We start from the raw sequence: 67,813 nt of genomic DNA, 5'->3' as shown, positions 1-67,813 counted from the left end.
GTGCTACCATCGATTAGGTGTATTACGGTAGCAGCTAGCCGTCCCAGCTGAGATCAGGACCCCTTTACACCGGGTATGGCACAAACCAGAGCCATGTATGGCTACACTGCATTGTACCTCCAGCCTCAGGTTTGAGCCCAAGCTCCCCCCATCCACACACAGATCAGCCTGACTGGGATCACAAGGACCCACCGGGGGCCTTCGGAGACTCGGGTCCAAACCCCGTCCTTTTGCAGTGTGGACGCAGCTCAAGCCGCAGCCCCAAGTCAGCAGCTCACGGACGCGTGAGCACGGCTGGGAGCTGTTTGACAGGACAGGTGGCCGCTCAGGAGACCCAGGCGCAGGGTTTACGATGCAGTACAGCCAGACACTAAGGCCCCGTCTACACTAGCGCTTACTTCGGTGTAACGTACGGCACTGAATAATCCACACCCCTGAGCAACAATAACGAGGAGTCCGGTGGCACCTTAAAGAGAAACAGATTTATTTGGGCATAAGCTTTCGTGGGTTAAAAAAACCTCACTTCTTCAGATGCATGGAGTGAAAATTATAGATATTCATAGAATAGAATCATAGAATATCTGGGTTGGAAGGGATCTCAGGAGGTTCCAGTCCAACCCCCTGCTCAAAGCAGGACCGACACCAACTAAATCACCCCAGCCAGGGCTTTGTCAAGCCGGGCCTTAAAAACCTCTAAGGAAGGAGATTCCACCACCTCCCTAGGGAACCCGTTCCAGTGCTTCACCAACCTCCTAGTGAAATAGTGTTTCCTAATATCCAATCTAGACCTTCCCCACTGCAACTTGAGACCATTGCTCCTTGTTCTGTCATCTGCCACCACTGAGAACAGCCGAGCTCCATCCTCTTATATATATATATATATTTGTAAGGTAACTCCCTTCTCTTCATGTGCCAATATATATTTATGCCTCCATGCATCTGAAGAAGGGAGGTTTTTGACCCACGAAAGCTTACGCCCAAATAAATCTGTTCGTCTTTAAGGTGCCACCGGACTCCTCGTTGTTTTTGTGGATACAGACTAACACAGCTACCTCTCTGATACCCCTGAGCACCGTAAGCTACACCGACCTACGTGCAGGCCTGGCCGGTCTGTCGGCGGGCGAGCTTCTCCTGCTGCCATCCTGCCGCCGCTTCACCAGACAGGCTACCGCGCCACGAGAGGCCAAGCGAAGCAGCCACGGCAGACTCGGCTCCCTGGCAGGAGGCGCCGCCGCGCTCACAGCGCTTTGGCAGAAGCTGTTCACGGCTGAATTCCAGCCCCCTGGCCCGCCCTGTTTTCCAAACGGAGGCAAAAATTCCTCTGTGTCGTGGGCAAACGCACCGCAGCCGGCAGCTGCTTGGGGCAGGGACCAGCTCGGTTCTGCGGCTGTACAGCGCCGAGCGCAGCAGGGTCCGGGGCCATGACTGGGGCGCCTAGGGGCTACCATAATACACCGAATAGCAATAAAAATGTACAGCGCCTAGCACAATGGTATCCTGGTCTGTGCCTAGATGCTACTGTAATACACCTAATAGCAATAAAAATGTACAGCGCCTGGCATCATGGTATCCTGGTCTGTGCCTAGATGCTACCGTACTACACCTAATAGCAATAAAAATGCACAGCGCCTGGCACAATGGGGGCCTGGGCCATGCCACAGGCTCCTAGGTGTTACCGCAGACCACCTCATACCAAATAATGGCACCAGTCCCAAAGCAACAGCCCAACAAACTGTGGCTGCAGCTGGAGGGCACGAGAGTCTTTTGCTCGGAGGTTGCGAAGGAGCCTGGATTAATAATGCTAGCCAAGCACGACTGCTGTGGCACCGGGAACCGAACCGGGGCCCCCCAGAGCTAACAGCGGTGTAGTTAGGGGACTGTACCAACTCACATCGTGTGGGGATTGGCACAGCAGGGGACCTGTCACATGCACCCCTGGGTGACACAAGCCCATTCCAACAGCTCACCCTCGCAGAGCTAGGCTGGGAACCCAGGAGCAGCTGCCTTTTACCCCCCCACGCCCAGCCACCACACAGAGGGCACTTTTCCCACACTATACGCTCTGTAGAACAAGCCAAGGGGGAATCACAGTTTTGCCACGCGATGGTCATTGAGGGTGGTAGTTGGATGTTTGCTTATCCCCATGCAACACAATGGGCTGGGGGTGAATTTCCGGTACTGGGGATTGAACCTTTGACTTCCAGGTAGGTACAGCCAGAGGCACCGCCAGCATCTATGGCAGAGTCTGGTCACTAGAGGGGGGCAGAGAGCCACATGGTAGGTAAGAGAATAGCTGCAATATGATATCCCCCCCCCCATGACACCTCCTCCCTCCATCCCAGGGGGACCATGCAGCTTTCACGGCCACGGGGCGTCCAGTCCCAGGGCAGTGGCGGTTTGCAGAGACGCCTCTTTTGGCAGGAGCCACGCCGCGGGGCGTCGAGCAGCTGCCGCGTTCTTGGTCGCTGTCCCACTGGAGCTGGGTTCAAGGCGCGAGGCCCCGGGTCCCACTCCCCAAGCCAGCCAGTCCGGAGCCAGCACCCACTAGAGAGGAAAGGCCCCATGCCCCATTCCTCAACCCCCTAAGCCAGCCAGTCCCCCCGCCCTTGGGGCCAGGTTGGAGCCAGCGCCCTCTAGAGGGAAAGGTCCTGTGCCCCATTCCCTAACCCCTCCACCCCCCGAGCCGGCCAGGTTACAGGCAGTGCCCCAGTCCCCTGCTATCAGCCTGGTTTTAAGAGTGTATTGGGTTGGTTTGTTTTTAAAATCACCTTCATTTCAAAGCAAAAAATGATCCGTACACCAAGATCTGCGCTGTGGGTTTATTTAACCGTGTTGTGTCACTACAGGCAGCGCTACGCAACTGAGGGGTGTGTATAGGAAGAAGGCCCGGATCATCAGGACAGCAGTCCCGGGGCTAACGCAGGGAATTAGGTTGCCTAGAATCCACCCGACAGTCCTTCCTTTTGGGTGCCCAACCTGGGCTAGATTTTCGGAAGCCTTGAGCACTCTCAGCTCCCCTTGGCTTTAACCAACCCAGCCTGGGACCCAGGCGTCCTGGCTGCCCAGTGTTAGCGGTGAGAGTAATTACCCACTGGAGCCTGGTGGATTCTCCAGGCGCGTTTAAAATCAAGCTGGGATGTTTTGCTAGATCTGCTCTGGGAAGTGTTTTGGGGCCGTTGTCTGGCCTGTGTTATAGGTCAGACTAGATGATCACAATGGGCCCTTTTGGCCTTAGAATGGATAAATTCCCCTGCTTTAACCACTAGACTACTCCCTTCTTCCCAGAGCCAGGAAGAGAACCCAGGAGTCCTGACACCCAGTTCCCGTCCTCTAACTACTAGACACCACTCCTCTCCCAGAGCCATAAATAGCACCCAGGCGCCCCACCCCGCAGCTCCCCCGGCTCTAACCACTCCATCCCACTCCCTCCCAGAGCTGGGAATGGAACCCAGGAGTCCTGACATCCAGTGCCCCTGCTCTAACCACTACATCCCACTCCCTCCCAGAGCTGGGAATGGAACCCAGGAGTCCTGACACCCAGTGCCCCTGCTCTAACCACTACATCCCACTCCCTCCCAGAGCTGGGAATGGAACCCAGGAGTCCTGGGCCGTGCACCCAGTCATTCAAAATCAGCAGCCCGTTTTGGAAGATTTGGGAGCTCAGCACGGACTGTCCCGACCCGCTGAATGCTCCAACCCTCAACTTTGTGACTCACGCAACAGCTGTTGAGAGAGCAGCTGTTTGGGTCCCAAAGAGAGCCCAGGTCGCAAGACAGCAGCAAAAATAAATAAATAAAAATTGGGCCCTGTGCAGATCAGAGGGAGCGTAGAAAGGTGACCTGCCGAGGAAACAGACAAGACTGGATCTGTGCCCTCGTCTGTCTGTCTTAGGCCTGGTCTGTATCAGAAAGGTGTCCTGCTTTAGCTATCCCGAGCTAATTCAAGTGGACCAGCGTGGACCCAGCTACATCAGTACAAATGTGCTTTTGCTGTAGCAAAGCGGTCGTGATAGGGTTAACTAGGTTGCCCAGAGTATTATGGGATGGAGCCATGCTCTACCCTTCCCCCCCTTACTTCCGGCACCCCCTAGAGGTTAGGTTAAGGCTTGACCCTAGGATATGGGAGGCTGGCCTCCCTTTTCCAGCTCCACCGCGGCCTTCCTGTAAGACCTTGGAGCGAGTCCGAGGGAGTTTCCCGCCACTTGGCCAGCGCGCACACACTGTTGTGAGGCAGTCAAGCAAAGCAGCCCGTTCCCAGCCTGCAGGCCCCTGAGTGGACGTATTTTCCCTCGCAACTTGCAAAACCAGGGATGAGGCAAAACACAAGCTAGTGCCTGAGCGGGGAATCGAGGCGCTTCCTGCAGAAAACAAGGATTAGCAGCAACCATTCCGTCGGCTATTGCCTTGCCAATGAAAGCAATTTTCCCGGCAATCAAACCTCCAGGAGTTTGTCACTAGCTCAGAAAGCAGGAGAGAAAAGTTTAGAAGGCAGGCGCACGAGGCACTGAAACTGCAGAACATTCCAGGTTTCATCGCAGGACGAGGGGACGCGGCGAGACATGGCCGCGTGTCCACGACAGAGCAAAAAGCATCAGCTGAATGTTGCTCGCTTGGCGGTGGCCTAGAGGCCAGGACAGACGAGGGGACGTGGTGTTAATCGAGGATGATCGCTGGCAGAAGGGAAGAACCTGGCCCAAAGCAGGAGAATTAGCACCAGCCGTGGAAACAGCCGTGAGAAACTGACAAGAGTTGCTCTCAGACAGCAGGGGCAGAAATCAAACGTCCGCCCGCAAATGCGGAAGTTGCTGCTTTATTTAATGGCATCGCAAGAGAGTTGGGGGGATGACGGCGAAACAGAGAGAGGGTAAGCCCACAATACTCCAGGTTAATTAATAGGCAGCAGGTTTAAAACAAACAAAAGGAAGGATTTCTTCACACAACGCACAGTCAACCTGTGGAACTCCTCGCCAGAGGATGTTGTGAAGGCCAAGACTATAACAGGGTTCAAAAAAGAACTAGATGAATTCATGGAGGATAGGTCCATCGATGGTTATTAGCCAGGATGGGCAGGAATGGTGTCCCTAGCCTCTGTTTGCCAGAAGCTGGGAATGAGCGACAGGGGATGGATCACTTGATGATTCCCTGTTCTGTTCATTCCCTCTGGGGCACCTGGCATTGGCCACTGTCAGAAGACAGGACACTGGGCTAGATGGACCTTTGGTCTGACCCAGTAGGGCCGTTCTTATGTTCCAGGGAACCCAATTAACACTGTCGTGACCACTTTACTCCCACAGATAGTTCCGTACATGATGGAGAATAATACTGGTTTAAGGCCCCTTTATACCAGTATAACTGCATCCACACTACAGTTTATATCGGTATAACTATATCGGTTAAAAACATCACATTCCTTACCCATATAGTGATACCAGGACAAAATCTATGTGTAGACCAGGCCTTACGGTTTTCTATTGCTACCCATCGTTGTGGAATTTGGGGGCCTGCTATGTGAAATGAGCAATAGCCATGACCCTAGTAGATTTCATGGCGTTCTCCATTTCTGGGGTGAAAATTCTGCCAGGGGGGGATTTGGATTTTTGAGCTTTAGTTAATTCCTGCGTTTGGAGCATGTGGGGGGGGGGGGGTGTCATGGGGCCGAAGGGCGTGTCTGTGTCATGAGTGTCAATCTGACGGTGAAAATGCTTCTTTAGGATGGATACAGATTTCCACCTAGTTTATAGCCGCTTAGCTTAAATGTCACAGGCTCTCTGTGTGACCTGATGTCTCCGACCCTCAAAGGTATTTAGGCGCCTAACTTCCGCTGATTTCAAATAAAGTTAGGGAGCTAAATACCTCTGTGGATCTGGGCCTCGGTTTCCCCATCTGTGTAATGGGGGATACCCGCATTTCCTTCCCTCACATAGGGACTGTGAGATACAGATGTTCAAAGCACTATGGGAGGGGGAAGCGCCTGACACAGAGGAAGTCCCCCGCTGCCGCGGAACCATTCAGAGCCAGTTTGAATTCAAGCCACTTCATCGTTCGCCTTCTAAGCTCCCCTTAAAACTCTCCTTTGCCCCCAAGCCCACAAAAATCTTGACAGCGGTAGCGCCTGGCACAGTGGGGGGCCTGTTCCGTGACTGGGGTGCCAAGGTGTTACCGTAATACATGTAATAGCAATAAAAATATACAGCGCCTGGCACAGTGAGGGGGCCTGTTCCGTGACTGGGGCACCAAGGTGTTACCGTAATACATGTAATAGCAATAAAAATGTACAGCGCCTGGCACAGTGGGGGGCCTGTTCCGTGACTGCGGTGCAAGTCGCTACCGTAATACATGTAATAGCAATAAATATGTACAGCACCTGGCACTGTGGGGGGCCTGTTCCATGACTGGGGCGCCAAGGCGCTACTGTAATACATGTAATAGCAATAAAAATGTACAGCGCCTGGCACAAAGGGGGCGTGGATGCTACCATAATACAAATAATAAATAATCGTTAAGGTGGGTTTGCACTCATTTAACTAAGTTGGCTTTGAATTTTGGGGGCGGGGGGTTTAGTTAAATTGGTGCAATTTTTGTGCCTAGACCAGCCCCAGGGCTAGTTCTCATCGAGTCCTGCCGGGTAGATTGCCAGGTCAATGTTTCTACTGTCAAAGCTTGCTGTGCTGCCACCTCAAACTGAGATCAGGGTCCCATGGGAGACTGCCCCTGCCCCAAACAGCTTCCAGTCTAACCGGGCAAAGGCACAGTTACTGTACAGATTGGGGGGGGGGGACCCAGGCCTAGAAAGATGAAGTAACTTGCCAAAGGTCACACAGGGAAGCTGTAGCAGAGGTGGGGAGTGACCCTTGGTCTCCTGCATCCCTCGCCAGTGCTTTAACCACAGCGTAAGGCTACTTCTGTCCTATCGCCCCCTCTTCCTGAGGTCCACGTGATTTCACGGCCCCTCTCCAGCACCAGTTTTATACCGGCACCCAGTACAGGGTCATCAACCAGGTTTGAACCTGCCCAGATTGTCTCCTTGTCCTCCCTCTCTGTCTGTCTCTACCTCGTCTCGTGCCTAGCACGGGCCTCCACCACTCAAGCTAATAGAGTCACTCCCAGAGCTGCCAGCGGTAGTAGACTGTTACCAGCTTGCAAGAAATTGTTGTTCTTCCCATTTGGCAGCTGGGGCGGACTGAGTTTAATTTCTCAGGGTGTCTGGATCCATTGTAAAGAAGCCAAACGGGGTGAGGGCACCCACCCCAATTTCATTTCCCTTTGCGAGTCACCTTTAACACTGCCGCTCTGCAAACTCGGGGGATGTTTAACCCCTTCCCCGGCGCTGCTAGATGGGCCAGGCGGATAACAGTCCATATATAGAAATCAAGGCCCTCACGCCGGTCTCTAAAGCCGACTCCTGTTCTCGGCCCCTTTTCCCTTCCAGGAAGCTCACCCAGAACTGCCTATACCCAAAGTAGAAAGGGTTCAGAGATAGTTTACTGCCTCTACCTGCTGCGGCGACCCCTGGGGGGGACCCCGGCTACACAGATGGGGCCTCCGACCAGCAGCAAAAATCTAGCCTCTGCGCTGGAATCAAAGCTGGATTCAGCTGGAATCACAGCCTGTGAAAGTAACAAGCAAGGGCAGTTCCTTGTGCACAGGGGGAAGGAGAGGTCCTATGGGAATATCACAGCAAGCCAAGCCAAGCGCTACGCCGCCCGCTCTTGGACCTATATGCTGTTCAGGATGGATCCAGTCCCGGGTTTCCTCAAGGCAAGGGATTTGATGCTGCCCGATTTCTCCTCTTCCTCGTAGTACCCCCGTTTCATCGTGGCCGTCAGGTACTTGAACAGACTCTGCAAGGGAAAGGGAGAGAGAATGCACAAGGGGTGAAGCAGGCCTGGCCGGGCGGCTGGTTCGTGCATGGTCGCCCTGGCGCCAGGGAGGTGCCTTTTGCCCTCCCTGTGACAATCCACTCATATCTGGCTAAGTTAGAAGCTTTTGGGGGGCGGGGAGGAATCTCAGTTCGCATGTGCTCAGTAGAGACTGGTTAGAGTTTGGCAACTAAATTCCCCAAAGATTCCGTCTGCATTGAGCATGCTCCAGCTCCCGACAGAGTAACTGAGCATGCTCCAGCCCAAGGCTGCAGGGGCTGGGCAGGACAGTCCCTCTGCGTGATCTGTATCATAATACAGCCCCCTTTGCACTCCCTGAATACACCGTGCAGGGCCTAGCCCAGTCCCCTATGGGCCCTGGGGGGGCAGCGAATAGCCACAGCACAGTGCGCTCCGGCCACGCCCCCGATCCGCCCCTCGTGGGCCCTGGGGAGGCCTGTATGGGGTGGATCATCAGTGGACCATTTCAATCCACATCAAGGCCCCTGGATGCTGCCAGAGCAGCCTATGTGTTGCTGAGAACTGGGCTCCAAACCCACTACTAGGCCAACCAGGAGGGCAAAGCCCCCCCATAAGCCCCCCAAGCGGCCGCGTCTAGTTCCCCTCTGGCTGCAGCTGACGGCGGGAGCCCCACACAAAGGGCTCAGGGCAGGATGAAGGGGTCCAGCCCACCCAGGCGCGGACGGGACCTCTGCCAGCGGCAGCATGGGAGAGGGCCAACCGCGGAGCTGCTCCCTACCTGCCAGGCCTCCTCCACTTCCGGCGTCCAGCGCTCCTTGAGGATGGGCTGCACCGTGCTGATGAACTGGATGCCCACGTACTGGAAACAGAGAGCCGAGGCGGGGTCAGAGGGAGGCGCCAGCCCCAGCCCTTCCCTGCCCGGGCTACAGATGGATCCGGACGTGGCTGGGCACTGCCGTCCACACAGCTTGCTAGTCCATACTAGCAAATTGCTGGGGGGAAGTGGTTCATACTGGGATGTGCTGGGAAAAGCGGTTTGCACTGGTGGATTGTGGGGAAATCGGTTCGCACCAGGGTATACTGGGACTGGGAAAATTGGTTCCTCCTGGTGAACGGTGGAAAACGCCATTTGTACTGGAGCATGAAGGGGGGGAGGGGGGAAGCAGTTTGTACCAGTGCATGCTGGGGAAATCGGTTCGAACTGGTGAACTGTGGGGGAACAGTGGTTTGTACTGGAGTATGCTGGGAAAAGCGGTTCGTCCTAGTGAATTGTGGGAAAAGCTGTTCACACTGGAGCATGCTGGGGGGAAAAGCCATTTGTACAAGTGCATGCTGGGAAAAAAAGCAGGTTGTACCTGTGCATGCTGGGAAAATTGCTTTGTACTGGAATGTGCTGGGGAAATTGCTCCCATCCTGCCACTATGGTGCAATGCACTCTGGGATACCCTCCTGCACAGAACTGCAGAGCCTGGTTCCAAACACCCACGGGGGTAAGCAGATCCCACAGGAGCTCCTCCCACTCCCCACAGAATGGGGAGGTCCGCCCCCTACCCTGCTGCCGGGTCCCTGGGGCGCTCACCTCATAGTACTTGGGAGGGGCGTTGTATCTGTAGTGACTCCTGCCGAGCTCGAAGGCCAGCTGTTCCAGCTTGTCCTCTTGGTCCAGCCGGGCCACGCTTTTCTCAATGAAGGACATCACCCTGGGGTGGGGGAGAATCAAGCATTGGATTGGGGGCGTGGCTGCATCGCTCCCCAGGGGTCAGAGAAGTATGTGGGAGATGTGCCATACTCTGCCAACATCCAGCCCTCTAGCCTGCCAAAGCTGGCTGCTTCAGAGGGGGAGCCCACCTTACACCAGGAGAAATTCCTTCCTGACCCCCTCCAGCACCAATGCCCTGATGCATGAACATGAAGAACCCTCAGGCCGCATGTGCAGAGGCTCTGAGCCTTGGTAGCTGCCACTGGCTGCACAGTGAGTTGTGGGTGCTCAGCACCTCTGTAAAGCAAGCCCCTGGCACAGGTCTAGCTTCCCCAGCGTCAACCTGGCTCAGTAACGTTCTTTGGCAGGGAGTTCCACAGGCTAACAAGGGCTGGTCTGCAGACGTCAGGGCCTTGTTCTTCAGACAGTAATAATATCCATCTAGCAAATTAACTGACTAACCAGCTCCCCCCAGCCCCCCACAGTTCTGTTCCCAGCCCCCCAAAGCTCCCCCTGGCTCCTCTCCAACCCCTCCAACTTTCTTCCCATGCCCCCCACCCCATACCATGGTTGGGCACCCCTTATGGGACTGACTCCAGCCCTTACCCTCCCTGTATCAGACCACTCTCATTTCCATGGCTTGATTACTTTACCATTCAAAACCGGGTCTGGTGGGAGAGCCCACCCCCGTTTTGGGGAGCAGCTCCCCTTCCCACGTTAGCCAGCATGGGGAGGTGAGACGCCGCTCCCCGCCCAGATCCAGGAACAAACCCAGGAGTCCTGGTTCCCAGCCTCTTTCCTGCTCTAACCACTAGACCCCACTCCCCTCCTCTCGGAGATCCAGGAATAGAACCCAGGAGTCCTGATTCCCAGCCTCTTTCCTGCTCTAACCATTAGACCCCACTGCCCTCACCTCTGAGATCCAAGAACAAACCCAGGAGTCCTGGTTCCCAGCCTCTCTCCTGCTCTGACCACTAGACCCCACTCCCCTCACCTCTGAGATCCAGGAATAGAACCCAGGAGTCCTGGTTCCTGTCACTCAGCCACTTGCATTAGCCTTGTGCCCCAAGGGCCGCGCCCTCACAGACCCAGGAGCTCGGGCCTGGCGCGGTAGCGGGTTCCCTGGCACCCCCACAGGGACCCACCTCAGGCCATGGGCTCGCAGCTCCTTGTTCATCTTGAGCTGCTCCAGGTCCTCGATGTCCCGGAAGAGGAAGAAGACGTCTTTGCACTCGGGGTGGGTCTCGAATAACCTGAGCGGGGGAGGGGAGACAGACTCAGGGGGATCGGGCACGCACACGAGCCGTTTCACTGGGTCTTTTTGTACCACAGGGCAGCTGGGCGACGTGCACGGGCGCGACCCCTAGTGGTGGTGTCAAAATAACCCTCTGCCACGTATCCTGCCCCTTCCCCCTCCACAGCACATTGCAAAGGTGGGAGCCGGTCACCTGCCTGCGCGGATGGCAATATGGGAAGTGACTTGACCTCGGAAGTGACCAGGAGAGAACCCAGGAATCCTGACTAAGTGCCCCTCTGTAACTGGCAGAGCAGCCCTCCCCTCCCAGAGCAGAACCCAGGAGTCCTGGCTCCCAGCCCCCCCGCTGTAACCACTAGACCCCACTCCCCTCCCAGAGCCAGGCGCGAACACTAAGCCCGAGCCCCCATTCTAGGGGCTCAGACCACACACCTTTTCACAGGGTTTGGTGAGATACTGGAATTCCCTTTTATCATTCATTACCCGTATTACTGTCATGTCGAGAGGTGCCAAGCAAGACTGGGGCCTCACTGTGCCAGGCAGTGCCAAGACCTCAGTCGCTGTGTGTCCGGGCAGCGCCCGGCGCGACGGGGCCCCAATCTCGGTCACTGTGTGTCCGGGCAGCGCCCGGCCCGACGTGGCCCCGATCTCGGTCACTGTGTGTCTGTGCAGCGCCCGGCCCGACAGGGCCCTGATCTCGGTCACTGTGTGTCTGGGCAGCGCCCGGCCCGATGGGGCCCCGATCTCCGTCGCTGTGTGTCTGGGCGGCGCCCGGCCCGACGGGGCCCTGATCTCAGTCACTGTGTGTCTGGGCAGCGCCCGGCGCGACGGGGCCCTGATATCGGTTGCTGTGTGTCTGGGTGGCGCCCGGCGCGACGGGGCCCTGATCTCGGCCACTGTGTGTCTGGGCAGCGCCCGGCGCGACGGGGTCCTGATCTCGGTCGCTGTGTGTCTGGCCAGCGCCCGGCGCGACGGGGTCCTGATCTCGGTCACTGTGTGTCTGGGCAGCGCCCGGCGCGACGGGGCCCCGATCTCGGTCACTGTGTGTCTGGGCAGCGCCCGGCGCGATGGGGCCCCGATCTCGGTCACTGTGTGTCTGGGCAGCGCCCGGCGCGACAGGGCCCTGATCTCGGTCACTGTGTGTCTGGGCAGCGCCCGGCGCGATGGGGCCCCGATCTCGGTCGCTGTGTGTCTGGGCGGCGCCCGGCCCGACGGGGCCCTGATCTCGGTCCCTGTGTGTCTGGCCAGCGCCCGGCCCGACGGGGCCCTGATATCGGTTGCTGTGTGTCTGGGTGGCGCCCGGCGCGACCGGGCCCTGATCTCGGTCCCTGTGTGTCTGGCCAGCGCCCGGCCCGACGGGGCCCTGATTCAGTCGCTGTGTGTCTGGGCAGCGCCCGGCCCGACGGGGCCCTGATATCGGTTGCTGTGTGTCTGGGCAGCGCCCGGCCCGACGGGGCCCTGATCTCGGTCGCTGTGTGTCTGGGCGACGCCCGGCGCGACGGGACCCTGATCTCGGTCACTGTGTGTCTGGGCAGCGCCCGGCCCGACGGCGCCCCAATCTCAGATGCAGCCTGTGGGTGCTACCGTAATCCAGTAGCCCTAATGTAGACAGACTGGATAAGAAGGCTCCTGTCCGCTTGCGGGGACCCATTTTGCCGAGCCCAACAGAAATAAACGCACAGCTGGGCTAACGCTCCGCACGAACCGCTTCGGGGGATGCTCCGCAAGCATCCGTGCTAAACACAGTGCTCTTGGGCGAGTGATTGCTCTGCACAGGGGAGCTCTGGGAGAGCCATCTGTCAGCACCTCGCCCCATGCGGCACGGAGGGGAGGGAACCCGATTCACAGCTGCTTGTGCTCAGTGGAAGGCAGCAGCGAATTCCAGGCAGCGGTGCCACAGGCTTTGAGGCTTGTTGGCTTTTGCCGGCTAAGCAGAGTCCGGCCCGATCAGTATCAGAAATGTCGGGTTGGCAGGGACCTCAGGAGGTCGTCAGATCCAGTCCCCTGCGCTGAGGCCGGACCGAGTAAACCTAGGCCAGCCCCAACCGGGGTTTGTCCATCCAGTTCTGAAAAACCTCCAGTGACGGGGATCCCACAACCTCCCTTGGGAGCCTGTTCCGGAGCTTCACTCCCCGGAGAGTTAGAAAGTTTCTCCTAATATCTCACTTCAATCTCCCTGGCTGTGGATTAACCCGTTAGGTCTTGTCCTGCCGTCAGCGGACATGGAGAACAGCTGATCCTCGTCCTCTTTCGAACAGCCCTTAACGTATCTGACGACTGTTCTCAGATCCCCCCTTCAGTCTTTTTTCTCAAGACTAAACAGGCCCAGTTTTTTTAACCTCTCCTCCTAGGGCAGGTTTGCTGAACCTTGGATCCTTTTTGTTGCTCTCCTCTGGCCTCTCTCCAATTTGCCCACGTCTCTCCTAAAGCGCGGCGCCCAGAACTGGACACCGTCCTCCAGCTGTGGCCTGGCCCCAGCTGAGGCCCAGACTCACTCACTGAGCATCAGGACTCCTGGGTCCCGTCCCCAGCTGTGGCCCGGACTCCCCGTGAGCGTCGGGACTCCTGGATTCCCTCCCCAGCTGTGGCCCGGACTCCCTGTGAGCGTCAGGACTCCTGGGTCCCCTCCCCAGCTGTGGCCCGGACTCCCCGTGAGCGTCAGGACTCCTGGGTTCCCTCCCCAGCTGTGGCCTGGACTCCCTGTGAGCATCAGGACTCCTGGGTCCCCTCCCCAGCTGTGCCCCGGACTCCCCGTGAGCGTCAGGACTCCTGGGTCCCATCCCCAGCTGTGGCTCGGACTCCCCGTGAGCGTCAGGACTCCTGGGTTCCCTCCCCAGCTGTGGCCTGGACTCCCTGTGAGCATCAGGACTCCTGGGTCCCCTCCCCAGCTGTGCCCCGGACTCCCCGTGAGCGTCAGGACTCCTGGGTCCCATCCCCAGCTGTGGCTCGGACTCCCCGTGAGCGTCAGGACTCCTGGGTCCCCTCCCCAGCTGTGGCCCGGACTCCCCGTGAGCGTCAGGACTCCTGGGTCCCCTCCCCAGCTGTGGCCCGGACTCCCCGTGAGCGTCGGGACTCCTGGGTTCCCTCCCCAGCTGTGGCCCGGACTCCCCGTGAGCGTCAGGACTCCTGGGTTCCCTCCCCAGCTGTGGCCCGGACTCCCCGTGAGCGTCAGGACTCCTGGGTCCCGTCCCCAGCTGTGGCCCGGACTCCCCGTGAGCGTCGGGACTCCTGGGTTCCCTCCCCAGCTGTGGCCCGGACTCCCCGTGAGCGTCGGGACTCCTGGGTTCCCTCCCCAGCTGTGGCCTGGACTCCCTGTGAGCATCAGGACTCCTGGGTCCCCTCCCCAGCTGTGCCCCGGACTCCCCGTGAGCGTCAGGACTCCTGGGTCCCATCCCCAGCTGTGGCTCGGACTCCCCGTGAGCGTCAGGACTCCTGGGTCCCCTCCCCAGCTGTGGCCCAGACTCCCCGTGAGCGTCAGGACTCCTGGGTCCCCTCCCCAGCTGTGGCCCGGACTCCCTGTGAGGTTCAGGACTCCTGGGTCCTCTCCCCAGCTGTGCCCCGGACTCCCCGTGAGCGTCAGGACTCCTGGGTCCCATCCCCGGCTGTGGCTCGGACTCCCCGTGAGCGTCAGGACTCCTGGGTCCCCTCCCCAGCTGTGGCCCAGACTCCCCGTGAGCGTCAGGACTCCTGGGTCCCCTCCCCAGCTGTGGCCCGGACTCCCTGTGAGGTTCAGGACTCCTGGGTCCTCTCCCCAGCTGTGCCTCAGACTTGCTGTGTGACTGTGGGCAAGCTCTTTCACCGCTCCATGCCTCAGTTTCCCCATCAGTAAAAGCAGGTCACGTCCTGGGGTCTGTGAGATTTCCTTCCGCTGTTTGTGAAGTGCTTTGAGATGCCTGGATTTAAGGCCCCCTATGACATGCCCAGTCTAATGGTCTGTGATTATGCTCTGAGCAAATTCAGTGAAAGGGAATCACGGGCAATTCCTCGCTGGGGGCTAACTCCTCAGCCTCTGCGAGACCCGGCAAGTCCCCAGAGAGGCGCTGCGCTATAGAACTCGGCTCCGCATGCTCCAAAAGCCCAGAAGTGGAAAATCCCCACTGGCTCAGAGCAGTAGAGGGGTTTATGACACATAGTTTGGCCGATTCAGTCGGTGGGCAGAGCAGCCCCGATGCAGCAGCTGGTGGATCCACGGCCTGCACTTTCGTTTATTTGTGAGGGCGGGGGCGGGGGGACGGGACTTGGTGCTGGTTAATTATGAACCTTTATGCAAAGTAGCCCAATAAAGGAGAGGAGGAAAAGCCGCACGGATGAAATAAAACTCCCCCCCACCCCCTCCTGGCTTCCACCGGGATCCGCAGGGCTGCCCACTGGGGAGGAAAGCTAATTGGCGCCCCGGCGCCTGGGGGTGCCACAGAAGTGGGTGACCCCCTGGGCCGTGCCCTTTCTGCAGACCTGATCGTGCCACGGTTTATTGCTGGCGCTGCAACGGGGCTGGCGGGGGTGGGAGGCTGTGTTGGTGCAGAATCCGGTTGCTAAGACGGAGCGGAAGGCGGTCGTCATGTCAGGGCTCCTGGTTCGTCGCACTGCAGAATCCAACCCCGGGGCGGCTGGTCCTTTAAGTGGGGGGAGAGGGGGCAGCTGTCTTGTGCCAGCCTCAGCTCACCTCTCCAGGTGGAGGGGAGGGAGCGCTTGGGGGAAGGGCCGGGTCTAGGACCAAGGAGAGTTCGCCTGGGAATGCAGCCCCATGGGTGGAGAAGACCAGGGAGCTGGGGGAGCAAACCCCCAGCAGGATAGAAGGAGACGGGCCTGAGATACCAAGGCCTGGGGAGTGAGAGTAGAACAGAAATCAATGTGGCCTAGTGGATTGACCCTTCCCCTGCCTCGTGCCTCAGTTTCCCCATCTGTCAAATGGGGATAACGCCACTGACCTCTGTTGTAAAGTCCTTTGAGATCCAGCTGGATGGGGCGAGCTAGGGCGCGGGAACCCGTGACTTCGAAAGAAACACACCTCAGGCCAGGATGAGAAGGGGCTGCAATCTTTGAGCCACTGGCCGGCGAGAACAGAGGACTGGGATGTCAGGGTTCGTAAGCCGTGCGGTTGTCAGGCAAACACAGGCCTTTTACCCTACAACACTGGCCCCGGGCACGCTGTGGGAAGGGCTCTCCCCTACAGTCCTGCCTGCCAGATGCACCCTGTCCTACTAGGGAACGGGATAGAGCACAGGGCGACTGGCTTCTATCCCTGGCTTTGCCACTGATCTGTTGGGTGACTGGGGGCCAGTCATTTGCCATCTCCGTGCCTCAGTTTCCCCTCCCAACCTTTGGGTATTTAGATTGTGAGCTCTTTAGGGCAGGTACTAGCTTTCACTGGATGTCTGTGCAGCGCCCGGTGCGACGGGGCCCTGATCTCGGCCGGGGTCTGCGCAGCGCCCGGCGCGACGGGGCCCTGATCTTGGCTGGGGTCTGCGCAGCGCCCGGCGCGACGGGGCCCTGATCTCGGTCGGTGTGTGTCTGGGCAGCGCCCGGCGCGACGGGACCCCAATCTCGGTCGCTGTGTGTCTGGGCGGCGTCCGGCACGATGGTGGCCTGATCTCGGTCACTGTGTGTCTGGGCAGCACCCGGCGCGACGGGGTCCCGATCTCGCCCGGGGTCTGCGCCGTGCAATTTGCATCCTTCTCCTAATGAATCTATAAGGGGCACGAGGCCAAAGTTAAGGGGTGCTGAGATCCAGCCCGCCAGCTCCAGCTCTAACCACAGCCTTCGTTTCCCAGCAGGCCCTAATGACCCTCATTTGGCAGCTGATGCGATCGGACAGGCTTGCCGTGTTTCCAATCAATTTGCTGTTTCCCCTATTGGATTAGCCAGGAGCCCTGCAGGCGGGTAATTGGAGTAATTGATGCCATATGGAACACAGGACGGGCTCTGCTGCCATGGGAGAGGGGCCGGAGTTCCCAGCTAAACAGCCAAGGGGGTGGGGGTTACAGATCACGCTGCCCGGGGAAAGTTAAACCTGGCTGGTGCCTCTTCTCCCTTCCTGGTGGAGGAACGCAGCCTGAAAGAGGCCCGTTTCTCTGCCCCAACGCCTCTGGGCCTGGCTCTCCGTCCCGCTCAGCGCCCTTTGCCCCGCTCTGGCAGCCCGAACGGCCCATGAGCATCTCCCCAGGGTGGGGGGCTTCCCCAGCTGGTGTGGCGCTGGCGTACAGCCTCCTGTCTAGGGGCGTGGCCAGAGCGCCCTGCGCTGTGGCTAGTCTCTGTCCTCCGGGGAATTCGGCCAACATCCGCGTCGCCAACTGTTGTGATTTCGTCAGGAGTCTCCTGATATCTGGGGTCTTTTCCCAAAGTCCCAGCTGCGGGAGGCAGGGGATTTCGGGAGTCCCTCGGCTCTCGTTTTAAACAGAAATGACACTCGCTCCTCCCGGCGGCAGCGCAAAGCTGGGGAACGCCGCGATGGAGAGCCCAGAATCTGTCCTCTCCTTTCAAATCTCGGGGGGGGGGGTTTAAGCCACGCTGGTGATTTGGGGGACCTTAGCGCTGGCGAAGCTGCGACTACTCGCTGACTCCAGGGGAAAGTGCCTGGGGTACCTTAACGGGCTGGCACTGAGGCACGTGGGCCGGGGTGGGCGCAAGCCCCCGGGCCACCCAGCCTGTGCCTGCTCTGTGGATGAGTGGCAGCTGGCAGGCTGAGGGTCAGACTTCCCCAGCGCTAAGTATCCACCTGTCCCCTCTGACCTCCCCCCTCCAGTGCTTGATCCAGCCAAACGAAGCAGCAACTCCTGGTCAGTTGCCACCTCACCGGCCCTAGGGACCCCAAAGGGGTCTGATCTCTGGCCTGCTTCTCCACCTCAGCCACAACTAGAGCATAGCACTTTGCTCCCCCACCCACCCGCCCCCCGCAGTCACTTGGACACTGCCAGATGCAAAGCAGATCTGGCTACCGCCAGGTCAGAGAGACACAAACGCTAAGCAAGAGCAGGTGCCAGCACTCCCCCAGTACGACCAAAGCACAGTGCACTGTGGCTATTCTCTGCCCCCACAAGGCCAATAGGGGCGGATCAGGGCTGTGGCCAGAGCGGGGGGGGGACTGGACTAGGAGGCAGGACTCCTGGGTTCTCTCCCTGGCTCTGGGAGGGGAGTGGGGTCTAGTGGTTAGAGCAGGGGGGCTGGGTGTCAGGCCTCCTGGGTTCTCTCCCCACTCTGGGAAGGGAATGGGGTCTACTGGTAAGAGCAAGGGGGGGACGAGGAGGCAGGATCCTGGGTTCTCTCCCCGCTCTGGGAGGGAAGTGGGGTCTAATGGTAAGAGCAAGGGGGAGACGAGGAGGCAGGACTCCTGGGTTCTCTCCCTGCTCTGGGTGGGGAGTGGGGTCTAGTGGTTAGAGCCAAGGGGTCTGGGTGGCACGACTCCTGGGTTCTTTCTGGGAAAGGAGTGGTTAGAGTAGCAGGGCTCAGCATAAGGATTTTTGGGTTCTCGTCCCATGTCTTATAAGGGTATTTGGTCTTGTGGCTGGAGCAATGGGGGTGGGGCCTCGGAGTCAGGACTCCTGGGTTCTGTTCTGAGCCCTGTCACTAACTTTGGGCAGATCCCTCTCTGTGCCTCTGTTCCCCCCTTCTATTAGGAAGGCAATAAGGATACTGACCCTTCCTTCGAGAAGGGCTTTGAGAGCCCGGGATGAGAAGCCCCCCAGTAATCGCAAAGATTATTAATTCAGAGAGAGCCCCACAAGTGCGCTGACTGACGAGTATTTGCTTGAGCGTATTACAATCGTAAACTGCTGCTGGCTATTTCTAGCCAAGAGTCCAAAAGTGCTTTACAGACACGCATGCGTTCAGCACCACAAGCCAGTCTCCATACCTCTGGGGAAACTGAGGCAGGGAGAGGGGAGAATTGCCCAGCATCACACAGTGAGTCAGTGTCGGAACGGAACCCAGGCGTCCTGTTCTCCCCTGGGGTAACGCTCAACCCCACTCCCCTCCCAGAACTAAGTATAGAACCCAGGAGTCCTGGAACCCAGTTCCCCCTCTGCTGTACTCACTAGCCACTGTTCCTCCCCACCCCAAAGCTGGGAATAGGACCCAGGAGTCCTGGCTCCCAGCCCCTCCCAACCCCACTCCCCTCTCCCCTCCCAGAGCTGGGATAGAACCCAGGAGTCCTGGCTCCCAGCCCTCCCTCCTCTAATCACTAGACCCCACTCCCCTCCCAAAGCTGGGATAGAACCCAGTCCCCCCCCCCCCCAAACCACTAGACCCCACTCCCCTCCCAGAGGTGGGAACAGAACCCAGGAATCAAAACTGACAGCGCTTGTGTTCGAATGTGAAATGCAGGAATAAACACTGGCGCAAGGCCGGAAACAATTTGCCGCTACAAGTAAGACCCAAAGACTTGCGCCTGGGCTTCCTCCTTACAGATCAGTGGCTGATCTCGAAGGCTGGCTCCAGACCGGCACCACAGCCACACATCCCCAGCTAGTGCAAACAGGCACTAGTGGCGTCAGACCAGATCCGCAGCCAGTGTAAACAGGTTCGGCCCCATCGGAGTCAGATCCCCCAGCTGGTGTGAATGGGCCCGCGCTCCACTGGAGTCAAAGGAGCGATGCCGACTGACATCAGTTGGGGGTCTGGGCCCGTGGGTTCCTCAGTGCCCCCTTGAACACCGGAAAGCTAGACGCACGCCAGCTCCGAACACACTTGCCTTTTGGGCTCTTCTTTGCTAGAAACACGGAACTTTTTAAAGCCAAGAAACTCCCATCGGCTTCTTACCAACCAAACCAGTCGGGGGATTTTCTTCGGTGGCAAAAACTGTCCATCCCCAGGCACCCCAGAGCGAGCCGGACTCCAGGACAGCACCAGGGAGGGGAGCGGGGATGACACAGATCGGGGGCGTCTGGACCCGTGTCAACCACCCCAAACCTGCAGCTTCGCTCACCTGATAAAGACAATGATGCCGACCCGAGCGATATTGTCGTGCAGGATCCGCCAGGACTCCTGGATCCGCTCCTTCTGCGCGTCCGCCAGCGGAAAGGGACCTGCCCCCAGCCCGTCGCCTCCGTGCCCCGGTCCCGCTTTCGGCGCCGCTAGGTTTTCCGACGACGGGCTCCGCTTGGACTCCGAGATGGTCTTCCCCGGGGCGATCCCAGAACCTGACAGAGCGCACCCCATCCCGAGAGGGGAATAAAACCCACCCCCGGCAGAGCTGCAAGGGGCCGGACGCCTGGGTTCTATTCCTGGATCTTCCAAACCGGCGAGACAGATAGAGATACAACAAATGAGTTAGGAACCTGCAGCTGGACTGAATTGAAACCTTAGTACCTCCCCTGGGACAGACGCCCCAGAGCGTGTACCCAAGGGCAGAGCTCGGAGCTCAAAGCACCGGGAACTAGCTAACAATCTAAAGGGAAACAGACCTTCAGCCTGAGGAAACTGGCGTAAATCAGCTCCTTCCACGTTGGCTGAATACCGGCGATTTACACCCACTGGGGATCGGGCCCTGAAACGCCAAACGCTCCCAGCCAACGCCCTGATAACGGGGACCCCCGATGCAGTCTCATCCACCTACCCTGAGAGCCCCCCCCACCCCGGGCGACCGGGAGGCTGCTGGAGATGGTGAAAGAGGCCAGCGGCGCGCGCCTGTGTGTGTTTGAAGCTCACGCGTGCAGGTGGATCGTATTTGTACAGAGCTGAACGGTCCGGCCGCTCCAGGGTCCTAGACAGCGCAGGCTGAGCCCTGATCTAAACATAATGAATGGGAGCGTCAGGTCTCCTACTCAGCGCACGTGGTGGTGGGGGGAGCTCCCCAGCCAAATGCGCGCCGTCCTGGGCCTGCGGCTGATAACAAGCTCTCGGGACGCGGCTTCTTTGTAGCTGCATAGAAATAATCACCGCATTCATAGAATCGCAGGACTGGAAGGGACCTCGAGAGGTATCTAGTCCAGTCCCCTGCACTCCTGGCAGGACTAAGTGTTATCTAGACCAGGAGCGAGGCGGTGTCAGTGAGACTGAACCTGGGATGCTGCGCCCAGCTCTGGGGTGGAGGGGGCGCATTTAAACACGCCTGTTGCAAAATTGGGGCGGGCGCAGAGAAGAGCCACAAATAAATAAAAATAAATAAATAAAATAAAACACAAAAATGATTCAAGAGCGGGAGAAGATGCCTGCGGGGGAGAGAGAGATTTTACGACCCTCCAGCTGGCTTATCACAAAGAAGATCCAGAGGTGACCTGATTTTACCGCGTCTATGGCCCTGGTTACTTGCTCACAGCGTATACTGGGCAAACATCCCGGGCTTTAAAGGGCTCATGTGTTTAGCAGAGACAGAACAAAAATCACCGGCTGGCAGCTGAAGCCAGACACATTCCGACTGGAAATAAGACCCCGATTTTTTCACCGTCAGGATGACGAACGCTGGGAACAAATGGCCAAAGGAAGCGGGTGTCTCGTCCAGAGACTTGCTGCAAGACAGGCTGGATAGGCCAGTGTAAGTGATCAGGCTCCATACACGGGGAGCCGGGCAAAATTTAACAGCCTGGAGATCAGACTGATGCTCTAAGGGTCCCAGCTGGCCTTGGACTGGGCCAACCAGAGCCAGCTGGGGTGGGTAGGGCGGACACGTGTCCAGTAGGAACCAGGCCAAGGGTCATCAAACTTAGTCCATGCAGGCCCCAGGAGCTCCCAGCAAATGGATATGGTTTGGGTCTTTGACCCTGTGCATTGGGGTCAGATCAAGCTGGAGGTTTATCTGGGAGGAGATCACCTGAGCTGGGTTTGCTGTACTGGAGGGAGGCGTCTTGAATTATTATTACGCTGCTGTATTCAGGGGGCTCGATTCCCAGGTTCCCCCGCCCGGCACGTGGGGGCAGGTGCCTTTTGAGTTCTGCTTTGCGCTCCCTGTATTCCAGGTCTGGCCTGTGGTGAATGTTAGAGCAGCCTCGGGGTTGCTCTAATTCATGCTCTGCCCCCTGGGGGCAGAGAAAAGCCACAGTGCAGGGCGCTCCAGCCAGGCCCCCGCCTTCAACTCAAGCAGGGAGCCCTGACACCAACTCCACAGTGGCCAGGGTAGATCCCCGGCGTGGGGGAATTTTGGTGGGGGGCTGCTTGTGCCCTCGGTGGGCCCTGAGAGTGTTGCCCACTGACTCCAGCAGGAGGGCGTTAATCAGTCCCACGGCTGCATCTGGTAGGCGTCAGAAGTGCCGTGACAACTGCCAACCCCCAGATCAGCGACGGATCCGTGACATCGTTTTTTTTGGGGGGGGGGGGTAGAGGGGGGGAAATGCCAGTAAAAAAAAAACAACACAATGAGGCCCTGGGCATGTTCGTTAATTTCAACTGATGCTTCTTGACCAGTAAGAGTCAGTGTTAAATACATCCGGATGCATTCTGTGCCCGTTTACACCTGGCTGACTTGGAATCAGGATCCGTACCTTGGGTTGGGAGGGGCCCAGTGGTCGGCTGGGCAGCTCCCACAGTGTGCTGTGGCTGGGGGGGGGGGCATAGGACTGGGGGGGGACATAGGGGCTGGGGTGCATGAGTCTTGGGCACTTTGCATTGGTTCGGGCTCCCTCTCGCTGGCCTCACGTGCTCTGAATCCACCCCATTCTCCTGAGGTAGATCCGTGCGGTCTGCACCCCCCACCATAGCTTCTGACCCCCCCCCCCCATGCCCTGGGAAAGGGGTGTCCCCTTGCTGCTATGGCTCAGAGGCAGGGGGGCCTAGCCCATTAACCTGCCCCCTCCTCCAGCGCAGAACTAGGTGCAAATAAACAGCTCCTTGCAGGTTCCATCTGCTAGCGTCACTCCCCGTGGGCCCTTCTCCACCCCTACCCTGCTGCCCAACTATGGGCACCACTGGTGCCTGCTGGGAAAATCTGCAGACACCCCCCTCCCCTTACTGGTTCCAGGAAGCAGAGAATTCTGGGTATTTTTAAAGCACTCCTGGGAAGTAGTGTGTCTGTTTTACAGATGGGGAAACTGAGGCACAGAGCCGGGGGGTTGCGGGACGACTTATCCAAAGGTCACTCAGCAACAGAGCCAGGAATAGAACCCAGGTATCCTGCCTCCTCCTCCTCCAGTGCCCTAGCCACTGTACTGCACTGCCCCATTGTACAGCTGGGGAAACTGAGTCACAGAGCCTGGATAGTGACTTGCCCAAGGTCCAACAGGGTGCTGGGACTTGGACCCAGAGCTGCTGAAACTCAGAGTTTAACGCCCCCCTCCCCCCCCCCGGCAACTGCTAAACCAATCTTACTACCCCCCCCCCCCGCTCACTGCACTGCATTCTGGGATGCCTGCCCCAGAGTGGGACCCAGAAAAAGGCCTGTCACAGCCCTGCTAACAAGCAGGCTGCCGTCCCCTGGGGAGTTTTCCGTCCGCCGGGCAGCCTCCCCCACGCGGGCTCAGGAGAATTCCAGCTCGGCCTGGATTTCTTCAAACTTATCTCCTGCCATCTGCGTCCGCTCCCCAAAGGTCGGTGTGCTCTCTGGCGCGCGGCCTGCCCGCCTTGCAGCCTTCTCCCCCCCCCCCCCCCCGAGCCTCGCGGCACACCAGCAGGCCACAGGCGTACGCGCTGGCGACGGACCTGTGAGCCGCCTGGATCTTGGGGCCGGGGGGTGGGGTCACCCCAGATCTGGCCAAGTGTGTTTTTTTTAAAACTTGACCACCTGTTTTACAGGGTCTTCCCCACCTCTCCCCCAATGCCGTTAATTAAATAAACCTGATTCTGCACCAGAGACGAGGTGGGTGAGGGGAGACCTCCTTCTGTTGGGGACCACACCAAACACATTCTAGGCCATGCAGCCATGAGATCCCCCTGCAGGCTTTGAATGCTGGGTTTTCAGAGTCCCACCCCAAGCTGCTCCTACGGCGCTCCAGGAGAAATGACTAGGGAGCTGGGGTGGAGGGGGTTAATACAAGCTTTGCCAGTGGGTGATGTAGTTATTTGCCAGGCAGCCGCAGAGCAGTGGGGATCAAGCGCGCCCGGAGCTCTGGAAGGGAAATGTCACACAATGGTTAGAGAGAGACTTACCCAGGCACATATATGTGACACATCCCGTCTGAAAGGCAGAGCGGATTAGAACTGGGTCTGCCGGGCACCTGGGTTCTGTTCCCAGCACTGGGACTTCAGGCGAGTTATTTGTAAAATGGGAAAGTTTAAGATCCAGAGCCAGGGATAGAACCCAGGTGTCCTGACTCCCAGACCGCCCTGCTCCAACCACTAGACCCCGCTCCCTTTCCAGAACCAGGGATAGAACCCAGGCGTCCTGATTCCCAGACCGCCCTGCTCCAACCACTAGACCCCGCTCCCTTTCCAGAACCAGGGATAGAACCCAGGCGTCCTGATTCCCAGACTGCCCTGCTCCAACCACTAGACCCCGCTCCCTTTCCAGAGCCAGGGATAGAACCCAGGCGTCCTGACTCCCAGACCGCCCTGCTCCAACCACTAGACCCCGCTCCCTTTCCAGAGCCAGGGATAGAACCCAGGCGTCCTGATTCCCAGACCGCCCTGCTCCAACCACTAGACCCCGCTCCCTTTCCAGAGCCAGGGATAGAACCCAGGCGTCCTGATTCCCAGACCACCCTGCTCCAACCACTAGACCCCAACCTGCTGTAACCCCAAAGGCTGGGAATAGAACCCAGGAGTCCGAGCTCCCTCATTCAGCTCACTGGAGCCCAGGTGCGCCATGGCTGGCCCCGGATTGAACCCAGCTCCAAAGGAGAACAGCCCCCTCTCCCCCCGCAGCAGCTGTGGGATACAACGAGCTGGGGGGGGGGGTGTCTAGTGCAGGTGTGTGTACGCGGGGGGGTTCTGAGCGGGGCTGTGCGTCCATTTCCAGCCCCTTCATGTCTGCGGCCCGTCTGAAGGCAAGAGGGAGAGCGACAGGCCAGGGTCACCCCGGGAGCCCCCCGCAAAGGCCACCCGGCTGCAGCTGCTCTGGGTTTGATCTGCTTGGTTGTGTGTCAGGGCTGTGAGCAGCTGGGGGGAGGAGGGGTTGTGTGTAGGGAGGGGGCAGAAAAGGGAGTGGGTTGTGAGGGGAGGGGCAGCAGGAGAGGGGAGGGGTGTGGGGGAAAGGAGAGGGGAGGATACCTATGGGGGAGGGGAAGGGCTGTGTAGGGAGGGGGCAGAAAAGGGAGTGGGTTGTGAGGGGAGGGGCAGCAGGAGAGGGGAAGGGTGTGGGGGCAGGGAGGATACATATGGGGGAGGGAGTGTGTGGAGAGGGGGCAGAGAGAGCAGGGGGAGGGGGGAAAAGAGAGGGCAGGGGGAGGCTGGGTGTATGAGGTGATGGGGGGAGGGACTGATGGGGGAGGGGAGGGGAGGATGTTTGCTTAATAGGCCCCACTCAAGTTCCTTGTTGGGATGAGTTTTTTCCGAGTGCTCACAGGAGGTGGCCCCCGGCTCTGGGGTTCCTGGAGTTGCCGCGCAGGTTTGCCCTTGCTCTGTCATAATGAAGGGAGGACCCTTAAGGGGGGAGGGGGCTGGGAATCAGGACACCTGGGTTCTCTCCCTGGCTCTGGGAGGCGAGTGGGGTCTAGTGGTTAGAGCAAGGGTGTATCAGAACCAGGACACCTGGGGTCTCTTTCTGGCTGAGGCAGGGAGAGTGGTCTATGGGTTGAGCCAGGAGCCAGAACTCCTGGGTTCTAATCCCACCGCTCCCACCAGCTCATTGTAGGGCAGCCACTTTCTCCTGGGCCTCAGTTTCCCCATCTGCGAAAGCTCGGCTAGTGAGATGTTAAGCTGTGCTGGGGACAGTTATTCCAATGAGGGCCTGCTCGAGAAAGAGAGAGTCCAGTGGCACTGAAAACATTACTGTTTATTTACTGATGGCAAATTTTTTTCTCTTCCAAAATTAACTTTAATACAAAAACAAAACAAAACCAGAAGTAAAAAGAACAAACACGTCCAAACAAATTGTACGTACGATACAGGGGCCATAAACCAATCCACCAGACCGGTAACATAGCATCAGATCCTAACCAGCGCCAATGGATTTACAAGAAGGCAAACTTCACAAGAAGCCAGAGGAACTAAACCCTGTGGCATTAAGTTAAAGGTGATTGTGACAGCATAAATAATGGACGAAGCTCTTTGAAAATAACAAAAGCGCTGGCGAGCACGGGTGTGAGCCGAGGCAGCCGCTGGCCCGGAGGAAAGTGTAAACATTCATTTTCGGTCACAAGTGGCTCTCCAACAATTTGGACGGAGACGACGGTCCTGGAGCCCATGAAACCTGCTCCCAACCCCCTCCCCGCTCTAACCACTAGACGCCACTGCCCACCCAGAGCTTACAAAGAACCCAGGAGTCCTGGCTCCCAGCCCCCTGCTCTAACCACTAGATCTAGCTACTTTGAGCTGGGAAAAGAACCCAGGCATTCTGGCCCCTGCTGCTATGCTCTCACCACTAGGCCACGCTCTGCTGGATTGGAGGGCACTGGGGAAATCCAAGGGATGGGCGAGGTTGTCAGGAGCAACCCATTAGCGCTTGGGCGGGGCTCAGAGGCCATGGTGATGGGCAGAGCAGGAGCGTACGAATACCTGGATAGTCTGATCCCTGGAGCCCTCATCCCTTCTCAATCTCACAGCCCTCGGCACCTACCACTCGCCCCCGTCCCGCACACCCGCCGGTCACACTCAGATGTCCACCGACCTCCCGTGTGATCCTCCCTCTCCTCGCCACGCCTCAGGGGGTGGCGTGGGTCTAGGGTGGCACAGCTGAGAATGGAACCCAGGAGTCCTGGCCTCCCTCTGCTAACCGTTGAACTTCACTTTCTCCTAGAACTAGGACAGGAACCCAGGAGTCCTGGCCCCCTTGCTCTCTCTGTTAGATCACACACCGACCCAGACCTGGGAATGGAACCCAGGAGTCCTGGCTCCCTCCCTAACCAGCAGACCGCATTCCTGCCCAGACCTGGGAAGAGAAGGCCAGCAAGCTGGCCGCCGACCCACTGGTCTGAGCGCCGCACTAGGCATAGGCTGCATCTTGCTGCTTTTCCATTTGCAGGGGTGGGGGTGGGGGTGTTATCTGGGGCAACAGCAAATTAATCGGTTGATTCGCTGGATGGCTCTGAGGACAGGCAGGAAACGACACCAGGAAAGAACTGGCCGAAGGGCGGCAGAGATGGAAGCGGTGCCGGGGAGACGAGGTTGGAAAAATATGTACCATGTGGCCGAGCTACAAAGCAGGTGTGTGTGTGTGGAGGGGGGGGTTCCCAGTGGGGGGTGGGAGGGGAAGGAAGGGCCACCTCCACCACAATTCTCCCTGGGGCTGAGATTCACCCCTCTGCAGCAGGACAACCCCCCCACACACACAGGAAGACACTGGAATTAGGACAGTTCTGTGTCTGTACAGCACCTGACACAACAGTGACTTGGGCCATGACTGGGCAACTAGGTGCTACCGTAATACACCTAATAGCAATAAAAATATACAGCACCTGGCACAATGCAGTCCTGGGCCATGACTGTGTGCCTGAGTGTTACCGTAATACACCTAATAGCAATAAAAATATACAGCACCTGGCACAACGCGGTCCTGGGCCATGACTGGGTACCTGTTACCGTAATATACCTAATAGCCAAACAATTGTACAGCACCTGGCACAATGCAGTCCTGGGCCATGACTGGGCACCTGAGTGTTACTGTAATACACCTAACAGCCAAACAAATGTACAGCACCTGGCACAGTGGGGGTCCTGGACTATGACTGGGCTCCTGGGTGCTACCGTAATATAACTAATACTAATAAAAACATACAGCTTCTGGTGCAATGGGATCTGGGCCATGACTGGGGTGCCTGAGTGCTACCGTAATACACCTAATAGCAATGAAAACACGCAGTGTTTGGCATGGGGGGAGGGGGTGTCCTGGTCCTGGGTGCTACTCTGATGCAGACAATAATAATAATACCCTGGGGGAGTGGCTCGATTTACAACCATGCTGAGGGAGACAGAACCCCATGCTTCAGGGCTTAAGACGATCTCGGACTATTAGAGATGAGACAGAGACCTAATGTGGCGGAGAGGGGGGAGCTTATCTCCCATCTGCCTCTGCAGCGCCTGGCGCTGGCCACCCCCGGAGCCGGGATACCGGGCGAGACGGGCCTCGGCTCAGCTCCAGTCTGGTGCCCCCTCTGACATAAACCAGGCGGAAGCGAGATCAGAGTCCGGTCCATGAACGAAGAGAAGCTACAAGAACAATCTGAGGGCTGGGGAAGCTCAGCTGATTTCATTAACCGAGGCGACGACGTGATGTCGGGCTAGAAGTACAGTTAAACCCCCTGAAACTGATGAGCTAACCGCTGCCCCTCCTTCAGGTTCAGTATAAGATACAACAGCACGCTCCAAGACCACGGCAAACCACAGCCACTCAGGAATTCGAGAGCCTTCGGTGGAGGGGAGTTTGGCAGAGTATTGGTTTCGGGGTAAGAGTCTTGGGGGCACGGCCCAAGGAGAGAGAGAGACACACACACAGAAGCAGAGAAAGACAGACACACACCCAGGATGTGTGCTGCTGCAGGGAAGGAAGCAACCTCCCGTTTTTGGGGTCCGACTGTGTTCAGAGAAACAGGACTTTGTACGGCCCCTTGCAAATAAACAAGATTGCCTCAAAGGTGCCAGATTCTATCGTCAATTTCTCTGCCCAATTGCAGGGCCCCCAGCTTTGACTGGCTGCTTGAGTCAAAAAGGGCAGTCAGACCTCCACGGGGAGGAGTTTGTTGAGAGCAGAGGGCTTTATAACTGAGCAAAGGCAGAACAAGATCTAGCAGGAGGGAGTTGAAGCAAGACACATTCGGACTGGAAACAGGGAGCGGGCAGCAAGTTTGTAATGGGGCAAGGAGCTAACCCCTGGAGAGGTTCCCCAAGCGATCGGGCAGATTCTGTCTCTCAGAATCTTTAGATCAAGACCAGGTGCCTCTTGCTAAAGATTGGCTCTCGCTCAGCTAGCTGCCTGGATGATACAGAAGGGCAGAATGGTGCCTTCTGGCCTTTAAAAAAAAAAAACCTACACGAGAAGGAAATTAACAGCATTTGAAAACTGGCCATGACATCTTGGACGGATTGCCCAAGGCTAGCATTCCCCCTAGCAGTCAGAAGCGAAAAAAGTTGAATCTCAAATGGACGAAACCATGCAGGCTCATACATTACAGGCAGTAAAGGAGGTAATAACCCTAGAGAGATTTTTTTTCTCCCCAAATGGTGGGCTGTGAAATAATTTGTAGAAACATGTAGCTAAATGGTTCCATCTGGAAGGCTCGATATTAAATACCAGAGTCTCTTTAACTACCTGCTGCTCCAATTTAAAATCTCCTTGTGCAATCCAGCTTTAGAAATGAAGCAGAAAAACTCATGGCAAAAAAACCAGAAATAGTTGTACCGCTTTTCTAAGGAGCCAATATTTATTTCATTATTCTCGTTTTATTGCCCCCCTCTTCCTGATTTCCTCTTTTAGGGAAAGGAAACATACACACACACGTATATGATTTCCCCTTGTTAATTTCAAGGAAAACGAGAAGTTTCATCCAAATCACAACCCAGGATTGCTACGTCTGGAGGGATTTTACTTGCAATATTTAAGCAAATTTATTTTGCATCTTGAATTGGTCAGAGAGATCAACTAGAATCTCACAGCAACTCAGCTCCAGGGAAAGCTGGGAAGAAACTGAGGGGTGGTTTTGAGTTACAGGTTTTATGGGCGTAGGGAGCGGGAAAAAATCATTCTGGAGTAATCTGGACCAGTTGCCACTCTGTAGAGATTAAGAGCTGGAGATCCACCTAATTTAAACGGGGCATCGTTCCACTGGGGTCAATGGGGCCAGATTCCCAGCTGGTTTAAACGGACATTGAGCCGATGATTTCAATGTTGATCTGATACAAATACTTTAAAAAAACAGTTCTATCCAACTGTCCCACTGCAATTTTTATGGGGAAATTTTTGGAATTTAAGGTGCATTTAGGCCTCGGAAAGAGACGGACGTGTGGCTGCCTTGACATTTCCAGCACACCCTGGGGTCAACTCTTCCGTGTGTGTTGAGGACACATCTGTGGTTCCCTTGCAGAGAAAGCAACATCCACTTCCTAGACATTTGAGGGCATGGAGGCTAAACACACACCAGAGCTGTCATTTCGGTTTATATTAGATTAATTACAATAGCACCCGGGAACATTGAGATGTATGCCGTGCCCAGAGCAAGCTACACACCCTGCCCCAAAGAGTCCACAATCCCCATGGGGGAAAATGAGGCACAGGGCAGATTAAGTGGCTAGACCACAATCACCCACTAGGAGTTTGTAGCAGAACGGGGAACACAACCCCTGGCCAACATCTCACGCAGGTTTAAGAGGGACCTGTGTGGAGCTGGGTTTCTGCCCGGGGACACCAGAGCGAAGGCACCACAGGGATGGTGTGGCTGTCACCGCTCAGCATCTCAATGCGCCAGAGTCCAAAGACTGAACCTGACCCCTGGGTCTAGCGATCTGAGCCAGGCTCCATACAGCTCAACGGGGACAGATGCGGCGGGGCTGGGGGCTCTGCACCAGGACAATGGTTTTCCCCATGCCTGCTGCCCCTGCTCCGCTGGGCTGCTTCAAGGAGAGTTTGGCTGAAGCAAGGATTTGGCCCAGAAGACACTTTGGTTTTCACACTTAGGGGAAAATAGTTGGGTGTATTCCTACTGCCCCCTGCTGGCTCTCTGTGGGTCCACACTGCTCCCTTCTGGCTAGGCGGCTGTGCATGCAGATCCCCCTGCTGGCTAAAGAGGTGTGCATGTGTCCGTACTGCGCCGTGCACGCTCCTGCCCCCTGCTGGCTAGGGTTTTGTGTGCGTTTGTGTCCCTCTAGTGCCCACTCCTCTTTACAAACACCCACACCGCTCACTTTGGTCCCGATGCAGGCCCAACCAGCCGAGGAACAAACCAGGCGGTTAAAACAACCCAGAGCCGGAACTGAATGCCGTCTGCCTCGCAAGGGGGCTTGCAGGGGGGCGAGCACTTTGCCTGTTGGCCTGTGGGAGCCGTGGCCACCTGGCTGGGACCAGCACAATCAGTTGGGGGCACACGGCTTTTACAGACCGGGCCCCGCTGATCCCTCCTGGCCTGGAAACAGTTGCTTAATTGCACGGATGGACTCTTGAGTTCAGCTGGCCTTATCCACCCCACTGTGCCTCTGAAGTCACTCAGGAAACCAGATCCCCAACTGGCATCAATGGGCCTCATTCCATTGGGGGTCAATGGACGTCACTCCATTAGGGTCAATGGACCCAGATCCCCAGCTGGTATTAATGGGCCTCATTCCACTGGGGGTCAATGGGCATCGCTCCATTAGGGTCAATGGACCGAGATCTCCAGCTAGTATCAATGGGCCTCATTCCAGTGGGGTCAATGGGCCCAGATCCCCAGCTGGTGTCAATAGAGTAAGGCCAAATTACCCTAGCTGGGGATCTGGCCCCACCCCTGCCAACCCCAGTGGGTCAATAACAATTCATCCCCCCCACATACCAGCCAGCCCCAGAAATATATTACCACTGGTCCCGGGCACGTGCAGAGCCAGGAGCGCTCCTGCAGCCGTGGCTGTAAACCCCCCCCCGCCCGACCTGGCCCGTCACGTTTTCTGCGGGGTCTCTAAGGTGCTGCCGTTGATCCGCCTAGCGCCGTGCTGCCCGGGCGCCGCCAGCAGCGGGTGGGTGAGGCTGACCTGAGCGTTGCTGAAGGAGGCGATCCGGCCGCTGCCCCCGATCTGGATGTTGACGGTGGTGGAGTAGCTGGCCCGATGGGGTCCCGTGTCCCGAGCCAAGTCCGCTCTCGCTTTGGGGTACTCCTCTGGCGAGCCTGGCGGTCCCATGCTGCCCGCCCGGCCAGCATACCTGGAACGCAAGCCGGGGACGTCTGGCCACTTGATGCCATCCAGTTCGTCGGGACTGGGACTGGCTGAGTTGCTAGGGGGCGCCCCGGAGCAGCACCCCGCCCTGTCTCCGTCTCTAGGGGACGGGGGGCTCTCGGGGTTTCCCCTCGGCCTCCTGCCTGGCTGAGGTAACGTGGCGGAGGGATGGGAGGTGGGCTGCAGGGGGGAGGAGAGGCGGAGGGTGGAAGGCTGGGTGGGGACGTGCAAGGGGGCGAAGGAGCAAGGCCGTGGGGCGGCGCAGCCAGCTCTTCCCACTGCGTGGCGCTGGCTGGAGGGAGGGGGGGAGCACACCCGGGGGCACGCCGGCGCTGGAGACTGGACCCTGGAGCTGGGCTCTGAAGCGGAGGAGAAGGGGGCGGGCTGCTTAGCCTGGGGGACCGGGCACGTCCCCGAGAGACGGTCGAAGGCCAGCAGCACGGCCGAGCCAGCCGCCAAGGGGATGGGCTCCCCCAGCCAGCTGGAATCGCGGCAACAGCCCGGGGGAGAGGGCGACCCAGGGCTGGCACAGGGGGAAGGGCAGACGCTGAGCTGGGAAGGGTCCCGCGTGCTGGTACCATGGGACCAGGCGTTGGCCTTCTCACTGGGGAATGGAGCAGACGGGGGGGCTGGGGCTCTGGAGCCCAAGAGGCAGGGGGGCAGTCTTGGGACGGCTGCGCAAGGAGGCAAAGGCCTGGTGGGTGCCGGGGTCTCTGTCAACGGAGACTGGGTGCCAGGTGGCCCCAAGGGGCAGGATGATCTCGGGATGGCTGAGCAAGCAGGCAGAGGCCTGGTGGGTGCTGGAGTCTCTGCTGCAGGAGGCTGGGTGCCAGGTGGTCCCAAGGGGCAGGAGGACGGTCTCGGGATGGCTGAGCAGGGAGGCAGAGGCCTGGTGGGTGCCGAGGTCTCTGCCAGCGGTGGCTGGGTGCCAGGTGGCCCCGAGGGGGCACCATTTCTCTTGGCCAGGCTCTGGCTGATGCAGGAGGCGGCGATGTACCTGGAGATGGCCGCGGCGCTGGAGGAGAGGCGCCGGTGTGCCGGGGAGGAGGTCTGGAGGCGCGGCAGAGCCGGGAGGGGGCCGGAGCTGGGCGAAGCGGGAGCCGACCGGGCCACGGAGCGGCTGGGCTGGGCAGCTGCAGCCGAGGACAGCTCCGGGGACGGGCGTGCCACTCCCGTGGCCCGGGAAGGCAGGCGGGTGCCCCGGGACGGCAGAGCTGCCAGGGGCAGGACGTTGCTGTGGAGCGGAGACGGGGATCCCGCAGCACCGGAGGGTGCCGCCGGCGGGACGGAGTCCGGCGCGGGAGACAGGGACGCCTCTCCAGTCCCGCAGCGGACGGGCCCCGGCGATGGCTGGGGGAGCAGCTCCTCAGTGCCAGGCCGGGAATCCCTGGCCAAAGCCAGGGCGTGCTCCTCTGGCAGCAGGACGGCGACGGGCCCGCTCTGCTCCCCCGCCGGCTCCGGGGGGCCAGCGCCAGGGATGGAGGGGCCCGGCCCCAGCGGGTCGGGCTCGGCGGACATGCCGACACACGCAGGCTGCCATTCCGCCGCAGGGCTGGGGGAGGCGGCTGGGACCAGCCCGGCCACCTCCGACGCCTGCTGGCTCGGGGCCGCTTCCCAGAAGGGAGAGGAGGCTGCCGTCTCCGCAGAAACCTCCCTGGCGCTTGGCTCACCCCGGCGCCCGCAGACCACCAGCTCTGCGCCTGCCAGCCCGGCTCGGCAGCCTGGCACCGACGGGCACCCGGCTCCCTCAAAGTCCCTGGCTTCGGGTGTCGTGCCAGTTCCACTGGTAGCGTCAGGAGCCGGCGGGGGAGAGCTGCCCATGACGGGGCCTTCCCCAACCGGATCGCCTGGGCTCGGGGGGTCCCCGCTGAGCTTCGGGGGCGATTCCACCAGCGGGGGGGGAGGCTCCTGCCGGGCGGCTCCCGGCTCCTCTGCCGGGGGCGAACCCAGGCACCGGGAAGCCAGGAGAGGTGCAGGCCGGTCGCTGCGCAGATCCAGGGCGTTCCCTCGGGTGGCGGCCACCAGCAGCACGTTCTCCTGGACGCAGTTCACGTGCAGGGGGGGCTCGCGGATGAGCACATGGCCGTAAAGCCGGGGCTCGCCTGGGGGAGACAAGGGGAGAGGGGTCAGCGGCGCCCTGTCGGCTTACGCCCCTTATCCCCACGTGCAGCCTAGGGGGCAGAACACAAGCGTGAGCCTCAGGAGACCCGGTTCTAGTCCTTGTGCTGCTCCGGGGTGACCTCAGGCAAGCCCTGTGCCTCAGTTTCCCCATCTGTAAAAAGGGGACCCAATTTACCCCCCCTTTGTGAAGCACTTGGAGACCTGCTGAGGGGACGAATATTATTCTCTCGCCTACTGCAGGGCTGAGAACGCGGCCCCAATTTACCCCCGAAGCTAGGGGTGCAGGCACCCAAGCAGGACAGAGCCCAGGGTCAGACCCCCCCGGTGTGAACAGGCATTAGGAGCCACAGAAGTCAAAGGAATGGTGCTGGGTCCCGCTGCCTGGGAATATGACTCCGGCGTTCACCCTGGCTGGGGACCCGTCCTAGCAAATCAGGGAACTCCGCCCAGCGTGCGAGCGCACCCCGTGCCAGCAGGGGGGGCTGCAGTCTCTCGCTCAGACCCACATACATTGCTCAGATAGCAGTGTCTGATTTCACCAGAGCCAGCCCCCCTGCGCTCCGCTTTCCCAGCAGCCCTTCCCATCTGCTCTCAGGCCCCCGCAAGGAACGTTTTCTTTCCTGGGCGCCGGTCCCAGGACAGCTGCTTTTGTTCTGACGCCGGGGGGGGGGGGGGGGGGGGCAGCTTGCTTGCAGGAGGAGCAGCCTGCAGGGGTTACAACCAGCTTTCTAGTCTGAGCCCCCCTGGAATGACTGTGTGTGTCACCGAACGGGGCCCAGCTGCGCCTGTGAACGCTTCCCGCACAGGGCTGATGAGTTGCAAGCTGCAGGGATAGTCCCCACCTACTTAGGGTAGATGGGACTAGAACCCACGTCCTTGAAATCCACCCCCGGCATCTACGGCTTGAGCTGAAGGAAAGCCCCGCAAGCTGGCCGCTCCTGCCACAGCCGGCACAAAGACCCCTCTGCAGCTCCAGGCCGCTCCCTCCGCCCCTGGGCCCCAGGATGGCTTTGCTGGGGCTCCGCACTCCCGTCTCGCTGGGCGGCTCTGCGTCGGCCGCACGCTGCGGCAGGGACCCGTTAGCTAGCTCTGGGACAGGCCGGGTGGCTCCGGCGCGCAGTGTGGCCTGCTCTGGTGTCCAGGCACCCGGGGACAAACGCTCGGACCGCAGAGACGGACGTAAGGAGGGATCCAGATACACAGACCTGGGAGGCAGGGGGCAGGGAAAGCCAGCGGCCGGGGAGCCGGGGGCAAACAGGCCAGGGCTGTTGGAGGCTCAGAGCCTGCCCCGATCTGGACTCCACGTTACCCCATTGCCCTGGGACCCATCATGATTCTCCACACAGCCTAGAGAGTTGAAGGAGGGACTGGCTGGCTCAAGGGGGCAGGGAATGGGACACGGAGCCTTTCCCCTCTAGGGGGCGCCGGCTCTGATCCAGCCCAGGGTGGGGGACTGGCTGGCTCAAGGGGGCAGGGAATGGGGCACGGAGCCTTTGCCCTCTAGGGGGCGCCGGCTCTGATCCAGCCCAGGGTGGGGGACTGGCTGGCTCAGGGGGGCGGGGAATGGGGCACGGAGCCTTTCCCCTCTAGGGGGCGCCGGCTCTGATCCAGCCCAGGGTGGGGGACTGGCTGGCTCAGGGGGGCGGGGAATGGGACGCGGAGCCTTTCCCCTCTAGGGGGCGCCGGCTCTGATCCATCCGTGGATGGGGACTGGCTGGCTCAGGGGGGCGGGGAATAGGGCACGGAGCCTTTCCCCTCTAGGGGGCACCGGCTCTGATCCAGCCCAGGGTGGGGGACTGGCTGGCTCAGGGGGGCAGGGAATGGGACGGGGAGCCTTTCCCCTCTAGGGGGCACCGGCTCTGATCCAGCCCAGGGTGGGGGACTGGCTGGCTCAGGGGGGCAAGGAATGGGACGCGGAGCCTTTCCCCTCTAGGGGGCGCCGGCTCTGATCCAGCCCAGGGTGGGGGACTGGCTGGCTCAGGCGGGTGGGGAATGGGACACGGAGCGGGGAGCAGTGGGGAGAGGGAGAGCCATGCCGCAGAGAGCCTGGCACACATGGTGGCACCCTGGGGTGCCCTACAGAGGGGTGGAGTTCTCTGACACCTGGGGCTGCCCCAGACCCCTCCCAAGGCCCCCCTCCAAGCCATGCCGCAGCAGGGGGGGTCCTACCCACCCAGCCAGAGGCCCTGGAACTCACAGCGAGGGAGGCAGGGCCCTGGCATCTCCTCCCGCAGGCTTTCCAGGGTGCCCATCCTGCTGGGGGCCGGGCGGCGCGGCCCGTCCTGCGGCCTCCGGGCCGTCTTGGCCCGGCTGATCTTCTCGCTGTACATCCGCGCCAGGGCTTGCACCTTGCTGAGGATCCGCTCCGAGTTCTCCAGCAGGCAAGGGGCAGTGTCCTCGTACAGCCCTGGCAGGGGGGCGTAGCCGGCGGGCGGGACACCATCGGCACGAGGGACCCCGTCGCCACGGGGCAGCCGGGGCGGGGCAGCCAGATCCGATTCCTCCACAATCCACAGGGGCTCCAGGAACGGTGGGGGCTCGCGGGCGGCCGCCGGCCCTTTGCTGCCCTGCTTCATGCGGGGGGTGCGTGCTCCCAGGGCGTCCGCCGCCCCCCGCTCTTTCTCCCGCCAGGCCCGCCGGATCTCCGCACACGACTTGTACTCGGGCTCCTGGCTGGCAGGGGGCCGGGCAACATGGCTGGCAGGCTGGCCCCGCCCCTTCCCAGCATCCTCTTGGTTGGCGTCAGCTTCGGTGCCTTGGTCCATGAGCTGGCCCCGCCCCTTCCCAGCATCCTCTTGGTTGGCGCCAGCTTCGGTGCCTTGATCGATGAGCTGGTCCCGCCCCTTCCCAGCATCCTCTTGGTTGGCGCCATGGATGTCTGGGTTGATAGGCTGGCCCTGTCCCTTCCCAGCATCCTCTTGGGCCTCTTGGTTGGCGCCAAATTGAGTGCCTTGATCAAAGGCCGGGCCCTCTCCCTTCCCAGAATCCTCTTGGTTGGCGTCATGAGGGGTGGTGTTTTGGTCAAGAAACTGGCCCCACCTCCTCCTAGCAGCCTCCTGGTGGGCAGGGCGGGCCTTGGCCCAAGAAGCCCCGCCCCCCTCACGGTCCGTGGCACCCTCCTGCTGGGGGAGGCAGTTGAGGTGGAGCACAGAGTCCCGCACCACGCCGGCGGGGGCGGAGAGGGCGCCCTCCCGAGCGGGGGGGTCTGGGGCAGCCTCGCCCGCCTCGTAGTAGCACTTGATCTTCTCGATCAGCAGCCGGTCGTCTCGGGTCAGCGGCGAGTCCCGCGCTGACCCATCCCCATACGGGGGGCAGGCCCCATCGGTGGAGCCGAGCTCCCCGCTGGACACTTCCCGCCCTGCACGCAGGGCATTATCCCCTGCGAGGACCTCTGGCTTGCCGGCGGCCTCCTCTGCACCCAGGTCTTCTAGGACACAAAGAGGGGAAGGGCCCCGCTCCTGCTTTTGCTCCTTCTCCGATTCGCTGCAGGGGGGACGGCGCGGCGGGAGGGGTTGCGTCACGCCGAGGCTGCCACGGCGGGGCTCGTCTCGCCCGGCGGCGTCTCGCTCCTGAACCTTGCTTCCCTCGGCTCGTTCTCCCAGCACGGCTCGGCTCAGAGGCGGATCCTGGGGGATCAAAACAGACAACAGCAGGGTCAGAGCCAGGCTGGGGGGATAGTTCTCAGCAAAGGATTGCTCCAGCAGAAAACGGTGATCCGTCGAAACCGGACCCCCGCTGGCGGGAAACGGACGCATTTCTCGCCTCGAAAACACCTCGGGAAAAAAGTTTCTACATTTTTTAAATGAAACATTCCAGTTTTCCGGTTCAAACCATATAATAAAACACAGAAATAATAAAAAATTAGGTAACACGGCAGCGGGTGGGTGAATCCTTCATTTCGCTCTTTGTTCCCGTGTTACAAAGTGTTACCCAGGGCGGGCAGGGCTTGAAAGTCACCCCAAAATGTGTTACGTCATTTATGGAGAGCCCCGAGTTAAAAAATAAGGATCAAAAGTGAAACGAAACGACCAGAAGAGAAACGAATTTCCGACTGGTGAAAATCTTTGAGATTTTGATTTTACGTCCCGATTCGGGAAGGGAAAATGTTTTGATCTCTTGTCCGTGATCCTAGGATGAGCAAAGTTTCCCGTCCAGGTCTAGCTAACAGATCCTGGTGGTTTCACTTAATAATCACACAGCTCCTGGAATCATGCGCTTTCGGGGGAATCTCGGCTTTGATTCAAAGACCAAAAGCAAATTGCTAGCCCTCCTGGTTGCACAGAAAAGGGTGAAAATGTGACCTCAAAGCAGCAGAAAGAACCCTTGAATCTCACGATTTCTCAGGCAAAAATCGCAGGATTTCGCAGCCAAATCTCAGGCTGGGCGGAAGGCTGATGCGCCGGGGTAGAATTTTCACAAGCCCCAATGCAGTTTCGGATCCCAAGTCCCATTTAAGGGACCCGGGAAGGACTCCGAAGGGCCCAGTCGCTTTTGAAAATGGGACTTTTGTTCTTAAGTCAGGTGCTTTTGAAAATGTTACCAGTAGGCACCCAGAAGTCTGAGTCTCAGGCCCTGCTCTAACCACTAGACCGCACTTCCCTCCCAGAGACAGAACCCAGGAGTCCTGGCTCCCAGACCCACTGCTCTGACCACTAGACCTCACTCCCCTCCCTCAGCCAGAGACAGAACCCAGGAGTCCTGGCTCCCAGACCCACTGCTCTGACCACTAGACCTCACTCCCCTCCCTCAGCCAGAGACAGAACCCAGGAGTCCTGGCTCCCAGACCCACTGCTCTGACCACTAGACCTCACTCCCCTCCCTCAGCCAGAAACAGAACCCAGGAGTCCTGGTTCTCAGCCCGGAGCCCCATCCACTAGCCAATGCTGCTTCTACCTTCTCTCCCATTATGCCCCGTCTCACGTACCTGCTCCGGCTGTGGAGTGGGGCTCCCAGGGCGCTGCTCCCCCTGCCCCCAGGGCGTCTCCTCTGTCCCCAGGTCCCTGCTCAGCCCCCTCTGGCTGAGCAGCTCCAGGATCTCCTCGGTGATGGACAGCGGCTCCTCGGCCAGGCAGAACGGGGGCGACTCGGCGTCCTCGCCGGGGTCTGACTCCTCGGCCACGCTGGAGTCCAGGGTGCAGACGCTGCCCGAGAGCGCCAGTGGCGGTGGGGCGGGGAACAGCTCCCCCTCGCTGCCCGCGTGCTGCAAGGGGAAGAGGCCCCAGGCTGCTAAGGATGGCAGTCCTGGACTGATTCCCCCCCCCCCCCGATCCCTCCACACAGGCCCCCCAGACCTGGGCACTGGGTGGGGAGAGGGAAGCGAGGTTATTTGCCTGTTTTAACCCCCCCCCCCCCCCAAGCTGGGGATAGAACCTAGGAGTCCTGATTCCCAGCCTCCCCCCACTCTAACCACTAGCCCCCATTCCCCTCCCAGAGCTGGGGATAGAACCCAGGAGTCCTGGCTCCCAGCCCCCCCAGCTCTAAGCACTAGACCTCACTCCTCTCTCAGAGCCAAGGAGAGAACCCAGGAGTCCTGATTCCCAGCCTCCTCCCGCTGTAACCACTAGATCCCACTCCCCTCTCAGAACCAAGGAGAGAACCCAGGAGTCCTGCCCCCACCCCCTGAGCTGGGAGCACAACGCACACCTTCCAACGTCCTACCCTGGCACTGAGGCCCTATAGGCAGCAATAAAACACCAACCGGGGAAGGGGAACCCCAGAACACGCCGGCCCCTTACCTTCAATTTGGGGGTGGCTGGGAGCCCCCGACAGCGACCTCAGCACAGAAGGGAAAGAGACAAACCCAGAGTTAGACACCTGACCAGCCGGCCCCGAAACCCACCAGCACGGACCTGTCTGCCAAAACAAGGGCTAGCCCCGCCAGCGCCTCCTGGGCTCAGGTCCTGTCCCGGGCTCTTCGGAACCCGGGAATTTTCAGATCAGACCAGACTTGGGGCCCATCTACCCCGGTATCCTGCCTGCATCAGAGGAAAGGGCAAGACTCCCCTCTAGTGGGCAGTGATGGGATAGCCAGTGACTGCCTAACCCTCCGGGAAGGCTGAGATCCATAACTCAGGACTGGCTGCATGTTGGCAACGCAGCCAATTGAGGGGCCTGGTTGGGGGGAGCCCAGGGCTGGGATAGCAGGGAGGTGAGGGGGACTGAGGGGCACCAGGAGAGCAGTGGGAGAGCCCAGGGCATGGTGGGGGCTGCGGGTCGGGACTGAGGGGCACCAGGAGAGCGGGGTGGGGGATACTTACCGTTCTGCTCCTGCCCCATCTGGCTCAGCTCAGTGGCCGGCTCTGGGGGCAGAGGAAGAAGTGTTAGCTGAAAGCCCCCGGGGGCTGGGAGAGGGCGGGAACCCCTCGTTAAGGCCACTCAGGTTCCACGCTACCAGGAAGAGCTGGGGCACTCCCTTGTGTGGCCCACCCCCGCAGGCGGAATGACAGCCGGGGAAACTGAGGCACAAAGAGGTGGGGGGAAACTGAGGCACAACAAGGGGACGAGACTTATACAAAGTCACACGGCGAGTCTTTGGCAGAGAACCCAGGAGTCCTGACCCTGTTGTTTCCTGCTCTAGCCACTAGACCCCATTCCCCTCCCAGAGCTAGGGAGAGAACCCAGGAGTCCTGGCTCCCAGCCCTCCTCCTCTAACTCACTAGATCCCGCTCCCCTCCCAGAGCTGGGAGCCAGGACTTCTGGGTTCTCTCCCCAGCTCTGGGAGGGAAGTGGGGTCTAGTAGCTAGAGCGGGGGGCTGGGTTCTCTCCCCAGCTCTGTCACGTACATGCCTCAGTTTCCCCATTGGAGGGCGGGGGGGGGGTCTATCTTCGTGGCCCAATCAATCCTTCCCCTGTTGGCTGAGCCCACTGATGGGGAGGCCCCATTTGCATGAGTTGGGAGGTGCCACCCCCCACAATCCCCATAGGAGCTGGGCTGAGTCCCGGCAAACTCCTCTCCTGCCGTCCCATGCTGGCTCAGGGGCACTCACCGGATTGCCTGCGCCCCCGGCGGTACTGAGTGGCGCCGTCCAGCTGGACGACGGGGCAGCTTTTGCGGGCTCTCTCCGGGCTGCACATGAATTTGGGCGGCTCTGAAACAGGACAGGAGAGCCCAGATCGGAGAGGAATCCTGCCCCACCCCTGCCTCTGGCTTCTCTGGGGTGCCAGCCCCCCACTCTGGCGCTGCAGGGGCTGGGTCGGGATTTCCCCCCCGCCCAGCCCCTGAGTGCAGCAGGGTCCTTGCACATGGGGGCATTAGTGCCAGGACCTGCTCCCTGGCACACGGTCCCACCCCCACCCCGCTGGCATCAAGATCCCCATGGCGTCCCGGCTCAGCTCAACGGGGCACTGGCCTGGCCCATGGCTGGAAACACCCCCCCCCCATTGCAGGAGCTGCTGCGCCCCACTTTCCCCCCCAGCCCCTTAGTACCTGACTGCCGCCTGCCGCGGGGGAAGCCCCAGGCGTCCTCCATCCTTGGAGAGGGGGCCGGCGTCTTCAGGGGCTCCGGGCTGCAGTGGATCTCTGGGGAGCCTGGTACAGACGAGGGGTTGGAGCGTCTAACGCCACCGCCCCTGCCCCTCTCCCCAAACGCTGTTCACCCCGGCAGCCCCACGAGCCCTGTGCTCGGCTTATACCCTGCCCAGCCCCTCCTCCTTCCATCCCCTCCCTTCCCCTCACTCAGCAACGGCCACAAGGCTACTGGCCTACAGCAGAGGTGGGGGGCTGGGAGTCAGGACTCCTGGGTTCTCTCCCCAGCTCTGGGAGGGGAGTGGGGTCTAGTGGCTAGAGCAGGGGGGGGCTGGGAGCCAGGACTCCTGGGTTCTCACTCCAGCTCTGGGAAGGGAGTGGGGCTAGTGGTTAGAGCAGGGGGGGCTGGGAGCCAGGACTCCTGGGTTCTCTCCCCAGCTCTGGGAAGGGACTGGGGTCTAGTGGTTAGAGCAGGGGGGCTGGGAGCCAGGACTCCTGGGTTCTCTCCCCAGCTCTGGGAGGGGAGTGGGGCTAGTGGCTAGAGCAGGGGAGGGCTGGGAGCCAGGACTCCTGGGTTCTCACTCCAGCTCTGGGAAGGGAGTGGGGCTAGTGGTTAGAGCTGGGAGGGCTGGGAGCCAGGATTCCTGGGTTCTCTCCCCAGCTCTGGGAGGGGAGTGGGGCTAGTGGCTAGAGCAGGGGAGGGCTGGGAGCCAGGACTCCTGGGTTCTCTCCCCAGCTCTGGGAGAGGGGGGCTGGGTGCAGAGAGCCGCTCACTTACTTTGGAAGCTGTTCTCCAGCAGCACTTGCTTGGCCTGTAACAAGGAAAAGGGGGTTACACATCTGGCTGCAGTGCACAGCGCCCCCTGTGGGGATAAGAGGGGAGCGCGGCCTCCAGGGGCTACTGCACACCTGGCTGCAGCATGCAACGCCCCCTGCAGGGGTAAGAGGGGAGTGCAGCCTCCAAGGCCCAGTCCCTTGTTGGCAGCCGGGGGCAATGGCTCCATTAGGAACAGGAGTGAGGTCTGAGAACAGACTCTGAGCGGCCAGCGGAGACCCCTTAGCTGCATCCTTCCCCTGCTCACCTTCTGAGGGATAGACGCCGGGTGGTTCTCAACGATCAGACGCTTCAGGTAATGGATCCACAGTCGCTTCTCTTCCTGGTTCCTGGCCTGCAGAGGGGACGGGGAAGTAACATCCATAGTTGATTTGCAGCCACCTCTGGGGCGGGGGCTGGTTATACAGGGACCCCTCGCCCGGCGCAAAGGATCCAATCGAAGGCGCAGAGGGGAAACGTGGGGGCTGGTTATACAGGGACCCCTCACCCGGTGCTGAGATGCAGCTACCTCTGGGGTGGGGCGCGGGGACTGTTTATACAGGGATCCCTCCCCCGGCGTGAAGGATCCAAGCGAAGGCGCAGAGGGGAAACCGACCCGGGTTTTGGGCCAGGGGCAAGTGCCAGGGGATCTCCAGTAGCCACAACTTGGCAGGATCTCGGCTGCGTCTCTCCGGCACAAGGACAACACGCCCTACCACAACCCTGGGGCAGTGAGGAGAGCGCCCCCTTTTGAGCCCCCCCACACCCCTTGCAGCCCTGCAGGGGATACGGGGGGGTTCCCTATGAGGGAAGAGACCCTTCCCCCCACAACACAGCGCCCCCTAGTGCCGCATTGGGGAATTGCACTTGGAACTCATTGCAAGGGCAGAGTCGTCGTCGCCCCCCCCCCCCCCCCGACACCACTGCTGAGCCCCTGCCCCCTAGCGCCGCAATATGGGGGGCGGGGGGGCTGCACTCACCTGCACCACGTGCTGCTGCTTGGGGATGGTGAGGTCCGAGATCTTGAAGCTCAGGGGGTCCTTGAGACTCTCCGACAGGGCCAGGTTACAGCACTGGAGGGGGGAGGAGAGCGCGCAGCATGGCCCCTCTCCACTCTGGCCGCCGGCCCCACGCAGGGGCAGGGGACAGCGCGGGGGCCCGGGGGTCACAGGGGGGAGCTGCGGAGGGGGAACTGCCCAGGGGCCAGGCACCCCTCGATGGGGCCCACGCGGGGCTAGTACAGACCCCGCCCCGGCCACAGGGGACGGCTGGGGAAAGCCAGCAGAGGTGAGGGGGGCCCCTGCCCACCAGTGGATTTGGGGTGCCCCTCCCCCTGCCTAGCCCGCAAAGGATAGGGAGCCCCCGCCCCCTAAAGGAATGGGGTGCCCTTTCCCCTGCTCACCCCCCAGAGAGTAGGGACCCCTCAACCACCCCCCAGAGAAGAGAGCGAGCCCTGGCCACGCCCCCCCCCCAGGGAATGGGGGTGCCCCTCCCGCTTCCCATCCCCCACCAGATGGGGCGGCCCTCCCCCTGCTCACCCCGCAGCGAATAGGGAGCCCCCCTCCCTCATCCGCCCCCCAGAGAAGAGAGCGAGCCCTGGCCACGCCCCCCAGGGGATGGGAGTGCCCCTCCCCCTTCCCACCCCTTACGAAGATGTGGCTCTTGTAGACGAAGGCCGGCCCGCGGCGCTTGGCGACCAGCAGCATCTTGCTGAAGAGGAAGAAGGCGCGTTCCCGCCGCACCCGCTGTACCCGGAACTGCCCCTCCAGCACCAGCTCCCCGAAGGCCTCCAGCTCTGGCCCCATCCAGTCCACCAGCAGCCCCTGGAGCTCCTGGGGGGGACACGGCCGCAGATCAGCCTCTGCGCGGGCCGGGGGGGGGGGGGGAGGGCTTGGCTGGATGGGGACCTGCAGGGGGGGAGGGACCAGCTGGGAGATCCCACCAAGGCGGTGACCCGGGGGGAAGGGTCCCTGGCATGGGAGGGCTCGGGGCGGGGGGGGGAGCTGGGGGTCCAGCCAGGAAGGGACCAGGAGATGGGGGAGACTAGTTGGGGTCTGCCAAGGGGGTGACCCGGGGGGGAGGAGATCCCATCTGGGAGCCTTGGGGGGGGGGGTTTGTGGAAACAGCTGGGGGTCCGGCCAAGAGGGGCCCTTGGCGGGGGTTGACTGGGGTGGTAGGATGGTGCCCCCCCCCCTCACCTGCAGCCGGGCGGCGTGTTCCTGCTTCCGCTTCATGTCGTTGATGTACCAGGCCACGGCCGTCATGGTGATGGTGGCTTCCTCCACTGCCTCGTAGCCCGCGCTGCTCCGCTCGCAGTGCCGGGCCAGCTCCTGGGGGGCGGCAGGAGAACGGTCCCTCAAGCACCCACCGGCCCCCCCCCCGCGGGCAGGGGCCACGGCAGCCTGTGGGGCCTGGCACAGACGCCAAGGAGAGGCCAAGCTGGGCCCTCAGGGCAACAAGGGCCATGCCCCTGGGAAAGCTCCCAGCGACTCCAGGGCCTCTTCCAGCAGGGTGCAGGGGGGAGTGGGGCGGAAGTGCTGGCTGTGGGGGGCAGCTCCCAGTCTCTCCCAGCAGGGGGCGCTGTGGGGCGGGAACGCTGGCTGTGGGGGGAGCTCCCAGTCTCTCCCAGCATGGGGCGCTGTGGGGCGGGAACGCTGGCTGTGGGGGGGGAGCTCCCAGTCTCTCCCAGCATGGGGCGCTGTGGGGCGGGAACGCTGGCTGTGGGGGGGGAGCTCCCAGTCTCTCCCAGCAGGGGCGCTGTGGGGTGCAGGGCGGGAACGCTGGCTGTGGGGGGAGCTCCCAGTCTCTGCCAGCAGGGGGCGCTGTGGGGCGGGAACGCTGGCTGTGGGGGGAGCTCCCAGTCTCTGCCAACAGGGGGCGCTGTGAGGCGGGAACACTGGCTGCGGGGGGAGCTCCCAGTCTCTCCCAGCAGGGGGCGCTGTAGGGCGCGGGGCGGGAGCTCTGGCTGAGGGGGGAGCTCCCAGTCTCTGCCAGCAGGGGGCGCTGTGGGGTGCGGGGCGGGAGCTCTGGCTGCGGGGGGAGCTCCTGCCTGGGCAGTGCTGGGGTCTTTGCTCCGTGGATTCCTCCGTCTCACCTCCCCATCACAGTCGCTTCAAGCAGGTGCCCGTTGTAGGGAACCTGCGCACCCTACCTGCGCCTCTGCCCACCTGAATCTCCCGCAGCCCGGGGAGAGGGGCGGGGGGTGTCGGCCCGGCCCCGCTGGGGGTGTCACCCACCTGCAGCAGGAGATGGTATTTGAGGATCCTCTGGACGGGTTTCAGCAGGTAGGTCTCCAGGGGCAGGGAGTGGCACAGCGTGGCCTGGCGCTCCCGGAAAAACCCCGCCAGCACCTGGTTCTCCATGCACTCCCGCAGCACCGACACCGAACTGGGGGGGAGACGGGCAGGCTAGCCGGGCACCGGGAGGTGGCGAGCGATGGGGGACGATGCCCATCCGCCCCAGCACCGGGTGAGGGAAAGTGCCTGCTTGCCCTGCCACCAGGGGGTGCCCGCCCTGGCACTGGGCGAGGGGGCATGCCTACCCGCCCCAGTCTGGCTCCTAACACCCCTGCCCCCTTCCCCAAGCAGGGCTGGGGGGACAGACTCGGATCCCAGTGGCCCATGCATCCTCTCCCTCCTCCCCCGGCCCGGGGGGGTGGGACCCATCGACCCCCGGCCCTCCCCACTCCTGGGCTGGGGGCACCTACTCACTTGGGGTAGTTCATGCAGTACAGGGTGTAGATGTCAAATTCCTCACTCTGCAAGAGAAAACAGGGGGTGTCAGGGGAGGGGGCAGCGCCAGGGACAGGACAGGGGCACGGAGCGAGCGGGGTCGGGAGGCGCCAGCCGGGGTGGAAGCCGAGGTGCAGAGAGGGAGGAGGGTTTCACAGCCCCTCTCCCAAAGGGCACCCGACTCCCCCCGTGCTCAGATGTGGCCACCTCTGGGGTGAGGCGCAAGGGTGGTTCATGCACCAATCCCTCGCCTAGCCCTAAGATGCATCTGCTTCTGGGGTGGGATGCGGGGAGGCTGTTTATAAGGGATCCCTCACCTGGCGCTGAGATGCAGCCACCTCTGAGGGTGGGGTGTGTGAGGGAGGCTGTTTATACATGGAGCCCGGCCCTGAGGTGCAGCCACCTCTGGGGTGGGGCGCCGGGGCTGTTTTTATAGGGATCCCTCACTCGGCTCCGAGATGCAGCCGCCTCTGGGGTGTGGCGCTCCCAGCCTAGACTCCGTCCCTGCCTGGCTCCTCCACTTTGCTTGGCTCCTTCACACTTCGTTCCCACCCCGCCCTTCCAATCTCCCACTTAAATTCCCAGACCCCAGATCGGCCCCCCTCTACTCTGGCTGCACCCCCCAACCCTCATCCCTTCCCCCCCATATCCCTTGATAACCTGCCCCGCCCCAATCCCACCCCCGGCAGGCATCTCTCCCAAGATCCCCATAGTGGAAATCAGTTTGCTCCATCCATCCAGCCTCCCCTACTCCATTCATCCAGCATCCCCTCTTTCCCCCTCCAACCCCCATCCATCCATCTATCCTTTATCCACCCAGCCCCCATCCTTCCACCCCTCTGTCCCCCCAACCACCCTTCATTCTTTCCATTCCTCCTTCCCCCCTCCCTCTCTCAGCCCTCCCCCGCCAAAGGGGCCCCCTAACCAGATCGGGTGGGGCTCACACCCTCTACTGCTCTGCTCCAACCCCCCTTTCTCCTTGCAAAAGGCTGGGGGGGATTAGATGACCTGTCCCTGTCCCACCCCTCCGTCGGCGCCTGTACCCAAAGTTGAACAGAGCCGGAGGGAGCTCGTGCAGTACACACCTGGGTACACCAGGGGGTGCAGGAGAGGTGGAAAGGGGTCGCAGCTGGCTGCTGGAGGGGGGCGGGGAGGGGCAGGACAGGCGGGCCCTTACCCGTTGCACGAAGCACTCAGCGATGGCATGGGCGCTGCCGCTGCTCTCCAGCTCTTCCAGGAGCTCGCTGCACAAGGGGGAGAAAGAGGGCAGGGGGTGAAGCCGCTGATGCAAGGGGCACGCAGTGTAAAGGCTGTTTCTGAGGGGGGCGGGGAGGATCTGTGTCATCCGGAGACCCCTCTGCACGCACCCAGAAACTGCGTCTCCAGACTCCAAATTTGCAAGTAGTTTGCATAATTGCACTTCCCTATACAGGCTGGCACTGGCTGGATTCGAACCCGTGACCTCAACATACAAGGCGCTGAGGCCAAGTCCCTGAGCCGTGCACCTTCCCTTCCTTTCAACGCAAGCAACAGGTGCAGGATTTCTGCTGCAAAGGCCCGGTTCCCACCCGCCACCAGCGCGAAAGGAGAATCCCCACTAGTCGCTAGCAGTATAGGGGCCATGACACACAGAGGGGCAATGCTGATTAGAGCCAGTAGAGGGCAGCGGCACTCACACGCTTAGCAGCCAGGCCAACCCTCTCCCAATGCTTTAAGGAGGTGGTGGGGGGTGAATTTACAAAGCAGGTGGGTTCTCTGGATTCTGGACACGCCAGGGTCTCACTTCTCTAGGGCGCCCCCGCTGGGCCACTGGGGTTAGGGAAAACTGGGAGGGGAGAGCGCTCCCTAGTGAGCCCTCCCACTCCCAGCCACACAGCACTCCCAGGCTAGAATCAGCGGCCCCGTCCCTACTCAGATCTGCCCTCGCAGGGCCTGTCACCCCTGCCCCACGTCCTGTGCCTGCCCCAGAGCTGGGCTCCCTCCCCGCCCCACCACCCCCACTGTTAACCCTACGCTTCCCCGGGGGATAACGGCGGCTCTGTTCCGAGGGAGCTCCCCAGCCAGACCCCTGCCCCGTCCCTCCCACGGACTCCCTGGCCATCAGCGCCCCGAGAACACACGCCCCCACCCCGCGCCCTCACATGGCCCTGCCAGGAAACGAGCTCCGAGAAACCCAGCCGCAAACCACATGGCGGAAGGCGCGCGGGGGGGAGGGTTCCTCATTGATCCACCCTGCCCCCTCCAACCCTCCCCAGCCAAACACTGCCATGGGGGGGGGGACCCATCCCCCACCCCCTCCTTCCACTTACTCGTTTCTGCATTCATTCCTTCCTTTCAACCCGACCCCACACGCACCCTAAACCTGGCTGCAACTGATACCCTGCAGTTCCCACAGACCTGATTCTCAGCCCCCACCCCTCGCTCTAACCACTAGATCCCACTCCCCTCGCAAAGCTGGAAATAGAACCCAGGAGTCCTGGCTCCCAGCCCCTCTGCTCTAACCACTAAATCCCCACACCCCGTATTGCAACCCCCGTTTGCACTCTAATGTCCCCCCCCCCGCCCCCCTAAGAAAACTGCCCAAGAAAGTGAGGGCGCCTCTCCCCATGAAGAGGTGTCCTGGGTGGGGCCTGGGGTGGGGTGTGAAGGAATGCCCCCCCCATCACGCTACTGAGCCCCCGCTCGGCATCCGGCTCCTTCCCCTACAGGGTTAAGCATCCCGGGCTCGGCTCTACAACCGGCCCACGCAGCTGAAATACTTAAACAGACGCAGATGGGAGTTCTCGCTCTTACAGGAAACAACCTCCGCCCCCCCCTTTCCCCTCCCCCACCCTGAGAATAGAGTTGGGGGGGGAGGGTGGCCCAGAGCCAGCCCTGGCTGCAAACCGAACGCGCCATGCAAACCAAGCGCCCGGCCCCGAGACGCTTCGTTCGCTGCTCCCGCTAGCAAACCGCTGGGGCGTCCTGCCCCCACCCAGCAAAGCGCCCGGATCCCTGGGGGAACAGTCCTGGGCTTTTTAGAGTGGGGGAGTGGGGGCCTGGGAGGCCGGACTCCTGGGTTCTATTCCCAGCTCTGAGAGGAGAGCGGTGACTAATGGTTAGTGAGAGGGGCTGGGAGCCAGGGCTGCTGGGTTCTATTCCCAGCTCTGAGAGGAGAGCGGTGTCTAATGGTTAGTGAGAGGGGCTGGGGGCCAGGGCTGCTGGGTTCTGTTCCTGGCTCCAGGAGAGGGACTGGGGCCTAGTGGTTAGATCTCACCACACATGGGCTTGGAGGGGTTCCTCTTTAACCCCATTGTTACAGCAAAGGAGAAACTGAGGCACGCCCGGATGGATGGCGGAGGCCCCTGCATCTCCAAGGATGCTGAAACACTGGGGGGAGGGGAGGGGGGGCAGAGCAGAGAGACAGGAATAGTCCAAAGAGGGAGAAGGGGGGGGGCAGCCCACCCCTGTGGGTAGGGCACTGGAGTGAGAACTCACTGGACATTTTCCTAAAAGATCTGCTCTGGGAATTATTTAGGGGCAGGTCTCTGGCCTGTGCCATCCAGGAGATCAGGCTACACGATACCAATGGCCCTTCTGGGCTTGGCATCTATGACTCTATGAACAAGCCACTCCCCTCTCTGGGACTCAGTTTCCTCTCCCCACCCTTTGTCTGGGAACTCTTTGGGGGCAGGGACTGTCGCTTGTTCTGTCTGTGCAGCACCTGGCAGGATGAGGCCCTGAGCGTTTCATTTCAACGTTATTGTCATTTGGGTTTGACTTTTAGATTGCATTAAAATATGAAATATACCATATACTCCATTCAATATTGTGTCCGCCCAGGACAGGAGGGCTCCCTACATAAAGGACGTGGGAGATCTCGTGCGATCACCTTTTCCGTGAGAGTGTGCACGGCAGCCGGGAGCGTTTGTGAAAACGTCTCTGATCCCGAAAGTTTCACCAATTAAAAAACCGGGGAAATTCCCCCATGCAAAAATTAAAAACGTTGTGAACTTTGAGAGAGTTGTTTGAGTCAAAGCAAACCATCCAAACTGTTCAATCTGTCATTTAGCTCAAGGTTCCTCCCCGCGCCCAGAACATTTTGACTTTTGGGGCAAAATCTTGAATTTCGGCCAGAGACTAAAATATTTCAAGACAATAGTCGTAGCTAAGGGACCTTATGATCTCATTCTCTATGGGCCAGGCTCTCTGATTGGACTACATCTCCCATGATGCACCACTTTCTCCTCTCTTAGTGAGGCCATGCTGCATCATGGGAGATCTAGATCCCGAAGTTGCAGGTTCAATCCCCACATGGGGGTCACTGTTACCAAAGTTGTAGGGAACTCAGAAATCAACTCAATACCCCCAATAAGTCCCTCTCCCGATCATCTCCCACCATTCTCTCCCTGACCAGCGGGCGCTAGGGCGCAGCAGACTCACCTGTTGAACTCATAGATGTCTTCGATGTTGCAGAACAAAGCGCTCACTTGCTCGGGTTTGAGGGGCAGATGTCCACTGTCTATGATACAGCCAAGATAATCCTGCAAAACAGGAATGGGTCAGACCCTGGCGTTCCCGGAACGCCTCTCCTCCCGCAGAGCACTTTGCAGACGTCACCAGGCAACGCTGCATCATCATTTCATCCACGGTGCAGACGGTGGCTGTAGGGTGGGGCGTGGCAGCTGTTTATACAGGGATTACTCATCCCAGCACTGAGATGCAGCCACCTCTGGGGTGGAGCCTGGCAGCAGATTATACAAGGACGCCTCACTCAGCACTGAGATATGCTCACTTCTGGGGTGGGCCAGGGCAGTTGTTAATACAGGGGTCATTCCCCCAGCACTGAAGTCCAGCCACCTCTGGGGCAGCACCCGGCAGCTGTTGCATAGCACACTGCACAGGGACCACTCACCCACAGTTGAAATGCGACTGACCTGGGGTGGGGCATGGCAGTTGCTTAACAGCCACACAGCAACATTGCTCTGGGATGACACGCCCAACAGTGAAATGCAGAAACCTCTGAGGTGGCGCACACAGCAGCTGTTTATACAGGAATCCCTCGCCCAGCACCAAAATGCAGCCACCTCTGGCAACGGGGCTCGGTAGCTCTTTAGACAGTTGTCCCTCACCCAGCACTGAGATGCCACCACCTCTGGGGTGGAGCATGGCAGCTGTTTATACAGAGATCCCTCACCAATGAGACACTGCACTGGCTCAGCCATGGGGAGAGACCATGGTGCATCGTGGGAAATGGAGTCTGGCCAAGGTGGATAAATGTTGCCAGCGGCTGGATTCAAGGGGCGCCATCATCCCGGTGACTGCGAAGGGGCGGAAAGAGCCGAGCTGAAATCTACATGCAGCACGGACCGGGGTAACTTTCCCTCTGGAAGGCAACATGTTTAGGGGTGAGGGACTGGGAGCCAGGACGCCTGGGTTCCATCCCCAGCTCTAGGAAGGCGTGTGGTATAATGATCAGATGAGGACTCCTGGGTTCTTTCCCAGCACTGGGAGGAGGGGGAGGAGCCTGAGAGTCAGGACTCCTGGGTTCTTTCCCAGCTCTGGGAGGAAGGTGTGGTGTAAAGATTAGAGGGGAGGAAGGGGAAAGGGGGCCGGACTCCTGGGATCTATTTTTAGCTCTAGGAGGGGGATGTGTGGTTTGATGATCAGAGCAGAAGCCAGGACTCCTGGGTCCCTTTGCCACCCGCTCTGCGCCTCGGTTTCCCCGAGTGAAATAACATTTCCTTCCACCCCCTGAGCATCACTTACTGAACGTCCCAGCCCTCGCCCACCCACCAAATGCTGTTAATAAACCAGGAAAGAGCTCTGCTGAGACAATCTGTTAGAACAATCTCATTTCGGTGCCAGTGACCTTTAGCGAGCTCCCCCACCGCAACCAGCAAAACCCGCCTGTCCACGCGGAGACTCAGCGCTGGCCAGGACCCCAGCACAACTCCGGCTGATTCACAACAGCCCTAGAATGCAGGGACCTGCCCCCATCACAAGCCGCGCAACCGAGATTTCATGGACTCCTGCTGGGATTCTGACCCGAGAGGAACCCAGGCAATGGCAGAGGCAAAAGGTGCCGAGCAATCACTCCAAAAAAGATCTACTTTGGGGGGTGGGGCCAGAGGGAACCCCAAACTTTTATAGCCACAATAAGAAATCAAAAATAATCGTCAATTTTCCAGACGAGCGGTTTCTCCGCCCCAAAACGCACGCGCTGAATTCGATTTGGGGGAAGCGACCGGGAATTTTGGGAATCCCCGTTGGACCCGAACCGAATTCTTTTCCGTTTTTCAGAATGGCCCGCGAACCAAAAAGTCGCCCGGCTCTCACGGCCAGCGCATTTTGGGGAACGGAAGAAGTTGCAGGTCCCGAAAGGTTCGCCAAATAAAAAAAACCTGGGAAATTCCCCTGGGGGGGGGGAAATAAAAAACTTTGTTAAACGCGGAGAGAGCCGTTAGATTCAAAGCAACTTGTCAAAATCACGAAATCCCTCCATACGGCTCAGCAACCCTCCATTTATCAATGCCCCTTATCAATCTCAGCCATTTTGGTACCCGCCCCTACTCCCCATTATGCTCAGAATCTGTTAGTTCTAATCCAGCCGAGATCACGGCCCCATTGTGCTCGGAGCTGTAGAATCCTGCGGCAGAGTTCCCTGCTTAAAAGATGTTACAATCTCAGGCTAGACGGACTAAAGATGGGCGAGACGGAGGACTATTATCCCCATTCAGCAGATGGGGAAACTGAGGCACGGTGCTTAAGGCCCTCCTTTTCAGAACTGCCAGTCATGGATGCTTAGCACTTCTAATTATTAGGCCTCAAGTGGTTTGCTCATGGTCACCCAGGGAGTCTGCGGGAGAGCTGGGAATAGAAGCCAGTCTCCTGAGTTCCATATCCTCTGCTCTAACCACTGCACGTCACTCTCCTCCCCAACCTGCCAATAGAACCCAGGAGTCCTGGCTCCCATCCCCCCCCCCCACTCTAACCACTAGATTCCCCTCCCCTCCCAGACCTGGCAATAGAACCCAGGAGTCCTGGTTCCCGTCCCGCCCTGCTCTAACCACTAGATTCCTCCCCTCCCCGAGCTGTCAATAGAACCCAGGAGTCCTGGTTCCCAGTCCCCCTTGCTCTAAGCCCCCGCACTGGGAGGGGAGAGGAGTCTAGTGGCTAGAGCAGGGGGGCTGGGAGCCAGGACTCCAGGGTTCTATCCCCAGCTCTGGGAAGGGAGCGGGGTCTAGTGGTTAGAGCAGGGGGGCTGGGAGTCAGGACTCCTGGGTTCTATCCCCAGCTCTGGGAGAGGAGTGGGGTCTAGTGGTTAGAGCAGGGGGGCTGGGAGTCAGGACTCCTGGGTTCTATCCCCAGCTCTGGGAGAGGAGTGGGGTCTAGTGGTTAGAGCAGGGGGGCTGGGAGTCAGGACTCCTGGGTTCTATCCCCAGCTCTGGGAAGGGAGCGGGGTCTAGTGGTTAGAGCAGGGGGGCTGGGAGTCAGGACTCCTGGGTTCTATCCCCAGCTCTGGGAAGGGAGCGGGGTCTAGTGGTTAGAGCAGGGGGGCTGGGAGTCAGGACTCCTGGGTTCTATCCCCAGCTCTGGGAGAGGAGTGGGGCTAGTGGCTAGAGCAGGGGGGCTGGGAGCCAGGACTCCTGGGTTCTACCCCGGGCTAATGGTTAAAACCAAGCACTGGGAGGCCTTTGGTCCAGCACCGAGTCCCAGGGGCCCGCGGGAGCATGGTCCAGCTCTGGGATGAGCCGTTTGCTGCCGGGGCTGGAGTTACCGGTGAGCCGGTCCCCTCAGCTCCCTGCCGGGGAGCCGGCTGCAGGCCTGGCTCCAGGCTCCCGGCAGATGCTCCCCGCCCCCACCCGCCAGAGCTCGCATTTCAGCCCTTCCTGCCAGAGGAATAACTGGGATTCTTTGGGCCTCTCTCAGGGCAGCCAGGGCCTGTCTGAACCGCCAGGGCAGGCGCTGATCCACTGACACTCGCGAGGCAGCTGGGCAGCGAATTACCCCCCGCCCCCAAATCGCTATGCTGCTCACAAAGGTCCCTCCGGGGTCACCTCTGTGCTGAGCCAGCGCTGCTGAGTGGCCCGGGGGTTGGGCTGGGCCTCAGGACTCCCGGGTCCTACCCCTGGCTCCGCCCCAGATTCGCCATGTGACCGTGGGGAAGTCACAGCCCCGCTTTATGACTCAGTTTCCCCACCCTTTGTCTGTTTAGACTAGACGCTCTTTGGGGCAGCGCCTGTCTGTGCAGCACCCGGCGCCGTGAGGCCTCGATCTCGGGTGGGGCCTACAGCTGCTACTGGAAAATCAATGGCGATTAATATTGTTCATTAATAATACGCATTAGCATAAAGAAACCCATAGCAAAACCGGGGCCCCATTAACTTGGGGGTTATACTTCCTCCCCACAGCGCCCCCTGCTGGGAGAGGTTGGGGCTGGAGCAGCCGGGAGCTCCCCCCACAGCCAGCGTCCCCCACCCCGCTCCTCACAGCGCCCCCTGCTGGACGAGGCTGGGGCTGGAGTAGCCAGCCGCTCCCCCTGCTGCTCCCTTTGCTCACCTCCACGATGCTCCTCAGGTCCCGCACGTAAGCCTGCTCCGTCTCCACAATCTCCAGCACCACCCGGTCCAGCTGGGACAGCTTGACCCGCCGTTCCCTGGCTCTGGCAGGTCCGGGGGACCAGGCACTGCCACGCTTGGCGCCCCCCGGGGGCCCCTCGGCCTCGGCCGGCCCCTCCAGCAGCGCCACCGGGGTGAGATCGAGGCTGATGTCGCTGCCATTCTGCTGGGCGTCGGGCGGGTAGCCGGCGGGGCAGCCCCCGCCCAAGGCCCCGCTGCTGCCGAAGGCACTCTGGCTGTCGGGCAGGGAGGCGGAGGAGGCGGAGGAGCTGAGGCTGACGGGCCGCTCGCCGTCCGAGCACACCGTGTTGACCGAGGTGCAGCTGCCCGAGATGGCAGCGGCGGCCATGCCGCCAGCGATCCCGCTCAGCGAGGACACGGAGGATGGTCTGGCGGCCACTGAGGGGGGAGAGCGAGACGGACGGGTTAGCGGCGCCCACCCTGCTGGGAGATGCCCCATCACGCAGCGCCCCCTGCTGGGAGAGGCCGGGGCTGGAGTAGCCGGGAGCTCCCCTTACAGCCAAGGCTCCTGCCCCACTCCCCACAGCGCCCCCTGCTGACAGAAGCCAGGACTGGAGTTCCTGGGTTCGCCACCCTGCTCTTGGAGGGGAGTAGGGTCTACTAGTCAGAGCAGAGAGATGAGTCTGGACTCCTGGGCTCCCCCCGCCCCGAGCTCTGTCGCTGGCTGACGTTGGGCAAACCTCGTGCCTCCCCCCCGTGCCTCAGTTTCTCCCTCTGTGTAAGAGGTACCGTGACACCCTCCTCCCTCACCACTCAGGGGTGCTAAACTCATTCGTGCCTGCAGAGCTCCTCCAGCGGGACACACCGGGGGAGCCAAGGGGCCACTGCCTGGATGCCCAGGGCTCAGGCGGATTTCCCCGTGCTCGCAAGCAGTGGCAACGGCTGGAGCATCAAGGGATCGATTCCTCCCCCCTCCACCTCTGTGGCTCTCCGGCCCAGCGTGGCCGCAGTTCTCTCTTTTCAGCCCTTCTCAGGCTGGGCCTCCGGCACTAATAGGAGACAGGTGCACCCCATGAGCTGGGGGGGGGATCCTTTCTAGTCCCACTGTCCCTCCGGCCCAGACCCCAATAAGCCGGCACCCGCCCGTGCATCCTGCAAACCACCCCATCCCGGAGCTGCAACCACACTGAGCTCAAGCCGCTTCCTCCCGCCGCCCCCCACCCCGCATCGTCACCTCCGATCCCGGCTCCGCGGGGTTGTGCCCCCATCTGACGTGGCGACGCCAGGGGGACCCGTCCCCAGCTGCACTTCACGCTCCCCACCCCCGCCCCGGCTCCGGTCTCCGAGAGCTTCCTCGCCCGCCTTGCACCTTCGAGGCTGTGGTTTGCATTGCATTGTGGGAGGAGAGGCTTTGCACACACACACCCGGCGCACACTGAGCTCTGCCGCTCGGGGAAAGGTTTGCACAAAAATATACATTAGAGACGGGCCCTGGATTCAGATCGTCCCTGGGCAGCTTGGTGCTGGGTTCTGGTCCTGGGGCATGAGCCCACGTCTGTCATCTGTATTTATTTATTATATACACAGATCCCTCTATGCGCGCGCGCACACACACACCCCACTAAGCACAAACCCCTGTGCGCACACACATACCTCTGTGCACACACACACACACACCCCGCTAAGCACAAACCCCTGTGCGCTCACACACCCATCTCTGTGTGCGCGCACACGCACACCACTAAGCACACACACCTCTGTGCGCACACACACACACCACTAAGCACATACCCGTGTGCACACACACACCTCTGTGCACACACACACACCACTAAGCACATACCCCTGTGCGCGCACACACACACCTCTGTGAGCACACACACACGCCACACTGCCCCACTAAGCACATACCTCTGTGCGCACACAAACACCTCTGTGCACACACACATCTCTGTGCGCGCGCGCATACACACACACCACTAAGCACATACCCCTGTGCGCACACACACACCTCTGTGCACACCCACAAACACACCTCTATGCACATACCCATGCGCGCGCACACACCTCTGTGCACGCACACACCTCGAGGCACACAACTCTCTATGCACACCCACACACCCCTATATGCATACACACACTCCAAGTGTGTGCACACACACACACTGTGCACACGCGCACACCCCGCTGTACACATTCAGCCCTCTATGCACACCCGACGTGCACACCCAGACACACACACCCATGCATTTGTGCACAAATGAACTTTTCCCATGCACTCACCCGGCACTCACGCTCGCCCCTCGTGCATGCGCACACCACCACACACATATTACACAAGCGCACCGCTGTTTAAACACACAGACGCACAAACGCCTTTACGCACACATCTCCCTATACGCGTACACGGCCGCCCCAGCCACACACACACATGGTGCGCTCCCCCCACGCACACACAATTCAAGGCCACTCCGTGCCCGCGCCCCCACCCCTCCATGCACGCGCACACTCGCCCCAACCCAGCACTGTGCACCCGCACCGGTGCACAAACACTTCTCTGCATGCACAGACACCCCACAGGTACCCCCTCAGCCCCCCATGCACGGAGAACAATGGAGAATTTTACACACACACACACAGTGGATTTGAACAGCCGTGGGGAGTGTCACACAGACAGCAGTATAACAATACCTCCCAGCTCTCATCATTGGCTGATCTCAGAGCGCTCGTTTTACCGAGGGGGAAACTGAGGCACGGAAAGGGGAAGGGACTTGCTCACAGGCCCCCAGCGGCAGAGCCGGGAATGGAGCCCGGGTCTCCTGAACACCAGTCCAGTGCACTATCCACTAGGCCACACTGCCTCCCATCTACGGTGGCACAAATATACGGACCCTTCGCCCTCCCCCGTTGCCCGTGCTCCAGGAGAGGCCAGCAGGAGCAGGACTCCGGCAGCAGGAGGCCTGGGGTCGGGGTCTGCCGGCCCCATGGACTCCAATGGAGCGACGCCCATTGACACCAGCCGGGGATCTGGCCCCTCCCGACAGTTCACATCTCTCTGGCCCTTTCGGTTCCGGCCAGCGAGTAGGTGAGTCAAAACGAGCAGCAGCCACAGAGCCAGAGAGAGGAACCGACTGCACGCGACGCTTTGGCGGGAGGAAGTGGAACATGAACAGCTCGCAAGCAGGGGCCGGACACCGGGGGGGGGGGGGGGGGGGGCACGGCGCCGGCACTGCCTGGCTGTCTCCATGCGCCCTGGCAGCGTGCCTCAGTTTCCCCTTTAAAAGCCCCACCCTAATGCTTTCAAATGGGGGGCAGCTTCAATGCAGACAATGGCTCTTCAATGCAGACCCGCTGGGTGGGGGTCCCTGCTTGTCTCTTGTCAGTTTCAACGTCGGGGGAAGGGTTAAATTCGATCCCTTAAAGGGCCCATCCACCCCTCCACACGCCAGGCTCCTCGTGCCAAGACTGCCAGGAATGCGGAAGCCCTTGGACGACCTGTTTGCTTTGGTCTCCCCATTGGGGGCCTCCTCGATCCAACCGGCCGCATGAAGCCTGGAGGTTTATTATTCAAACCCTGGCCCCCCACCGGCTGGAAGGGAGGGAGGTGGGACTGGCGCATGCCCAGGCTGAGATGCCCGGCCTCGGCATGGAGTCCATGACTCCAGCTCCGACCCCCCCTGCCCCTCCTCCTCTGCCTCCTCCTTCGGGCCTGAGAGTCAGCTCCCCCCCATTGCCGAGCTCTGGGGCTGGGGTTGTGGGGAGGTCGCTTGGACTCCCTTTGTGCTGCGTGTTCTGGGTCCGGCCTGGTTTCCGGTGCCATTTAGAGCAGCCTCTGGGCTGCTCTAACTCATCCCCCCCACAGCCCCCGTCCACCCAGAGCCCCTCTCTGCTTCATCTGAGCTAGGATCGGCACCCATCTCTCTGCTGGGGTGGGTTATTCGGCTCTGAGAAGTGGTTTGCAGCCGGGGTGCGACAGAAAACCCCAAGGTCAGCCAGCGAATCGGTGGCAAAGCTGGGAATAAAACCCAGGAGTCCTGCCTCCCCGTCTCTGCTCTGTGCAGTAACCCACCCCATCTGCGGGCGGGGCAGATCGTCTCATCAGCCCGGGAGCTCTGCATCCAGCCCCACAGGGGGTCACACCGCATGGGGGCCCCGGGCACCAACCTTGACTGCCTGCTTTCTTCTTGCTGCCTCGACGGGCTCCCTCAGGCATGGTGCTGTGGTCTGCGACGGACGTCCTGCGCAGAGAGGGAGACAACGCCGAGTCACAAGTCACGAACCAGGAGTCTCACAACCGCCTCGCTCCAACCCACAGTCCACACTCGAGTGGAACCATTCAGGTTTGGATTGGATTGGATGATCTTCCGGGGGGGTGGAGGGGAGGGGAGGCCTGGGTCGTTTACCAAATTTCAGCTGGATACCGGATTATTCTTCCCTTTCACGCCTAAAAGATACTCTCTGCACGATGGTTGTTAAACAGCTTCCATGCCTCACCCCAGAAGTGGTTGCATTTCAGCATCAGGTGAGCAAGCCCTGTATGAATAGCTGCCGCGCCTCACCCCAGAGCGGGCTGCATCTTGGCACTGCGTGGGGAAAAACAACCCCGTGGGCACAACGGAAGCACGAGCCACTCAGTGCAAGATGCACCGAGGAGCAGACCACTTTATGGCCCCAGGGCAACTGTCCCCCAGGCTCCGCCAACAGGACCAAGCCTCGGCCGATGCAAGCAGGGGAAGAACCCAAGGTGAATCCACGACCTCACGAACGCGGAGGGACCTTTCTGCTGCAGACTGGGACGGGCACGTGCCTGATCCTCGTGTCGCCCTTTCCCTGCACCGGTGCAAATGCAGCCTGGCTGATCTGGGCAGCCTTTTGTTCTGCTTCAGGTGCAGAACGACAGGGAATCGGGCCCCTCTGCCTGCGGCACATCTGGGTCCCTCATGCCTGGCACTCAGCCACTAACTGCCCCTGCCACCAGGGAAGCTGGTTTAGCGGAGGAAGCAGTCTAGGCTGAGAACAAGGAGGATAACAGCACTTCCCTTTGCCTCCATGTGGAAGCATCATTAACCCCTTGTGCAAACTGTGCAGTGCTGGTGCAACTCACACCATGCAAACTGCATTGCATGGTCCTCGTGCAACTCCCCCTCGTGCAAACTGCATTGCACAGCATTGCTGCAACTCCCCCTCGTGCAAATTGCACTGTGCTGGTGCTGCTGGGGCACCATGCAAGCTGCTGGGGCAACCCTTCTTGTGCAAAATGCACTGCACCCTGTTGGTGCAACCTGCTCTCGTGCAAACAGCACGGTGTCGGCACAACCCTCACCGTGCAAATGCTGCTGCAACATGCTGGGGCAATCCCTCCTCGTGCAAACTAGGCGGTGTGGGGTGGACGCCAACTCCCCCTCGTGCAAACTGGTGCGAACAGCGGCTTGCACCAGCCCAGCTTCCCCGGGGCAGACTCTGGGAGCTCATCGGCGCCGTGCCGATCAGCCGGGCCTGGTCCCCGTTCAGCTCCGCCTGGCGGGGTTGGAGCAAGGTCAGGATTGCTCGGCTGCCAGCCGCCGCGCGGAGGAGTGCATCACAATCATATCAGGCAGCCCTTCCGCCCTACCACCCCCCCCCCCCCCCCGCGTCCTTCCCTCTTTCCTGGAGCTACCAGAAACAGGCAAAAACTGGCACCGCTCATGCCCGCTGCCCACCGGGTCGGCCTACAGCTTTAATTCCCGCACAGCTCACTGCTTCCCCCTATTCATCTCCATGGACCGGGGCACAATCAACACAGGCTGGGAACACAATGCTGCCTATTTTGAGCCCAGTGACTTCAGCCGGACCAAACCACTTCAACCCTCCAGCGTTTCAACAGCTGTGCGCCACCGGCCGCTGCCAGGAGCGACAGGTGCCCCCGACCCCCGCGATGGTTGGGAACTGATTAGGGAAGATACACCCCGATGAGCCGAGCCGGTGACCCACGCCCCACGCTGCAACCAAACCCCAGAAACCATCTGACCAATTGTGAGTCAGGGGTGGGGAGCCAAAATCCTTCCTGACCCCCGCAAGGTGGCCGGGTGAAGCCCTGAAGCATGAGATTAGATTACAGTCATTAACGCCCAGCAGCAGGTGTCAGGTGCACATTGAGGGCAATCGCAGCTCATCGATAACGGGGATGGAGACGTAGCAATGACCGTCCCCCTTAACGTTCTAGATGGAAGGATCCAAAGGAAAAAGATTGGGGGGGGGTGATGGGACAAGACAGCCTCCCCCCGAAATAAACCCAAATATAAGTAGATTCCCACCCCCGCCAGCAGACGCAGGCTGGCCTTGAGGTTAGGGCATGGGGCTGTCAGTCTCTAGCTCTGCTACAAACGTCCTGTGTAGTATTTTTTATTATTTGGTATATTTTGGTAGGACCTAGCGGCCCCTGGTAAGATCCAGGCCCCATCCTGCCGGGTGTTGCACAGGGTCAGGTCTGGGGTTACAGGTGGAGCAACTATTAGGTCTATTACGGTAGCACCTAGAGGTCCCAGCTAAGATTGGGGCCCCACTGCGCCGGGTGCTGCACAGACCCAGAGCCAGCCCCGACCCAAAGAACTTCCAATCCGATCCACTTCGGAAGTGGAATAAGCTGAGTCGGAAAAAGGCACTTCGCTTGGTGCACGGTTCACACCCTACCTTAATCCGGAGTAACGTCCCCATGTAGATACGCCCTATAGACAAAGGAAGGATCATCCACCCCATGGGGAAACTGAGGCCCAGAGAGACACGAAGGGCCCTAGATTCCATAGTGAGTCTGTGGCAGCGCCAGGAATCCAACCGGGATCTCTTCAAGCCCAGCCCGGTGCGGTAACCAGAAAACCAACCTGACTTGGAGTCCCCTCTGCCTCAGTTTCCCCACCTATACGATGAGCAGGAGGATCCTTCCCTGTCTCCCGCGGCGGTTGTGAGGATTGCAAGAGCAATCCCTAGCGCTTTTCATCATAGAAACGTCGGGCTGGAAGGGACCCCGAGAGGTGATCGCGTCCAGCCCCCTGCGCTGAGGCCGGACCGAGTTAACCTAACTTAAAAGCCCCCAGTGACGGGGATCCCGCAAGGTCCCTGGGACGCCTGTTCCAGAGCTTCCCTCCCCGGAGAGTTCGGAGTTCTCCTCCCTGGTCTAACTCCTGTTAGCAGTCACATCTCAAAGAACTATACCAAGGAGGTCAGTATCATTAGCCGCATTTGGGTAAACTGAGGCACAGAGGGGCCAGGGAGTTTCCCACGATCACCCAGCGGAGGACACAACCCAGGTTTCCTGTGTCCCAGTCTAGCGCTCGATCCACTAGGCCACGCTGCACCTAGCGCAACCCACGACTCCCGACCAGGGCGGTACCACACGACAAACAGCAACAGACGCCGCGAGGGGGTTCGACGACCCCGGGGGCGGGCGTGAGGCCCGGCTGCCCGCCAGCAGGGCGGCGGTGGAGGGGATGCCTGCTCCGTGCACAGAAACCAGGGTGGGTTTACACTCACTCCCAGCAGTTCCCTCAGATTGGGTGCCAGTCGCATTCCTGAGCTAATGCCGCTTTCCAGATTCCCCCACCCAAATCCCCAGGCTTCAAACAGAAAGAGAGTGGGGGAAAATATCCCCTAATAAGGTCAAACGGGACACCCTCCGTGGCAGAAAGAACGTGGCCCAGCGGCAGGCTTTGGAGTGGGAATCCAGTTGATTTCCGCCGGGGCGGCTGAGGGCAAACCTGGGCTCGGTTGGGAATCGGTTCTTGGGTCTTTGGTTTTCACGGACGCCTGGGTCCTGCTTCTCAGTCACGCTCAGGTCCCCCTGGGAGACTCTGGGGTGGGAACAGCTGCCCTGAGAATCTCCCACCCACAGGGGGCCTCCCCGGTCTGCCGGGGGCTGGTGTAAGGGCCCTGCTCACAGCCCCAGAAGTAGGGGTGGATCGGGGCCGCAGCCGGAGCGCCCTGCGCTGTGGCTATTCTCTGCTCTCCAGGGCCCAGAAGGGGCGCAGAATGCGTTAGAGCAGCCCTGAGGCTGCACCGAGTGGACCAGGCAGGGCTCAAGATACAGGGAATGCAAAGGGGGCCCAAAGGGATCCCGCCATCCTTGCTCCAGGCTCCTAGGAGCTGCCCCCTATGGATTGGGGAGGGGGGGGACAAAGAATAGCCACAGCGCAGTGCGCTCTGGCCGCGCCCCTGAAGCTAAAACTGCATCTCTCTGGATCTTGTACAGCGCCTGGCACATTGTCACAGCTCCACCGTCAATGACAGCGACCAAGACGAAGCAAAACCCGTCCTCCCTGTCATTCCAAACAAAGAAACCCCAAGCAGAAGGATCCCATGCATAAAAAGAAGAGGGGGTGGCGGGTGAAGATATTTGGTGCTTCCCGTAAGGCCCTAGCTTCTGGAGTCATGGGATTTCTTACAAATCTAGCTTGCTTGAGTTTCTAGCCATCATGTCTTCCGAGAAATCCTTGGAAACATGGACTGAGTGTGACCCTAAGGATTACAAAAACCAGAAGGGAAGTAAAAAGAACCCCAACATTATTCAACATGAAATGTCTCCATGGCCCCGAACTGAACGTCCTCAGAATTCATGTTTCCTGGGAATTTCGTTCTAATGCCGAGCGAAGTTTTTACCCCCAAAATGTCGCAATTTCCCCACAGAATAGAAATCTCAGGGGTCCAGCCCACTCTAAAAGCAGATCAGACCTGACAGCCAGTCCTGTTCCAACCACTAGATCCCACTTCCCTCCCAGAGTCAGGATAAGAACCCAGGAGTCCTGACCCCCAGGCCAGCCCCTGCTCTATCTACTAGATCCCCCTCTCCTCCTGGGAGACGGGCCTAGAACCCAGGTGTCCTATCTCCCAGTTCCACTCCTGCCACCATCTTCCCCACTCCTGCCACCATCACAGCCCCCATCCTCTATCTAACCGGCCTGTGACCTCCCCCACCCCAGCCTGCCACAAGCTAACCTGAGAGTGGAGGTGCGTCCATGCTGCAGAAAGCGGCTGGGAGCCTTGGTTCATGGGCGTGGCCCGGGCTGGAATCAGGCAGGGGATTTCCGGGTTCACAATTATCCCTTTCAGAGCCAGCACCCGAGCTGGAAAGCACCCAAAGACCCAGCCGTGCCTATGGGGTTCTTATTCCAGGTAGGATCTTAGCACCCAGAGGGCCCCATGGCACCCAGGGCTGCCCAGACAGTGGAGAGCTACCCAGCCTAAGCAGACAAAGGAAGCACTAGAGATTCGCCCAGCCAGCAGTGGGCTGATTGTGTCTGTATCACACTAGCGACTCGAGCGAGATCGGGGCCCAGGCTAAATAACCGAGACAGACAAAGGACGGGAGGGAAAAGAAAGAGGCCAGTGGCTGCATCAAAACACCTCAGGTCTCCTGGGTCCCACCCTCTGGTTGATCCACTCAAGCTAATTAGAATTCAATCCTCCCAGTCCCTCAGCTGTGTTGGGTCTTATAGTATTATCCCCATTTTACTGCCGGGGAAACTGAGGCACGGAGCGGTGATTCATCCAGTGAGGGCCTACCCACCAGGAAGCTGGTTCCAGGAAACATGTGAGACCCCAGGACTGGGAGGGAGGTGGAGGATATCCATGCCTGCTCCTTCTCTGCCCACAGCTGAGCCAGGCTGCGGGAGTGGCGCTGTGATCCCCAGCATGCCCTGCCTCGTGTCTGTACAGCGCCTAGCACCGCGCAGTGTTGCTCAGAGCGTCTATGCGCTACCATAACGTACGCCACATCCACACACCTCGTCGCTTTCCGGCAGCCCCATGTAACCGGCAGGTGAGGGAGAAAAGGTCCAGCTGTCATTTAGCGACGCTTCCAGAGCGTGCCCCGCTCCAGACGCAAAGGGTTCTGGGACGGCGAATGCTGGGGCGTGGGATCAAACACAAACTGGGCAGGGCGCCCAAAATTACCAAACACATGCAATGCGCAGACATGCCCGGAACCGAGAGGGCAGGGGAAAAAGGGAAAAACTTTCACTCCCAGAGGTTTGCATCCCATGATCCTCTCAAAGGGCTTCCATCAGACCAGGGTTCTCTCACACACACACACACACACACACACACCCCTAATCCCACTCTCCTCACAGAGCTGTGCAAAGAACCCAGGTGTCCTGACACCCAGGCTCACCCTTGCTCTCACCACTAGACCGCAGGCCCCTGGGAGACACGGGAAGGGAAGTCAGCTCTGCTGACATGCAGACCTGTGCTCTAACCAACAGGCATCATCCCTTCCCACAGCTTGGGAATGACCTGAGACCTCCTGACGGCCCATCTCCTGCTCTAGCCACTAGACCCCACTCCCCTCGGAGACAGAACTCGGGACTCCTGACTCTCAGCCCTGTGCTCTTACCACTAGACCACTCCACCAGGGCAGCCCAGGGACCAACGCGAAGCGCAGACCCGGTTGGGTCGGTACCACCCTGCCTCCCAGCGTGGTACATTCGCCCTCATTCCTATTCATTGCGCCACACAGCAGCTGCCGCACAACAGTCACCGCGCTCCACCCCAGAGGTGGCTGCTTTCCAGCAGCCGCGCACACGAAGGCAAAAATCCCTTGACGTCATGCAGAGGCCGGGGTTTTGGCTGCCGTCAGCAGGAGCCAGGTCAGAACCGGGCTGGTGGGGTTTAACCGGCAAGCACTTTGGAATCCTCCGACAGAAGGAACCGGATTCTGCTCCTGGAAGATGCTGGCAAACTGCACGTTGGCTGGCTCCTCCGGAGGATAACAACCTACTAGAGCCGCCAGCCGCGAGTTAGTCCTTTGGCTTTAGCAGCGGAGATCTGGCGTGCCTAAGGCCCCGGGTTCAAGTCCTCTGGCTGCGAGTCTAGCGGCCTCCCTCCACCCCCGCCATGGGTCAACTCTACCGGTGTGACTCCAGATTGTCATCTGAAGTGTCCCAAAGCTGCCCCCACCAAGGGGGATCTGGGAGGGCCAGATCTGGCTTTCAGGCTCCGAATCTGTTCCCTGGGAGATCCTGTCCCAGAACGGACCAATGCAAACGACCTCCGCTCGTGAATAGACCCTCCTCCGCGCTGGCTGGCCCGGGCGGATAGAGACAGACAAAGCGAGGGCAGAGTGGAGCTTCCCTTCCTTCCTTCCTTCCATGTCTGTGGCTCCTGCTCCGGCAGCCAAGCCTGACCTCAGATGAACCCGCTTTGCTCCAGCCCCTCTGGGACGGAGGGTCGCTGGGGGCCTGGCCAGCAGCACGCGTGCACCCTGCTAGAAGCCAAAGCAGCGGCCGTGGGGGGGGAACCGTGCTGTGCCAGCCATGGGCACCTGACCTGGACCAGCGCCCCATGCCAGGGCCATCTAACCCAGCCCCGCGCCCAGGGGGCACCCAACCCAGCCCCCTGCATCCAGGACAGACCGACCTGTCCCCATGCCCAGAGCCCCCCAGCGCAACCCAGCACCCCACACCAGGGGTCACCCCATCCAGCACCTCGCACCCAGGAGCCTGCCAACAATCTCCCAACATCTCACAGCCCCATGCTTGCCCCCCCGCCCCCACACAATACGCACTTGGGCACCACAACTTGGTCCCAAAGATTTTCTGGGTTTACGCTGCCCAGTTTGCTTGCTTCAATGATTTCAATACCAGGGAACAAGACAGACGGGGACACACGCGGTGAGACAGATTTTTCCGGCACCGCTCCCGGACCCTGTCGAAAAATAACTTCCTTCCAAGAACGGTAGCTCTTGGCACCGCTAAACCCAACGGTTAACAGCCGGGCTCGGCCGATGCCAGCTCGTTTTCTCTCTATCACCCCCTGCTGGGACTGGCATCGCCACCCTGGCCCAGCCCGGAGTTAAAGTCCTAGATTTGAAGGACTACGGAGGGGAGCGGCAGATTTCACATGGAGCACCGGGGGAATACTGCATCCCGTTTTGGAGTCCACGTTTTAAAAAGGACGATGCAAAAAAACTGGGATGGGTGCAAAGAAGAGCTGCTGAAAGGTTCCAGGTCTGGAAAACCCACCTCCCGGTCAGGGGTTAAAGTAGACTGGGAGAACGTATCCAAGGGACTCGGTCCTGGTCTGGAAGCACCTCCACAGCGAGTTCTGATACCCGGGGGCGATTTAATTTGGCAGAACGGGATCAAACAGCTGGGAGAAGAAGCGAGACACATTCGGGCTGATGGAAATTGAACAGGGAGGGGGACTGTCTCAAAAACCGCCGCTCTAGCTCGACTATCAGATAGGGGCTGGATGCAGGACTCACTGGGCGGGGTTCTCTGGCCTGGAAAGGGGCAGATTGGATGGTCCCTTCTGGCCATAAGATCTCTGAAGCATGTGGCCTGACCTCGAGCACAGCACAGGATGACGAGTTGGCTCCTGTATACACGGCCCCCTCCAGGCAGGGCACCAGCCGGGGTCGAATCCAGCCCCTCTGCGGCCACAAACAGGAGCCTATGCTACGTGGGCGAAGGGACCAGGCCAAACCCCTCCCGTGACAGGGATCCTTCCATTCCCAAAAGTGAGGGCGGCCAGGCCAGACATCCCCCTCTGGGGAAACGTGCCTTTTGCTGGCTTGCACGGACTCCGCTGGACACAGGAGTCTGCTCCCATTCCCGTCCTAAGACGTTCTGGTGGTGCCGCTGCTCGGCTGCATTACAGTGGCAGGTGACGCAAATCCTGTCCAGAGTGTTGCTTCCTGTGTGACAAGGCCAAACCCCCAGGTCCTCGGTTCCCCTGTCCCTGCAGTGGAAACAGGGAGGGGGGGTGGCTTTAAGTCCTCTTGGCACCTCACTGCCTGGTCCCTGATGTCAGCTAGAGCAGCCTCAGGACTGCTCTAACTCACAATTCACCACTCTATGAGCCCGGGGGGGGGCGGGGGGGGGCAGAGCATAGCCACAGCGCAGTATGCTCTGGCCACGCCCCCGACCCATCCCCTATGGACCCTGGGGGGCAGAGAATAGCCACAGCGCAGGGGGCCTCCAATTGCCCCCTATGCTGGGGGGCGGGAGCAGGATCCTAACACCAACTGCACTCTAACCGGGGAGGCCCCCGCGCAGAGGGAGATTCATCTCTAGGTTCTGTCCTGTGGAAGGAGCTAGGGATGTGTGTGGGGTGCTGCCCCCTGATGGATGGAACTGGAACTGCTCTGCTGCGGGTCAGAGCCCCCTACACAGCCAGCAGCCACTGGAGATTCCCCTTGAGCTCAAATGGCTGGGGCCTGCGTTCTGTCCCTCCCCCCCCCCCCCCCAGCTGTGAAGTTCTGAGTGGGGTGTGGGTCTGTCACGTGGGGGGTGGCTGAGGGTTTGAGGTGGGGGTGAAGGGAAGGTGGGAGGGACAGGGCAGGGCTGACCTGGACCTGAGTAGCTATTTAGGGTCCTTTGGGAACCAAAGCTGCTGGGTCGTCCCAACTTCACCTCCGACCCGCACGCGTGGGGCAGAAATTTGGCCTCTCAGCTGGAGCTGGCCAATCCAGGGCCGGGGGGAATGGTTAGGGATGTCACCCCAGAAC

The 67,813-nt window shown here is 60.2% G+C and overlaps 2 protein-coding genes across 2 annotated transcripts; both read right to left on the bottom strand.

Annotated features, from left to right (window-relative positions):
- Nucleotides 1-7,714: 7,714 nt before the first annotated feature.
- On the bottom strand, nt 7,715-19,947 carry LOC135893265 (cytoglobin-1-like). Its single transcript, XM_065421067.1, has 5 exons — nt 19,715-19,947; nt 10,685-10,792; nt 9,420-9,540; nt 8,619-8,699; nt 7,715-7,840 (listed from the first exon to the last, which is right to left on the bottom strand). The coding sequence occupies exons 1-5, from the start codon at nt 19,945-19,947 to the stop codon at nt 7,715-7,717; spliced, it is 669 nt and encodes a 222-aa protein (XP_065277139.1).
- An 11,424-nt stretch (nt 19,948-31,371) lies between these two features.
- On the bottom strand, nt 31,372-58,552 carry PLEKHG2 (pleckstrin homology and RhoGEF domain containing G2). Its single transcript, XM_065421030.1, has 19 exons — nt 58,504-58,552; nt 54,320-54,777; nt 50,201-50,301; nt 46,956-47,022; nt 45,758-45,804; nt 45,284-45,434; nt 44,246-44,377; nt 43,697-43,879; nt 43,028-43,120; nt 42,316-42,402; nt 42,012-42,045; nt 41,195-41,296; nt 40,755-40,856; nt 40,026-40,067; nt 39,504-39,541; nt 38,693-38,968; nt 36,587-37,394; nt 35,966-36,523; nt 31,372-33,749 (listed from the first exon to the last, which is right to left on the bottom strand). Exons 1-19 carry the CDS (start codon nt 58,550-58,552, stop codon nt 31,372-31,374), a joined length of 5,706 nt encoding a protein of 1,901 aa, XP_065277102.1.
- Between the last annotated feature and the right edge of the window lie 9,261 nt (nt 58,553-67,813).

Source organism: Emys orbicularis, chromosome 21 (genome assembly GCF_028017835.1).
Source record: "Emys orbicularis isolate rEmyOrb1 chromosome 21, rEmyOrb1.hap1, whole genome shotgun sequence".
Classification (NCBI taxonomy): domain Eukaryota; kingdom Metazoa; phylum Chordata; order Testudines; family Emydidae; genus Emys; species Emys orbicularis.
This window is presented reverse-complemented; position numbering and strand designations above follow the sequence as displayed.

Coding starts and splice junctions, on each gene's coding strand:
- LOC135893265 (XM_065421067.1), bottom strand. CDS start 19,947: ATGGGGTGCGCTCTGTCAGGTTCTGGGATCGCCCCGGGGAAGACCATC. Junction 8,700..9,419: donor CCCCTCCCAAGTACTATGAG/GTGAGCGCCCCA, acceptor CTCTGTTTCCAG/TACGTGGGCATCCAGTTCAT. Junction 7,841..8,618: donor AAGTGGAGGAGGCCTGGCAG/GTAGGGAGCAGC, acceptor TTTCCCTTGCAG/AGTCTGTTCAAGTACCTGAC.
- PLEKHG2 (XM_065421030.1), bottom strand. CDS start 58,552: ATGCCTGAGGGAGCCCGTCGAGGCAGCAAGAAGAAAGCAGGCAGTCAA. Junction 45,805..46,955: donor CTGAGTGCTTCGTGCAACGG/GTAAGGGCCCGC, acceptor TTTCTCTTGCAG/AGTGAGGAATTTGACATCTA. Junction 42,046..42,315: donor CGGCGTCTATCCCTCAGAAG/GTGAGCAGGGGA, acceptor TCCTTGTTACAG/GCCAAGCAAGTGCTGCTGGA.